Source organism: Salvelinus alpinus, chromosome 28 (genome assembly GCF_045679555.1).
Source record: "Salvelinus alpinus chromosome 28, SLU_Salpinus.1, whole genome shotgun sequence".
Classification (NCBI taxonomy): domain Eukaryota; kingdom Metazoa; phylum Chordata; class Actinopteri; order Salmoniformes; family Salmonidae; genus Salvelinus; species Salvelinus alpinus.
Window position 1 is genome coordinate 33,765,241 of NC_092113.1, and position 72,089 is coordinate 33,837,329.

General features: G+C 43.5%; 2 protein-coding genes across 3 annotated transcripts; one reads left to right on the forward strand and one right to left on the reverse strand.

Moving 5' to 3' along the window:
- Positions 1 to 1,268: 1,268 nt before the first annotated feature.
- c1galt1la (core 1 synthase, glycoprotein-N-acetylgalactosamine 3-beta-galactosyltransferase 1, like a) lies at positions 1,269 to 20,064 on the forward strand. 2 transcript variants are annotated; one of them, XM_071373391.1, is made up of 6 exons: positions 1,269 to 1,571; positions 3,825 to 3,975; positions 9,394 to 9,547; positions 9,817 to 9,978; positions 10,197 to 10,699; positions 16,671 to 20,064. In XM_071373391.1, the coding sequence occupies exons 2-6, from the start codon at positions 3,895 to 3,897 to the stop codon at positions 17,019 to 17,021; spliced, it is 1,251 nt and encodes a 416-aa protein (XP_071229492.1). In that variant the 5' UTR covers positions 1,269 to 1,571; positions 3,825 to 3,894; the 3' UTR covers positions 17,022 to 20,064. The 2 variants fall into 2 exon arrangements, with proteins under 2 accessions (XP_071229492.1, XP_071229493.1); XM_071373392.1 differs by lacking the exon at positions 1,269 to 1,571 and adding an exon at positions 2,029 to 2,285.
- Positions 18,150 to 32,518, reverse strand: LOC139558016 (tachykinin-3-like). Its single transcript, XM_071373393.1, has 7 exons — positions 32,387 to 32,518; positions 31,729 to 31,853; positions 29,886 to 29,985; positions 29,463 to 29,495; positions 29,207 to 29,260; positions 19,119 to 19,197; positions 18,150 to 18,511 (listed from the first exon to the last, which is right to left on the reverse strand). Exons 2-7 carry the CDS (start codon positions 31,837 to 31,839, stop codon positions 18,493 to 18,495), a joined length of 396 nt encoding a protein of 131 aa, XP_071229494.1. The 5' UTR covers positions 31,840 to 31,853; positions 32,387 to 32,518; the 3' UTR covers positions 18,150 to 18,492.
- Between the last annotated feature and the right edge of the window lie 39,571 nt (positions 32,519 to 72,089).

The following is a 72,089-nucleotide window of genomic DNA, read 5'->3' on the forward strand; positions in this document are numbered from 1 at the left end:
TTGAACTGAGAGGGACATGCTGGGAAAAAAACTATTGATAAAGGCATGCACAGTCAACAGGTTTTCCAGTCATTTTAATCAATGAAATACCTACATTTATTTAGAAGAATATGACTTTTAATACTGTCACGAACCGGCTCGAAGCCCGTAACAAAAAGGGAGACAACGTGGAGATAAGGAATAACAAAATATATTTATTAACTAAGGTAACCTAAATGCAATTAACAATGGTGTGTGTAATCAGTAATCAGTAGTGTAAGTGAGTGTTTTGCATGCATAAATGTGATAATGAGGGGTGTTGAAAGGTGCCAAAGCAAACAAACAAAAGGCCACAAAAATACCACAACAAAATCTATGCAGCCTGATAGTATTTGCACAATTCTAACTGACTTTGGTATAATTTACAGAACGAGACAAAAGTTATAAAAAAACTACTCATTCAAGGGTTTTTCTTTATATTTACTATTTTCTTCATTGTAGAAGAATAGTGAAGACATCACAACTATGAAATAACACATATGGAATCATGTAGTAACCAAAAAAGTGCATCTACGGGATCGGTGTCCCTATACCGGGACAGTTGAGCTAACGTGCGCTAATGTGATTAGAATCGTGCAAATACTACCAGGGTGCAGTTATTTACCCAGAAGTTCTGAGTAGGCTATAAAGGCCTAGTTATAACTGCAGACACATAGGCCTATAAAGATACGTAGTGTAGGCTACTAATCTCGTTAAAGTATTTAAAAGTCATATTCTTCTAAATAAATGTTGGTATTTCATTGATTAAAATGACTGGAAAACTTGTGTGAAGCGTTTTATTGTTTTGAATTGTTAGATACTACTGCACTGTTGGAGCTAGGAACACAAGCATTTTGCTACACCCGCAATAACATCTGCTAAATATGTGTATGTGACCAATAACATTTTATTGGATTTTATTTTTCAGTTGCTTCCTGCATCCTGGATACATCCTGCATCCTAGGCAAATGGTTGTATCTCTGTTATTTTATTAGATCTGGAACGCACCCAATATACTCACGAGTATTTGTTTTTGTACTGTTTTTGGCTTGAACAATGTGAAGCGCAGATTCACTGATCTACAAATTATCATGCATTGCGAACAAGGTGATGCGCAGATTCACTGATCTGCAAATGATTGTCCACTGCGAAATAACTAACCTGCAAATCGTTTTTTTAAATGATCTTTACCGAGGCTGCAAAAATCTGTAATTCTGCGCAGCGTCTCGCACATTTTGATCCTCTCAATCTAGGAGCGTGGTTTCGGGAAGGAGGCGGGCTCTTAGGTCAAACGCGATACACTGTAATGCTTAAACATGTGGATTTTACAGTGCCGTTAGTCATGCTGTCGTTTATTTTCTGAGCGGTTGTGTACATAAAGACCTTTACAAACTTCAATACTGGACTGACCCACTGTGTGATGGTGTAACGTTATATGCCGTCCTCTAGTCTCGAAATTCATCAATTCATTGTAGGCTAGGTTGCACTCTCAATGTGGAGGTTGCTTTCCATCTTCTCGTCAACAAACTCTGGTCTCTGGTCAACAAACACAGGTAATTATTATATTTTGGGACACAATAACTGATGATAAAATGTATTGACGGGGAAAGATGATAGCGGTAACACGCGTCACTGTTATGTTGTCGTGGTGGTCTCTGTAACATTGTATCAATGTATCTTCTCCAGTCATTAGGACTAGTCCAAATTCTCCCCCACCAGGAGATTTAGGCTAGTGAAGACACGGGGTAGCTTGCAAACTGTAGTATACAATGTTACCATTGTGTCATTGTGTTTAGACATGTTTTTCAGTGCAGTACAGCAGGCAGCAGAGGGGGTACAGACAGTGTAACCTAGTCTGTCTGTTAAGGGGTTATATAAGCTTGGCCTATTTAGTGTAAATAATTAACTTCCTGGTCCATGATTAGAGGTCTCTAACCTCCATATGTGCTAAAGTGAGCTTGTTTATCTGAAAACTAAGGGTCTCTGTATTTCCATTGCACGTCTGAAATGTCTTTTGAAATTTAACTTCTAGTCAATGGACCGGATTCTAGTAAACTGGCCACTCCTGTTTGCGTTTTCACTCTTGTAGTTTCACTCTCATCTAAAATAAATTAATCCATCAAGAGCATACACCTGGGTGATAAGATTGCATGGACTCAAGTTTCCCGTACTGGGCATATTCCATTGCTATCGGCCAACTGGTTTCTCTAGACGAAGACTACAGAAAAGCAAGGTTCCTGACACACCTCCAGTGTGTACTTTCACAGGTAGTTGGGCTGAGCTGTCACGAGTCATGCAAAACAAACAATTTACTACTTAAAGGGCAGTTCCGCCACTTTTCAACAATTCATTATCTTCAGCACAATACCAGTTTATACATATGTGAACATTTTGCATTTCTATGATCTGTGTTTAAAAAGATGTGAAGAAAGTTCCTCAAAAATTATTCTCTGAGACATCACAGGGCAGGGTTAAAAGTAAGAAAATCACTGTTATTGAAATACTTAACTTTTTGGGGATGGGGGCAGCATTCAGAATTTTGGATGAAAAGCGTGCCCAAAGTAAACTGCCTGCTACTCAGGCCCAGAAGCTACGATATGCATATAATTGGTCGATTTGGATAGAAAACACACAAAAGTTTCCAAAACTGTTAAAATAATGTCTGTGTGTAAAAACCAGAGTAAAAACATGATAAAAATCCATCCAGGAAGTGGGATTTTTTTAGGTTTGTAGTTTTCTATTGAATGCCATTACAGTATCCATTCACTTAGGACTCAAATTGCACTTCCTATGGCTTCCACTAGATGTCAACAGTCTTTAGAAATTGTTTCAGGCTTGTATTCTGAAAAATGAGGGAGTAAGACCACTCTGAATGAGTGAACCCTGCAGTGTCCCAGAGGTTTTTCATGCGCACGACCGAGAGCGCACCTTTCTTGTTTACCTTTTATATGGACGACGTTATTGTCCGGTTGAAATATTATCGATTATTTAGGCTTAAAACAACCAGAGGATTGATTATAAACATCGTTTGACATGTTTCTACAAACTTTACGGATACTATTTGGATTTTTCGTCTGCATGTTGTGACTACCTTTGAGCCTGTGGATTACTGAACAAACGCGCAAACAAAACTGAGGTTTTTGGATATAAAGAGGGACTTTATCGAACAAAACAAACATTTATTGAGTAAATGGGAGTCTTGTGAGTGCATCCATATGAAGATCATCAAAGGTAAGTGATTCATTTTATCGCTATTTCTGACTTGTGTAACTCCTCTACTAAACTGGTAACTGTTTGTAATGATTTGTCCACTGGGCGCTGTTCTCAGATAATCGCATGGTACGCTTTCGCGGTAAAGCCTTTTTGAAATCTGACACCGTGGTTGGATTAACAAGAAGTTAATCTTTAAACCGATATATAACACTTGTATGTATTATGAATGTTTAGAATGAGTATTTCTGTTTTTGAATTTGGCGCTCTGCAATTTCACTGGATGTTGGCCACAGACCCTAGTGAGGTTAAACTTTTGATGATGTCATCGGGTAAAACTTTTTAATTTGAATTTTTTCTACAAAATGTAGAAATGTACCGTTTTCACATACTTTATGTGCACACTGGCATTGTGCTGGAGAGTTGGAAAATGATGTTTAAAAGTGGTGGAGTTGTCCTTTAAACCATTCAGACATTTATGATTAACGATCAGTTGGTTTCTGGCTACGTGAAGGAAACTTTTTTTGAAATTATTGTTGCTTCTAGGTGGTTATCTTGTCTGCCTATTCATCCCTACTGTTCTCTTTCAATCTCAGACAGAGATGCTGTGATCATAGTGACAAGGAGGAACTACTAGAGACGAGGAGAGGGAGGGAGGAGGTCACCATGAAAGGCCTGAGTGGCTCCAGATGCTGCTTCTACATGGGTTTCTTAGTGGGAACCCTCAGCCTGTACTTCCTGCGCCAGGTGGGTTAAAGGGAAATGGAAACACTAGGCTTCAGAACACCAGCTAACTGTAACTGTAAATCGCCATATTGGCATTGTTGCATCATCTGTAGGAGAGTTTTGGAATTCCTGAATTTACTGAGACCATGACCTCTGCGTACATTAATGAGCGTTATTTGCTGGTGTCAAACCATAAATGAAAACATAATACATATTTTGAAAGCTGAGAAACAGCCCTTTCAAACGACATAACATGCAATACAGATGTAGGATCTTAATTTGAGCTAGTTTGCTACAGCAGGAAATTTGAATTATTATGTGGATTATAATTAATGAAACATTTTTGTAGGGGTTGACACATTTTATGTTAGGGCAAATCAAGTCTGAACATTTTAAGTGGAAATTACACACTTTAGAAGCCCTTTTAAACTTTGAATACACTACAAGTTTGCAGGAAAATTCTCATCAACAAAAGTGATCAAACTAAGATCCTACATATGTAACAGCACATCAATCAAATGGTAATCAGTCAAGAAAAAACACCTGTGAAAATGCGTAACGTATATGCTTTTTCCCCAAACAACTGCCATTTACACAACTTCCTAATAAATTTAAAGAAAAAAGCATACTGATAATTTGAAATCATGATAGTGATAGCTTTTACTGTGAATGAGTTACAGACGTTTCACTGACTTGTTACACTATTATTGCACTGTCCATGCAACTTATTATGTGACATGTTAAGCACATTTTAACTCCTGAACTTATTTAGGCTTGCCATAACAAAGGGGTTGAATAAATAATTGACTCAAGAAATTTCAGGTGTTCATTTTTAATTAGTAAAACATTCTAAAAACATAATTCCGCTATATCGAGATATGTAGCTATGTAGTTACCTAGCTAGCTATATAGGGATGATACATTTTACAGGTAAAATAGCAATCCTGCAGCAGCCCTCTCTTCTGTATGACTGGCTAGCTAGCAAGCTAGCTTCATATCTTAACTTAATTACTAGCCAGTTCATGTTATCTAGGTCTAGCTCATACCTAATGAAAAATGCTCTTCAAAATGTCAAGTATGAGTATTTTATTTTGTACAGTTATCAATGAAAACATTTACATCAAAAAGACAAGACAGGAGAAAAGCTAAATCAATTAGGCTAGCTAGCTACCTTGCCTCGTTTTATCTGATTGTCTACTCGGCTTGTTATCAACATTTCATTTCACAGACTTAAATTGGAAATGTAAATATTATAATTACCAACATAACTAATTGTATACAGTTTCTTAAATGTAATTGTCTTGCTCTAAATGACAGAGCATTCGAAGTTATGAGAAACCTTTCAGGTCCACTAGAAGCAAGGCGCCTCCTGGTGGCAGGATTCACTTTCAGTCTCTGTGCCAAAACTCACAATTTTCTCACTACTATCAATGTTTACTAAGGCACTTCAACATAGCACACCCATACCTCTAAGAAACATTGTTCAAGATCAGAAGACAAAAAATAAAGATGTTTAAATGTTACAAGCCCATATTTAGTATTAGTGGATTGAATACATCTCTTTGTTTAGCTTTACTTCCTGAAGTGTTTCCAATATTCTAGTGGCTCTATAGCCCTGTAATTAGTATTCATGTAGCCCTATACAGCTGTAATTACTATTCAAGTAGCCCTACCTACAGTTGAAGTCGGAGGTTTACATACACCTTAGCCAAATATATTTAAACTCAGTTTTTCACAATTCCTGACATTTAATCTTAGTAAAAATTCCCTGTCTTAGGTCAGTTAGGATCACCACTTTATTTTGAGAATGTGAAACATCAGAATAATAGCAGAGAGAATTATTGATTTCAGCTTTTATTTCTTTCATCACATTCCCAGTGGGTCAGAAGTTCACATACACTCAATTAGTATTTGGTAGCATTGCCTTTAAATTGTTTAACTTGGGTCAAATGTTTCAGGTAGCCTTCCACAAGCTTCCCACAATAAGTTGGGTGAATGTTTTCCCATTCCTCCTGACAGAGCTGGTGTAACTGAGTCAGGTTTGTAGGCCTCCTTGCTCACACACACTTTTTCAGTTTTGCCCACACATTTTCTATGGATTTGAGGTCAGGGCATTGTGATGGCCACTCCAATAACTTGACTTTGTTGTCCTTAAGCCATTTTGCCACAACTTTGGACGTATGCTTGGGGTCATTGTCCATTTGGAAGACCCATTTGCGACCAAGCTTTAACTTCCTGACTGATGTCTTGAGATGTTGCTTCAATATATCCATATAATTGTCCTCCTCATGATGCCATCTATTTTGTGAAAGTGCACCAGTCCCTCCTGCAGCAAAGCACCCCCACAACATGATGCTGCTACCCCCGTGCTTCACGGTTGGGATGGTGTTCTTCGGCTTACAAGCCTCCCCCTTTTTCCTACAAAAATAACGATGGTCATTATGGCCAAACAGTTCTATTTTTGTTTCATCAGACCAGAGGACATTTCTCCAAAAAGTATGATCTTTGTCCCCATGTGCAGTTGCAAACTGTAGTCTGGCTTTTTTATGGTGGTTTTGGAGCAGTGGCTTCTTCCTTGCTGAGTGGCCTTTCAGATTATGTCGATATAGGACTTGTTTTACTGTGGATATAGATACTTTTGTACCTATTTCCTCCAGCATCTTCACATGGTCCTTTGCTGTTGTTTTGGGATTGCTTTGAACTTTTGCACCAAAGTACGTTCATCTCCAGGAGACAGAACGCGTCTCCTTCCTGAGCGGTATGACGGCTGTGTGGGCCCATGATGTTTATGCTTGCGTACTATTGTTTGTACAGATGAACGTGGTACCTTCAGGGCTTTTGGAAATTGCTCCCAAGGATGAACCAGACTTGTGGAGGTCTACAATAATTTTTCTGAGCTCTTGGCTGATTTCTTTAGATTTTCCCATGATGTCAAGTAAAGAGGCACTGAGTTTGAAGGTAGGCCTTGAAATACATCCACAGGTACACATCCAATTTACTCAAATTATGTAAATTAGCAGAAGCTTCTAAAGCCATGACATCATTTTCTGGAATTTTCCAAACTATTTAAAGGCACATTCAACTTAGTGTATGTAAACTTCTGACCCACTGGAATTGTGATACAGTGAATTATAAATGAAATCATCTGTCTGTAAACATTGTTGGAAAAATGACTTGTGTCATGCACAAAGTGGATGTCCTAACCGACTTGCCAGAACTATAGTTTGTTGACAAGAAATTTGTGTGAGTGGTTGAAAAACGAGTTTTAATGACTCCAACCATATGTAAACTTCCGACTTCAACTGTATACACTTGTAATTACTCTTCAGGTAACTATAAAGACCTGTAATTACCCTAAAGGTAGCCCTATACACCTGTAATTACTATTCAGGTAGCCCAATACACCTGCAATTAATTTTCAGGGAGCCATATAAACATGTAATTAATATTCAGGGAGCCATACCTATACACCTGTAATTACTAGTCAGGTTGCCCTACCTATACACCTATAATTACTAGTCAGGTAGCCATACCTATACACCTGTAAATGCCAGTCAGGTAGCCATACCTATACACCTGTAATTACTAGTCATGTAATCTTACCTATACACCTGTAATTACTAGTCAGGTAGCCCTACCTATACACCTGTAATTACTAGTCAGGTAGCCATACCTATACACCTATAATTACTAGTCAGGTAATCTTACCTATACACCTGTAATTACTAGTCAGGTAGCCATACCTATACACCTGTAATTACTAGTCGGGTAGCCATACCTATACACCTGCAATTACTAGTCAGGTAGCCATACCTATACACCTGCAATTACTAGTCAGGTAGCCATACCTATACACCTGTAATTACTAGTCAGGTAGCCATACCTGTACACCTGTAATTACTAGTCATGTAGCCATACCTATACACCTGTAATTACTAGTCAGGTAGCCATACCTATACACCTGTAATTACTAGTCAGGTAGCCATACCTATACACATGTAATTACTAGTCAGCTAGCCATACCTATACACCTCTAATTACTAGTCAGGTAGCCATACCTATACACCTGTAATTACTAGTCAGGTAGCCATACCTATACACCTGTAATTACTAGTCAGGTAGCCCTACCTATACACCTCTAATTACTAGTGAGGTAGCCATACCTATACACCTATAATTACTAGTCATGTAATCTTACCTATACACCTGTAATTACTACTGAGGTAGCCATACCTATACACCTATAATTACTAGTGAGGTAGCCATACCTATACACCTGTAATTACTAGTCAGCTAGCCATACCTATACACCTGTAATTACTAGTCAGGTAGCCATACCTATACACCTGTAATTACTAGTCAGGTAGCCATACCTATTCACCTGTAATTACTAGTGAGGTAGCCATACACCTGTAATTACTAGTCAGGTAGCCCTACACCTGTAATTACTAGTCAGGTAGCCCTACCTATACACCTGTAATTGCCATTCAGGTATTCATGCCTATACACCTGTAATTGCCATTCAGGTAGCCATACCTATACACCTGTAATTGCCAGTCAGGTAGCCATACCTATACACCTGAATTACTAGTCAGGTAGCCATACCTATACACCTGTAATTACTAGTCAGGTAGCCCTACCTATACACCTGTAATTACTAGTCAGCTAGCCATACCTATACACCTGTAATTACTAGTCAGCTAGCCATACCTATACACCTGTAATTACTAGTCAGCTAGCCATACCTATACACCTGTAATTACTAGTCAGGTAGCCCTACCTATACACCTGTAATTACTAGTCAGCTAGCCATACCTATACACCTGTAATTACTAGTCAGCTAGCCATACCTATACACCTGTAATTACTAGTCGGGTAGCCATACCTATACACCTGTAATTACTAGTCGGGTAGCCATACCTATACACCTGTAATAACTAGTCAGGTAGCCATACCTATACACCTGTAATTACTAGTCAGGTAGCCATACTTATACACCTGTAATTACTCTTCAGGTAGCCATACCTATACACCTGTAATTACTAGTCAGGTAGCCATACCTATACACCTGTAATTACTCTTCAGGTAGCCATACCTATACACCTGTAATTACTCTTCAGGTAGCCATACCTATACACCTGTAATTACTCGCCAGGTAGCCCTACACCTGTAATTACTCGTCAGGTGGCCCTACACCTGTAATTACTCGTCAGGTGGCCCTACACCTGTAATTACTCGTCAGGTAGCCCTACCTATACACCTGTAATTGCCATTCAGGTAGCCCTACCTATATACCTGTAATTACGGTACTCTCTCCTTGCATTGTTGTTACTGTTGACTGTACCTACTGTATTTTGTATGCCTGCTATGGTATTATGATGTTATCAGTCAGTAAACTTAGTTGAACTTGAATCACGTCATCTTTATTTGTAAAAACAGGTGTGGTTCGATATGAGCATGGAGCCCGCTGTGCTGGGAGAGGGCCAGGACAGCTCAGTAGCAGCGTTGTCGAAGGAGAGACAGGCTAGTGACAGTAATATCTGGAGGATGGAAGGAGCAACCCTCATCAACCTCAACCACCCACACCACACAGGTATACAGGCCCAATAAGACACAGGGCCTCTTCAGGTTAAAGGAAATTAACTTCCTCTGAAGTTTCTCATAACTCTGTGTGGAAGTATGAAAGGTGTGTGTTGTGTATTTTAATATAGAAAATAGATCTCTTTGCTGCCACAAAGACACTTCATTATTGAAATAGGCTCTTTCCAAAACATCCATACATCTCCCCATAGAAATATGAATACTATACAGTGTCTCTCTTCCATCAATTAAAGTTGTTTCTAATTTGGCTATGGTTTTCAGGTGAGGACAGTCACGTGGCAGATGAGCTGTACCGGAAGGTGCGCATCCTGTGCTGGGTGATGACTGGTCCCAGTAACCTGCAGACCAAGGCCCGCCACGTAAAGGCCACCTGGAGCCGCCACTGCAACGTGGTGGTCTTCATGAGCTCTATCGACGACCCAGGTAGGTACCCAGCCAGGTAGCCTAGAGGGCAGAGAGGCGGGCTGGTTCAAGGGTGGCCGGTTCGAATCCCATGACCAACGGTAAAAATCTGGTTAAAAGTATCCTAGATGCTGTCTCCTGCTGTTGTGCCCTTGAGCAAGGCACTTAACCCTAACTGCTCTCGATCCAGTGTTGGTGAAATGTAGGAAAATGGGCAATAAAGCATTCTTCTTCTCCAGACTTCCCCACAGTGGGGCTCGGCACGGGGGAGGGCCGCGACCAGCTTTACTGGAAGACCATCCGGGCCTTCCACTACGCCCTGGAGCATCATGGGAATGATGCCGACTGGTTCCTCAAGGCGGACGATGACACCTTCGTAGTGGTGGACAACCTCCGCTGGGTCCTGTCCAATCACACGCCCGAGGAGCCCCTCTACTTTGGCAAGCGCTTCAAGCCCTACGCAAAGCAGGGGTACATGAGTGGCGGAGCAGGATATGTGTTGAGTAAAGAAGCTCTCAGGAGGTTCGTGGAGGGGTTCAAGACCAAGGTGTGTACCCATACCACCTCTGTGGAGGACTTGGCTCTGGGACAGTGTCTGGAGAAGATGGGTGTTCTGGCTATGGACTCGAGGGATACTCTGCAACGGGAGACGTTTCATCCGTTTGTTCCCGAGCATCATCTGACAGGGAAGTTCTCCAAGAGCTTCTGGTACTGGAGCTACTGCTACTACCCCATCGTAGAGGTCTGTCCTTTTGTTGTTACTTGTTGGCTTTCAGTTTCACAGATTATTCAAGTGGAACTGACAGCGTTTTAACTACTTTGCAGATATGAAACAAATAGACAATCATAATATCAGTCAAAAATATCAAATTCCCAGTTTATGCTACAAAACAAACTTTATAAGAGGTTTTAAGAATAGGGTCTATTTGATTCAACATTCCAAGCTAAAAACACAGAGCTTAACATTGGTTAGATAGCTAGCTAGCTGTTAGGAGGATGTCATGTCATTGGAGGAGTGGGTGAGTGACTGGCTTATTCCCCACATATCATTTTTCGGTTGCTATACACAGCTAGTGATGCAGGTGTCATTTGGTTAGCTAGCAAGAACTTGAACGACTGTTGTCCAGTTAGCATATCTCTTGTGTTCGCAAATTCACTCTGGCTATTTACCCCAATTTCAGAGCAATCTCGTCTGAGTGCGCCAGGGCGCAGAATAACTGATGAATTTAGCAACACCCGCTGAATATGACCGATGTCAGTAAACATAGGCAAAATAATAGCTAGTCACGAACGCTCCAGATAACATTTAAACAAGGTGCAGAAGGATGAGTAGGCTACAATTCCCTATTGTTTATCAGTGCAATTTTTATGGCCAACTACCTGAAAAAGTTTGAGAGGGTTTATCAAATGTTCCTTCGTTAAATTTTAGCCCAACTTGACCTGGCTAGCATTAGTTCTTGAGCTTGTTGTTGTTGATGTGCATAACTGAGGGAGAGCGAGCCTACCTTTTCATGGTTGTTTGATCAATGGGACTGTACAGTTCCCAAATGTTAGAGGACTGTGATATTGACATATTTGCAGAAATCCATTCAGGTGTATTTTGTGGCTTTTGGCAAATGTGTTCTAATGATCTAAAGTTGCGCAGTTGCAATGATGAATGTGAATGATGACAAATGCACCTCCGCTTTCCCACTCTATATTGCTATAGAATTTTCACAAATTCCATAGTATACATAACACATGGAAACTATGTTTGATGTATTTGCTACTATTCCCCCTATTCCGCCCCAGCCATTACCATGAGCCCGTCCTCCGCAATTAAGGTGCCACCAACCTCCTGTGACACCAAGTGTTTTTGGTCTATTAAAGGGTGCGGGTAGTGCATCTTTTGACCAGGGCATCAGTCTTACACAAACCCTGTTGGTGCAATAAATGGTATATTTACATTTATTTTCAATGAACAAACGGCCTGAATATAAACTACATATTATGTAAAGGATATCTCACAGTGAATGACAATATTAATGAATGTTGGTTCTACTTCATACCTTTCAGATCGTCAGTATCGTTGGAAGTGTGGATTATATCCCTCGTGCTCCGTGCAGGTCCAGTAATAATAACAACAAAGTCACGCCGGTGACGTGACAGCGTGGGAGGACGTCCTCCCACGGTTCATATAAAACCGTACCTCAGACCACACACGGTCTCTTATTTCTTCTTGCAAAATTAGCTTAGCCATATCACGCAAGTTGACTGCTCCACTGCTCCCGTTGTTTTGGGATTGCATCTTCCCAGGTAGCGCTACGATAAGCTAAACTCTATGTGAGTTGTGTGTACTGTCGGTCTGTCACCAACAGCCTGTGACCTGTGGGTCAGAGCGCGAAATTCGCCCTCCAAGGCTGTGTGACAGGTCTCTCCTACCTATCCCTTTTATCTGAGGATATCGGGCTTCCTTGTCTTGTGCGGATTTAGCCCACCTGCTAGGGTGTGTGTGTTGGCCACCGCACTCTGATGCTAACCTTGTCAAGATATCCTCCACTGCTGTGCTCATTATCGAGGCCACGACTATTTAAAACTCAAACTGGTCACTTCCCGAGATAACCGCGTCCAGAAAGGTTGTTAGCCTAGTCAGCTATAAGACGTGAGATTCGGATTGCCTCCCCTAGGCATCCCTCTCCCCTGGTGCACTATATTACCAAAAGTATGTGGACACATTGTCATGCTGAAATAGGAAAGGGCCTTCGCTAAACTGTTGCCAAAAAGTCGGAAGCACAGAATCTTCTACAATGTCATTGTATGCTGTAGTGTTAAGATTTCCCTTCACTGGAACTAAGGGGCCTAGCCCAAATCATGAAAAATAGCCCCAGACCATTATTCCTCCTCCAAAATGTACAGTTGGCCCCGTGCATTGGGGCAGGTAGTGTTTTCCTGGCATCAGCCAAACCCGGATTTGTCCTTCGGACTGCCAGATGGTTCAGCTACTCATTGGACCCTATGATCACTCGGCTACGCATGCCTCTCCCTAATGTCAATATGCCTTGTCCATTGCTGTTTTGGTTATTGATTATTGCCTTATTTCACTGTAGAGCCTCCAGCCCTGCTCAATATGCCTCAGCTAACCCTCTTGTCTCACCTCCCACAATGCAGTAACCTCACCTGGTTTAATTGATGTCTCTAGAGACAATACCTCTCTCATCGTCACTCAATGCCTAGTTTTACCTCCACTGTATTCACATCCTACCATACCTTTGTCTGTACATTATGCCTTGAATCTATTCTACCGCGCCCAGAAACCTGCTCCTTTTACTCTCTGTTCTGAAAGTACTAGACGACCAGTTCTTATAGCCTTTAGCCGTACCCTTATCATACTCCTCCTCTGCTCCTCTGGTGATGTAGAGGTTAATCCAGGCCCTGCAGTGCCTAGCTCCACTCCCATTCCCCAGGTGCTCTCATTTGTTGGCTTTTGTAACCGTAAAAGCCTTCGTTTCATGCATGTTAACATTAGAAGCCTCCTCCCTAAGTTTGTTTTATTCGCTGCTTTAGCACACTCTGCCAACCCGGATGTCCTAGTTGTGTCTGAATCCTGGCTTAGGAAGGCCACCAAAAACCCTGAAATTTCCATCCCTAACTATAACATTTTCCGACAAGATAGAACTGCCAAAGGGGGCAGAGTTAGCCTACAGAGTTCTGTCTTACTATTCAGGTCTGTGCCAAAACAATGAGCTTCTACTTTTAAAAATCCACCTTTCCAGGAACAAGTCTCTCACTGTTGCCGCTTGCTATAGACCAGCTTCTGCCCCCAGCTGTGCCCTGGACACCATATGTGAATTGATTGCCCCCCATCTATCTTCAGAGCTCGTGCTGTAAGGTGACCTAAACTGGGACATGCTTAACACTCCGGCCATCCTACAATCTAAGCTTGATGCCCTCAATCTCACACAAATGATCAATGAACCTACCAGATACAACCCCAAATCTGTAAACACAGGCACCCTCATAGATATCATCCTAACCAACCTGCCCTCCAAATACACCTCTGCTGTCTTCAACCAGGATCTCAGCGATCACTGGCTCATTGCTTGCGTCCGTAATGGGTCTGCGGTCAAACGACCACCCCTCATCACTGTCAAACGCTCCCTTAAACACTACAGTGAGCAGGCCTTTCTAATCGACCTGGCACAGGTATCCTGGAAGGATATTGACCTCACTAATTTGATGAATCAGTATATTACATAAGAAATATTTCATATTTCATAGTTTTTTTCCTTCACATTCTGAGCTGAGAGAACACTGCATCACCATGATGCTGGGCATGCATGGCTGTTTCTCTTGTGGAGCTGAACTACAAGTAGAAGATGGTCATGACCTGTGCCCCGCCTTCCTAGGCATTGGCCACCTGCGTGAGGCCCTTACTGACCCCTGCATTAACTGCACCATCCTTCCTGTGAAGGTGAGGGAAGTGTGGCTAGCCAGAGTTGAGGGCCTGGTTTTCACAGATAATTTACCAGTGTCCGGCGTTGTTCGCCAGGACCCACCCAGGGCCACCAAAAGAGGGAAATCCCACAAAACCGATGGTGCCCCCTTGGTGAAAAAGTCAAAAAAATAAGAGCCTCACTCGGAATGTCAATTCCCTATCCTCTGAGATAGAGCAGCTAAACATGATTTTGCCTTCCTTCGAGCCCCCTGAGTCGGGGCCCTATAGCACTCCCTCCAGAGGACTCAGATAGCCTTGATGATGACCTGCTTTCCACTCGGGCATCCCACCGGCACTTTACTCACCAGGATGATGAAAAGCCCAACATGGCGAAGGGGGTGCCAACTAGTGTTGTGGACCCATTAAGCATCTACGCTAAAGATAGGTCAAAGGAGACATTCCGAGGCTCTGATCACACTGAAGAAAGCTCTGATTTACTACGCGCTGTCCTGTCCTGTGTACTGCCTTAGCTAGGCTAGAGCTTGAGGACCCTCAAGCCACAGCCCCTGCAGCTAACCTGTTCTTTAAGAAGGCCGCAGCAGCTACACCATTCAGTGTGCTACTTTCACCGGCTTATCTTATGGAGCTTCAGAGATGCTGGGCCGACCTGCGGGCTCTCGCCCACCATGGCAAGGATAGTACGATGCTATCTGCCATGTGCGATGCAAAACAACATGGGCTGGACCATATGCCTAAAGTGGGTGAATGCATAGCAGACCTGATGCTCTCCCCAGATGAAGCCCTGAAGGTTGACACCTGCTGCCCCAGACGTCAGTGCAGGGCCACAAAGGAGCTACTGTCACGAGCCTACGACACAGCGGCCCGCATGGCCCACATTGAGAACTCTCTCTTTCTCTCTCTCAGTGCTTACACTAGCACAGAACAGGATGCTCCAGCCGGAGCACGCAGGCCTGGACCTCTGCAAACTGAATGACGCATCTCTTCAAGTGTTTGCGTTCATGACCAGAGAGCTAGGCAGACTGATGTCTACCCTAGTGATGACTCGTCGCCAGATCTGGCTCGCCCAAGCCCCAATGTCCAATGACTCCAGACGGATGCTGAGAAATCTCCCAGTGGTCCACGTACTGTTCTTCAGCCCCGTGGCTGAGGGGTCCATTTGAAGGTAGAAAACAGCTGAGTCAGGCTACACCACTGTGGAACTCACAGCCCAGAAACCAGGCATCACAGAGTTATGGCAGAGGGACGCCTGATGCGTGTGAACCTCGCCGCTCTCACACGCCCTTGACCATACCACCAGCCTAACACAGGTGCTCACCAGCCCCAGACGGTCATGCACTGGGTCTTACCGTGAACAACCAAAATAGCAACTTCACACCAAGCCAAAAGGTCACCTTTATTGGCATGGTTCTGAACTCCTGCACTATGAGGGCATGTATAACACCTCAGTGAGTGGACAGCATTCTTCTTCTTCTGCAACAATTCCTGTTGAATGCGTTGGTGAAGGTACGAACGTTCAACAACTGATGGGCATGTTCGTGGCGACCGTACTGACGGTCTCCAAGTATTCGTAGAACCATAGTTACATTCGTAACTTCTGATTGTCTGTCCCACTGAGTCTTTGGCCCTGGTTAGTACAGCTTCAAAATAAATACATCAATTACATTGATGCTGAAGTGGATGATTGCAGTAGAGATAAAACTCTGTCAACAATAGGAACATTTGCCAATTTGTTACAGATAATAGCGCTAGTTTGTGCTTTGCAATGCAAATGAGAAGTCTATTATGAGTCTGTCAGACAGAGACCATCGAGACACACGGCAATACAATTAGGGTTAAACAAGCGTATTTGTGGTGGAAACACAGCCAGTGTCTCTGCTGTTCGATACCAAGGTAGCCTATTTCCAAATGGTTATCAGACTGACAGTCAAAAAGGGGCAATGAGATTTTCATAGTACCCAAGATACTCAAAGCCATATGAAATAGACAGTGAACACCACAATAGTCAGGTATAAATTCAAGCTGTTGAATTGAATATACAAAAATCCCTGATATTTTTAAGGGTGCGATTCGGAGCCTTGGTTCCTGTATCCCGCTCTGCCAACAGATAAAGGGAAAGGCCATGTAGTACGTTTTAGAATACTGTGTGTGTGTGTGTGTGTGTGTGTGTGTGTGTGTGTGTGTGTGTGTGTGTGTGTGTGTGTGTGTGTGTGTGTGTGTGTGTGTGTGTGTGTGTGTGTGTGTGTGTGTGTGTGTGTGTGTGTGTGCTTTCCTTCACCAGGGTCCCCGGTGCTGCTCAGACCTGGCAGTATCCTTTCACTATGTGGATCCAGTGCTGATGTACACACTGGAGTACTGGACCTACCACCTCCGTGCCTACGGCTACAGGTACCGCTACAGACCTCCACTACCCCAGGGCCTGGTGGAGCGGCTGGCCCAGACAGAGAGGCCTACAGTGGGTACAGCTGGGAGAGGGAGAACCCCAGCTGGTATTACTGTTGGTGGTGATGGAGACCAGTCCAAAGCCGAGTCCGGGGTAAAACCTTTGTCAGACAAAGGTGGGAAGGAGACATTGGGTAAAATCCCCATTGACAACAACAGGACTGAAGTCACACAGGAGAGACATGGGTGATTCTCTCTGTATGGGTTTACATGTGTTTTTGGAACGGGAATGTGCAGTGTATGGACCAGGATGGGGCAATTCCACTTAAATTCAGTCAAATTAAGTTTACTTCCTGAATTGACTGAATTGAAGTGGAATTGACACATGAATAATGAAATAATGAAAAAATGATTACCTACATAGTGCACTTATGGCCAGTTCCACCACAGTGCAGGTTTAATTGATTATGGGGATTTTATATATATATTTATCTTTTAAGTGAGTCCATATACTGTAAATCATTTAACTTGAAAGTCTTAACTGTTTTTATTTGATATCTGTTGCTATTTAATATGATATTCTGTTTCAATTGAAATAGTATGCAGTTACTTACCATTCATCTATATCCAGTACTAGACAGCTTATTACATTATCGATTTACAATACTTGACAGCTTATTAGGTGTTACGCACGCCTCTTTCGTTACGCTTGATAACTTGGTACAATAGGCTGTGATGCCCTTTGGAATGTGTATTGCACCTGTTACTTTTCAGCGCATAGTTTAAAACTTGCATTGTATTTGAGGTTTAAAAATGCTTTTGAAGTTTTTAATTTCCACTTTGAAAGTTCAGACTTGATTTTCCCTTACGCAAAAATGTATCAACCCCTACAAAAATGTCCATTAATTATAATCCACATAATAATTCAAATTTCTTGTTGCTACAGGATTATTTTCTTGCTGTAGCAAACCTTGTTCTCTGGTTTCGTTGTCTTTTTGGGAGGTCGAAGAGAAGATTTCATATCTACCTTAATTTTCTACACAAAACATTGACCTGTATGTTTTTCAGCTGGAACGAAATAAGCTATTTAGGGTGGGATTCAATCCGATTGCCAGTTATTGGCATTGCGGCTTTTAAAGGCAATTTTGTTTACCATGAATGGGATCTCTGCGAAAGCGGGAACATTGCCTTTGAAAGCCGCAATGCCTATAACCCGTGATTGTATTGAATCCCAGCCTTAGTATACATCATATTACCTTTTGTACTGTATACTCTACCAGTATAATTGGTGGCAGCTGTGGGATCCTGTATTTCCATAGTCTCTTTTTCCATTTGATAAGATATTACAGTTGTGATATGACAAGAAGTACAAAGCTGGGTTAAATTAATATTTTAATTTACAACAACAACAAAAAAGTGTTTTATCTTGAACTTTTGGAGAAAAAGAACCCACTATGTTAAGGAAATAGATCTTATCAGATGTGACTGATTTTTTTTGTGACAATACATGTTATATACAAACTGTATAGTTATTAGTTACTATGACAATCCATCTGGAAAGTTACAGTAATATGTTGGTTTGGTCCATTGACATTTTCGGAATACTTTGTTTTGTAAAATATATCGTTGCTCTTCTGTATTGTATAATAATATCTCCAATCTTCTGACAAGGAATGTTGCCTTAGCTGTCTGGTAGAGATGGGTCCAGATGAATGTCTTGTCTATACCCCACGACGAAACCTAGATCAAAACAGTAACAGTGGATGTACACTATGATACATTTATAATCAATAAAGGTTCATAAATGTGTTTTTAAAATAGTATTATAGTTTTATTTAATTCAACATGAAATATGAGCTGAACCAAAGCTGTTCATTTGAGTGGAGGCCTACAGAGAATTGTCCTGCACAGCAGGAAATGCAAACTTGTAGTATATTTGAGTTTTAAAAAGGCTTCAAAAGTTTAATTTACACTTTAGAAATTTCAGATTTGATTTGCTAACTAAAAATGTATCAACCTCTACAAAAATGTCCATTAGTTTTAATCCACATAATTCACATTTCCTGTTGCTGCAGGATAATTTTCTTGCTGTAGCAATCTGGCTCAAATTAAGATCCTACATCTGTAGATGCTTTTGATGTCATGATGATTGTAAAATGGTTGGAATGACTTGGCTTCTTAACGATTGTTTTTAAGCCAAGCAAACTGGCTCAAATTAAGATCATGCATTTGTAATTAACACGTGCATGGAAACCAGTATATAATATAATAAAATGCATGCAGTCTACTGAGTGACATGGGAGAGAAGATGCCTTACACACACACACACACACCCACACACACTCACCTCAGTCTGCACTTGTTAAAGAATAGACCTCCTTTTCTTGTTTCCGGGTACACCTCCTTCCTCAAAGGACGCATGTTACCTGTAAGACAGAGCCCACACTGAGTGACTTAGCTGAAAAGATACTGTACATTTTCTCCATGGTACATTGGATTACTATAGAGGTATAGATACCGTAGACTAATTAATATGATCATGTATGCCACTTAGCCAAAGCTTTTATCCAAAGTGACTTAAAATACAGTATGATCCCTGTAGGAATTGAATCCATGGCCTTGGTGTTACTAGCACCTCACTCTTATCAACTGAGCCACACAAGCTGAGTTGCAGAGGATCATTATATAGACTATATTCTCATGTATGTGTAGCGGATTTGATGGACTACGTCTATGTCTGTTTATCGGTCACAGGGTTATATTTTTTAACAAAATTCAATGTAGCAAACAAGCTAGTGAGCTAGGCTAGCTAGCTATCGAGAGGAGCTGCTAGCTAGCTTCAAAGGGTGCCTGCTCGTGCACCGGGCAATGCGTGTCCATATCCAAGTAACTATTTTCTAATGTATATTACAGTGAATGTATTGGATGGTTTATTTGTACAACAGGAGAGTAATGTCATCTCATGGTTCAAGGGAGATGCAGAACGTAGTTGGGCTGTTATTACAGTAATACTCTGTCGTGGTTCTATCATCAGCCTTTTGAACTGTTTGTCTCTTGCTGATGTGGTCATCCGTTTGCTATACAAGACTGGGAGACTGAATGTTAGTGTGTTCATGGAGGAGATTGAAATACTGAATGGTGTTTTGTTTCATTGGGTAATGTCAATTCTATTTTTGTTATTTTGTGAAATTCAATCTGAGATGAATTTCCTATTTAGGTAAACTTGATGACATATGAATATTCATTTAACTTTTGATTGATTATTAAAACGGAGTCACTTGATAAAGTTGAAACATTCTCATGTGCTTCCTTTTTTACACCGCATTTCATATTGCTACCTTACTGCTCTCAGATCTCCATTCTGAGGGTAGTAACATTTTGGGAGCTCGTCTGGGATCTACAACAATGACCAGAGCTGTGGATGGTGAAAGAACCACGGCGACAAACGCTTGGAGACCAGAGCAAGCTGGGTTGGGTTAAATGCGGAAGACACATTTCAGTTGAATGCATTCAGTTGAACAAATGACTAGGTATCCCCCTTTCCAAAAATGTTCGACGTAGACACAGAGAAGTCAATAGATGGTAGGGGGAATGGCACGGGTTAACACATGTAAAAAGCTAGTGTAGGACATTCAAAAACGATTGATCCAGCTCAACAAAATGCAGTTATACAAACTGGCAGCTGTCCTGATTGGGGAAACGCTTGTAGAGGCTCCCACTGTCACAGGGGCTACTGATGCAGAAATGCATGACTACATTGTGTTACATGAACAGTAAACAGCTGAGTGAGCTGGAAGATGAGGGTGTCACTCAGCTGCTATTTCTGCAGGATCTTGACACCGACGACTACACAACAGCCAGAGAGATGAACTGGACTCCATCAAAGGACAACGAACAAGGACAACGAGAGTCAACAGACAACAAACTCTCAGACACACCAACGTACAGCGGCAATGTGGTGGTTCCTGAGGAAGTCGCCGTTCCTGACACCAGAAATCCAGAGACCTAGTGTTGTGGTGAGTGTGTCAGACGTGGCAGCCCTTCTGCCACAACGTGAATTGAAGGTCTTTGGTGGTCAAATAACCGATTCAGGTGCTGATATTAGTTATAGTAGCATTTTTAAGCAAATAGAGGAAACCAGTGCAAACATTTCTGAATCAGAGGTAGTTAGAGCTGTCCTCAAGGTTCAGGCACATCAGAATCAGGCACATTCTTAGAGATGTTAGTTAACTATGAAGGACTTACAGTTGATGAATTAAAGTAATTTCTCAAATCACACATGAAAGATAAAGCTATTAGTGAGCTGTTTCAGAAACTAAGCAGTGCAAAACGACTAGATAAAGAGACCCCACAGCAATTTGCATATAGGCTTATTGGGTTGAACCAGAGCATAGTGCTGGCCACGAGGGTGCAGATGTAACGGATGTGAAATGGCTAGCTAGTTAGCGGTGGTCCGCGCTAATAGCGTTTCAATCGGTTACGTCACTCGCTTTGAGACCCTGAAGTAGTGGTTCCCCTTGCTCTGCAAGAGCCGCGGCCTTTGTGCAGCGATGGGTAACGACGCTTCGTGGTTGACTGTTGTTGATGTGTGCAGAGGGTCCCTGGTTCGCGCCCGGGGCGAGGGGACGGTCTACAGTTATACTGTTACACGGACACACTAACATATGACAAACCATTGGTCCAGCATGTTTTCCTTTGCACCTTTGCACTTTACATCAAGGGTTCAGTGTCAAACATGCAAATATAAGAAGTGATTTAAAAGCATATGTATCTGATTTTAAGATTAAAGATGATTTCCTTGTAGATCTAATCACTGAGCCAGCAAGGGATGACGCAGAAATCCACAATTCCATGGGGTCTTACAGACAGTGCTCAGTAGTTGAAAGTGTGACGGAATAAAACCAAGGTCACATACAAGGTGATTTACAGGCAAACAGAGTAGCCATCCAAGAGTTAACTACTCAAGTCACAGTCCTCGCAAAGAACCCGGAAAAAATGATCAGACCAAAAAGTGAGCGTGAGCGGTGTGCTGACTCTATGGTAGCAAACACAGTAGTGTTTGAAGAAGGAGGATAAGGGAAAATGGAACACCAGTGTGAAACAAGATAAATGTATCTATTGCTTCTACTGTGGACAGGCTGGCCACCGAGGGCCACCGAGCAGTGGGTTGTCTGCCGAAAGGATAGAGACTGGGAAACTGGAGGAGGTCACAGGGCGGGGACGACCAGTGACCTCAAACATGGGAAAGTCCCCTCCTGAGGTATTTACTGACCAAACCGACACTACAGCAAGGTCTAGTGACAGAATTATTCTCACTTTATTCAGAACACGGACAATACAGTAATGGGCAAAATACATAGCACAGTTAATTGGGGGCAAGTGTCTGCTCTCATGTCTCATGAATGGAGTGTCATGTGAGGCACTATTAGACATAGGCGCACAGGTTAGCATAGTGGGAAAGAAATGGCTTGAGAAGACACTGCCCACCATTGACACATTACTTGGAGGTAAAGAACACCGCAATGTGAAAGCAGCAAATGGAACCAGAGTACCCTTTGAGGGGTGGATTGAGGTGCTGGTGGACATCCAAAGTACCAAATATGGCTATAAAGGTTCCCATGCTAGTGAGCCAGAGCTCTGTTGACTTCCCACTTGTAGGCTTTAATGTTATTGAGGAGCTCATAAAGGAAGGAGGTGGTAAGCCACAACAAAATGGGTTTGACTTGAAATCAAATCAAATGTTATTAGTCACATGCGCCGAATACAACAGTCGCAGACCTTACAGTGAAATGCTTATTTATGAGCCCCTAACCGACAGTACAGTTTAAAAAAATACGGATAAGAATAAGAGATAAAAGTAACAAGTAATTAAAGAGCAGCAGTAAAAAATAACAATATATACAGGGTGGGTGCTGGGACAGAGTCAATGTGCGGGGGCAACGGTTGGTTGAGGTAGTATGTACATGTAGGTAGAGATAATTAAAGTGACTATGCATAGATGACAACAGAGAGTGGCAGTGGTGTGGAGAGGGGGGGGGGGGGCAATGTGAATAGACTGGGTAGCCATTTGACAAAATGTTCAGGAGTCTTATGGCTTGGGGGAAGAAGCTGTTTAGAAGCCTCTTCGACCTAGATTTGGTGCTCCGGTACCGCTTGCCGTGTATTAGCAGAGAGAACAGTCTATAACTAGGGTGGCTGGAGTCTTTGACAATTTTAGGACCTTCCTCTGACACTGCCTGATATGGAGGTCCTGGATGGCAGGAAGCTTGGCCCCAGTGATGTACTGGGCCGTTCGCACTACCCTCTGTAGTGCCTTGCGGTCGGAGGCCGAGCAGTTGCCATACCAAGCAGTGATGCATCCAGTCAGGTTGCTCTCGATGGTGCAGCTGTAGAACCTTTTGAGGATCTGAGGACCCATGCCAAATCTTTTCAGTCTCCTGGGGGGGATTAGGTTTTGTCGAGCTCGCTTCACGACTGTCATGGTGTGCTTGGACCATGTTAACGTGAAGCTCTCAACCTGCTCCACTGCAGCCCCGTTGATGAGAATGGGGGGGTGCTCGGTCCTCTTTTTCCTGTAGTTCACAATCATCTCTTTTGTCTTGATCACGTTGAGGGAGAGGTTGTTGTCCTGGTACCACACGGCCAGGTCTCTGACCTCCTCCCTACAGGCTGTCTTGTTGTTGTCAGTGATCAGGCCTACCACAGTTGTGTCATCGGCAAATTTAATGATGGTGTTGGAGTCGTGCCTGGCCTTGCAGTCATGAGTGAACAGGGAATACAGGATGGAGCTGAGCACGCACTCCTGAGGTGCCTCTGTGTTGAGGATCAGCTTGGCGGATGTGTTGTTATCTACCCTTACCACCTGGGGGGCGGCCCGTCATGAAGTCCAGGATCCAGTTGCAGAGGGAGGTGTTTAGTCCCACGGTCCTTAGCTTATTGATGAGCTTTGAGGGCACTATGGTGTTGAACGCTGAGCTGTAGTCAATGAATAGCATTCTCACATAGGTGTTCCTTTTGTCCAGGTGGGAAAGGGCAGTAGGGAGTGCAATAGAGACGGCATCATCTGTGGATCTGTTGGGCGGTATGCAAATTGGAGTGGGTCTATGGTTTCTGGGATGATGGTGTTGATGGTGTTGATGTGAGCCATGACCAGCCTTTCAAAGCACTTCATGGCTACAGACGAGGGTGCTACGGGTCGGTAGTCATTTAGGCAGGTTACCTTAGTGTTCTTGGGCACAGGCATTATGGTGTCTGCTTAAAACATGTTGGTATTACAGACTCGGACAGGGAGAGGTTGAAAATGTCAGTAAAGACACTTGCTAGTTGGTCAGCGCATGCTCGCAGTACATGTCCTGGTAATCCGACCTTGTGAATGTTGACCTGTCTAAAGGTCTTCCTCACATCGGCTACAGAGAGCGTGATCACACAGTCTTCCGGTACAGCTGGTGTTCTCATGCATGTTTCAGTGTTATTTGCCTCGAAGCGAGCATAGAAGTAGTTTTGCTCGACCGGTAGGCTCGTGTTACTGGACAGCTCTCGGCTGTGCTTCCCTTTGTAGTCTGTAATGGTTTGCAGGCCCTGCCACATCCGACGAGCGTCAGAGCCGGTGTAGTACGACTCGATCTTAGTCCTGTATTGACGCTTTAGCTGTTTGATGGTTTGTCGGAGGGCATAGCGGGATTTCTTATAAGCTTACCGGTTAGAGTCCCGCTCCTTGAAAGCGGCAGCTCTAGCATTTAGCTCAGTGCAGATGCTGGCTGTAATCCATGGCTTCTCGTTGGGATATGTACATATGGTCACTGTGGGGACGACGTCATCGATGCACTTATTGATGAAGCCAATTACAGATGTGGTGTACTCCTCAATGCCAATGGAGGAATCCCGGAACATATTCCAGTCTGTGCTATCAAAACAGTCCTGTAGCTTAGCATCTGCTTCATCTGACCACTTTTTTATTGATCTAGTCACTGGTGCGTCCTGCTTTAATAGAGGACGGAATTATGATCAGATTTGCCAGATGGAGGGCGAGGGAGAGCTTTGTATTCATCTCTGTGTGTGGAGTATAGGTGGTCCAGTTCTTTTCCCTCTGGTTGCAAATTTAACATGCTGATAGAAATTTGGTAAAACTGATTTAAGTTTCCCTGCATTAAAGTCCCCGGCTACTAGGAGCACCGCCTCTGGGTGAGCGTTTTCTTGTTTGCTTATGACGGAATACAGCTCATCCAATGCTCTCAGTGCCAGCCTCTGACTGTGGTGGTATGTAAACAGCTACAAAGAATATAGATGAAAACTCTCTCAGTAGGTAATGTGGTCTGCAGCTTATCATGAGATACTCTACCTCAGGCGAGCAATAGCCCGAGACTTCCTTAGATATCGTGCACCAGCTGTTGTTTACAAAAATACATAGACCGCCAGCCCTCGTCTTACCAGACGCCGCTGTTCTATCCTGCCGGTACATCGTATAACCAGCCAGCTGTATGTTGATGTTGTCGTCATTCAGCCACGACTACGTGAAACATAAGATGTTACAGTTTTTAATGTCTCGTTGGTAGTTTCATCTTCCCAATAACTCATCCATTTTATTGTTCGCTAGCAGAATTGAGGGGAGTGGTTGTTTATTCGATCGCCTCCGACTCCTCAGAAGGCAGCCCGCACTCTGGCCTCTCTTTCACCGCCTCCTCTTCACGCAGATCACTGTGGTCGGGGCCTGTTCCCGAGGGAGCCGTATATCCTCCGCCTCGGGCTCGCCAGAGTCGTGAAAGAAGAAAAAGGATTCTCCTAGTCCGTGGTGAGTAATCGTAGTCCTGATGTCTAGAAGTTATTTTCGGTCATAAGAGACGGTAGCGGCAACATTATGTACAAAAATAGTTTTTAAAAAAAGTTACAAACAACGCAGATAAACGAACAAGAAAACACAATCTGTTGGGGGCACATAAAACGTGCCCCCAACAATGCCGTCGGGGGTACGCCAAATAAAAATGAAAATGTGATTCACAATTTTTTTAAATAATATATATATTATTATTGTTTTCTTGTTTTTTTCTTCACATTTTCAAACAGTCCGTTTATATTTTCCAACGGGGCTATACATTTGTGTGAGGGTTTTTTCTTGCCTGAGTAGCCTCGTTTCACTGCCAAAAATCTAATTAAACCATCTAGTGTTCAGCGATATAACAAACATTTGTGTTTAGTGTGTCCGCCAGATCAGAGGCAGTAGGGATGAACAGGGATATAAGTGCGTAAATTGGACCATTTTCCTGTCCTGCTTAGCATTCAAAATGTAACGAGTAATTTTGGGTGTCAGGGAAAATGTATGGAGTAAAAAGTACATTATTTTCTTCAGGAATGTACTGAAGTAAAAGGAGAAGTTGTCAAAAATATAAATAGTAAAGTAAAGTTCAGATAGCCCAAAAAACAACTCAAGAGGTACTTTAAAGTATTTTTACTTAAGTACTTTACACCACTACCAAAAACCAAGGGTCAAGCTAACTTATGACACACTTGGGACAGCCAAGGAGACCTAACATTCATGCCTTATAGCAAACTCTACCATCCACTCCACCAGTATGCATGTCTACTTACCAATGTCAGCAGTGTGACCAATATCAATACCAGTGCCGAAACCTATACAAAACACCAGACATACCGCTCAGTTACAGACTTACTGAGTAATAACAGGAGGGACTATTTAAAGAGGGCGAGAGTGTAGCGGTTTGCAAATAATTGAGTTAGAACTAAAAGTACATGGGATTCAGGGGATACCTTTTCTATTTTGCTGGACTAAGTCTATCCATTCCTATGCAGTCAGGTATTTATTATGCAGCAGTCGATGCAATTACAGTCAGGACACAAGAGGGCGCTCTAACTTTGGTGTTGGACTAGGAATCAAGGGAGTAAGTACTTCAGTGTTGACATGTTCGCTGTTTTCCAGCGAAATTGGGCTACTTTGAAAACGATGTCGCGGGTGAAAATGTATTGGTCGCGGGTGGCGGGTTTTTGGGCTACTTTCAATTGCACCGCAATCGTATTTCTCTTTAAAATATATATATATATTTCATTGAGTCAGGGAGACAGAGCAGCACGCGCGAACATCGTGATAACTTTTTACCGGTTGTAGGTAGGCTATTTAGATGGGTCATTATGGAGACACCTTTTTCCATAAAACATTAACAAGCTAGAACTGATAACGGCGAGAATGCTTTTGAAAACGACTTTAGGCGCACTAGAGCACTTTAGATAAATTCGCTCAGATGTGGTTTAAAGTAAACTGCATTTGAAATGGAAGTTATGGAACTCCCTCGCGTGTTTGTGTTATGGGGAAATGTCCACAATGAAAATCACATTACATGTGGAGACTGATAGGCGACATATGCATCTGATGGCCATCAAGTAGGCTATTAATTTATATGCCATTGTCGGCTACTGTAGCCTGCCATTTGATACAATAAATACAGTATGTTGAAATGATTATATCACTGGAGTCAATGCAAATCAACGTGTGCCTCTTGTGTAGCCTACCTGGAGCTGGCAAACGGATTTAATAGATATCATTCAGTTTGTTGTTGTATCCATTGATGGACAACGATCTGGAGAGTTTAATAAGGGTGTTTTATCTTTTCTCTTGCAACATATTCTTAAACTCGCAAGAATTGTTATTTTGATGAAAAAACGAATTTTCCTTCTAATTCTAAGTCGTTAAAAATGACATTGATATTCCTTCTTCATTCGGTTGATAACTTTATGGAAAAAGGGTTATTGGATAAATGTGTCAACTCTTGCAACAAACATGTTTTAGGGGCTAGTGGTCAGGTCTTGTGGGTTTTCAGGGGTCATTGGCCTATACATTTTAGCTCGACCTGGCAACCTTGGCTGGCTTCATTATTAAAACGGAGTTACTTGATAAAGTTGAAACATTTTCATGTGCTTCCTTTTTTCCACCTCATTTCAGGTAAATATTCCTTTATTTGTCCTTTATTTGTTGTTGATGAGTTACAAGGTGTTTAGGAACATGGTCTGACATTCTTTATAATGTTTATAGGTCATGGGGTTATATTTTTTATGAAAGTTCAATGTAGCTAACAAGCTCGTGAGCTAGGCTAGCTAACGTAAACTCACCCCATTCCGTATAAATGTGCGCAACCGCAACATTCAAACGAGGCTACAAAGAAAACGAATGGGACTGTAGCGACTGTGTTGACTTCAAAATCGGGGGTGTGAACTAGCTCTATAGTATTGGAGAAAAGTTGAAAAAACGGACCCTCCGTTATATCGTGACGTGTCATGTCGTAACGTACTGCACGCATAAAGCAACTATTTCTGTCTTACAATCTCTCTCCACCAGGTGTAGCACTTCTCTCATCGTTTAAAAACAAGAAATGGACAGTGACGGGGTAATACCTAGTCATTTTTTGCTTCATCATTGCATGCGATCATCATTCTCAAAGCCGCCCTTAAAACCCGATTCAAATTCCACACAAACCTTCAAATAGGTATGTAATGGCACATTATATAAACTCTTTATAGTGTTTTATTTACATTTTAGAGGCGATAAGGTGAAAGTTGGACAGATCGAGTGAAAAAAAGCAATTTTGCCACACAACATCTCTCCTTCTCACTATCACGCATTTGTTTCGCTTCCCCACCCGCCATTTTTAAAAAGACCCGACGGGGCTCATTGCCTGCTTGAATTATGCAGAAATGGGCAGCGTTTAGGTCATGTAATTGATCATGTTGGAAAGGGGAGAAATTGTGCTTAACAATGGTATTGACATTACAGTTGATCTGGAAGTATTACGTTTTTGGGGCGCTAAAATAAGGGCAATTGTACGGACCAAGGCGATGTACGAGTTTATGTGAGTTTACATTAGCTATCGAGAGGAGCTGCTAGCTAGCTTCAAAGGGTGCCTGCTCGTGGACCGGGCAATGCGTGTCCATATCCAAGTAACCATTTTCTAATGTATATTACAGTGAATGTATTGGATGGTTTATTTGTACAACAGGAGAGTAATGTCATCTCATGGTTCAAGGGAATACTCTGTCGTGGTTCTATCATCAGCCTTTTGAACTGTTTGTCTCTTGCTGATGTGGTCATCATAAAATGGAGCCGTTTGCTATACAAGACTGGGAGACTGAATGTTAGTGTGTTCATGGAGGAGATTGAAATACTGAATGGTGTTTTGTTTCATTGGGTAATGTCAATCATATTTTTGTTATTTCTTGAAATTCAATCTAAGAATAATTTCCTATTTATGTAAACTTATTTGATATGAATATTCATTTATTTAACTTTTGATTGATTATTAAAACGGAGTCACTTGATAAAGTTGAAACATTCTCATGTGCTTCCTTTTTTACACCGCATTTCATATTGCTACCTTACTGCTCTCAGATCTCCATTCTGAGGGTAGTAACATATACCCATCCACCTACACTCACCAAGTTCCGAGTTTCTTCTGCCCATAAGCCCAACAAAGACGTCGTCCATCTCCCCTGTTACAAAAAAGGCTTAGGTCATTATCAAATGCAGGTGCTCACAGTATATTTACATTTTTTAGTACCTTGGGTATGAAAAAAGCACTTTATGAATTATTATTATATGACACGAAATGCCTCATAATTTTCTATTAAAGATAATAACTATTCTATTCTATTGATATGTAAAAGAAACAGCAAATGAAGGGTTATTACTAACTTTTATGGGGAGATGGTGGTAGACCATTTATTTCTGGGGAAAAACAAGTCAATTGTCAAAAAATCATAAATCCCAATAGATCTCCAATAAAAAGTGAATTAGTCCTATGAAGAATGTCATTTACCAGCAGTGAACACCAGCATCAGCATTGAACATGTTATGAAATAAATAAAGACAAATTGTCAATCTTGTCAAAACAGAGAAGTCTCAGTGACAATACCATTATCAGTACAACCCAATGTATCATTGGTATAAACACTTCTATCCATCATGAAAGACTATTGCTTGAGTCAACACAACACCATCTCTTTAGGCCAGGGCAAGCACTTTGTGACAACTGTTGTCTTGCTGATGTAAAAAGGTATTTCTAAATCACTTTGTTTGATTGATCTAGGATGTGGAGTAGACAGAGCAGACGCTTACCAGCGCTCCTTCTCCCCATCAGCCCGACGAAGCTGTCATAATCCAGACCGTTATATCTCTTCAGAATGGTCCGCTGGAGATTTCCCAAACCGGGACCCTCCTGTAATGATGACACATGATTGTATTCAGTGTTTTTTTTGTGTTCAATCACTTGTGGAAGTTTTTAGATGTAAGTGGTATACTCCCGGGTACAAAACTCTAAACTGATAACACTTGTAATGCCTCCTATTTTACGTTCAAAACCTTTGATGGTGCATACATTGGGGTTTCCCACATCTTTCACACCTGAGTCATCCATGCCAAAACCACGAGAACATTTTGTTTGGTCACCAATACATCAGATAACGATAGGCTACCCATTTAGTCATTTTAACTACCATTTAATCCAATAGAAAAAAAATGAAGTTCGTTTTTATAGTGCTGAATAGATGGTAAGTATAATTTCCCATACAGTATATTTGTATCCAATGGCAGATTGTGAGCATATTGAGAAATATGTAAATCTTATAGTTTTAATTATCCTTATAAATGACATACGTAGGACAAATCATCAAAAATAGGGGTATTGTAAAGCAGTTGGCTACTGTAAAAACGTAGCACAGTGTTGTATGTCATTTGTGCCTCATGCAACATTTTTCAAGATCACGTTTTTTTTTTACCTGACTTGTCAACTGATACAGTATTGCCTGTCTCTCTGCTTACAGTGTATCAATGCAATTCAGAAAACGAGTGGAATATAATATGTATATATATATTATATATATATAGGTATATTTAGGTATTTCAGCAGTACACTACACTATAATTCCAAATGGTAGCACATAGTGACTATTTCTACTTTGTCCTGTTGAAGAACACTGGCTGATGGAGAATGAGGATGTAGTATTTACAGCCACATCCATATATGATTAGGTTTTACCCTCCAACATAAATTTATGTCAAATTGACCCATTTATGAGGTAAATATATAGAATGTACAGTGTTCAGCAGTAATCAAACTATAATGTTAACTAGGCACTACATACATTTGTTTCAGTAGTTATCAGTGTTGAGCAGTTTGATTAAGTGATAGTTAATTGTATTGTTAACAAATGACATAAACAAGTAAAGAGGATATTACATTTTGAAAAGAAGATACTTAGATTGAATATGTATCCAAATTGGAAGAGTGATTTGGTGCAGTGGACAAGAGACTTTGTGAATTAGCTTGTTGTACTCAGTCAATTGAAAATGTACTTGGGAGTTTTGAAACACCAGCCATTGATGATCTGTTTAGATTTGTGTGCTTAGAGTTGTGAAAATGTAACACATACTGTACTTGTGAAAATTGCACCAAAGTGAATTAAAAAAAAACTGTACGCACTCATGGTCATTCCACCCCCCCAAAGATCAATGTGATGACGTTGAATCAGCTTGGGAAACGATTTGGGTTTTCAAAAAGTAATCAATGAATGGCATTGCGTCTCTTTTTCACCCAACTTTTAACCTACATCCAATTACATGGTAAATAGTTTTGTTGATTTCACGTTGAATTCACGTTAGTTGACAACTCAACCAAATGTAAATCAAAACTAGACGTTGAACTAACGTTTGTTCCCAGTGGGCAAGGTCTGGTGAAATATGAAGGAATTCATTCATTCCAACTCATTTAATGTTTTCATGGCAAATGAAACAATGTTATCTCTCCACAGTCCGGCTTTGATTCAACCCATTCATTCGCTATAGTGTATTTTATCAGTCATTTGAATTCACAAATCTTATTTATTGTATGAAGGAAAAACAGAACATTTACGCGCTAACCTGAGATTTAAATTGAAACGTTTGGCTGAGAAAATTCCCATACCTCTGAGTCGGTTGATCTGTGTGCCCCAGCCGCAGGTTCCTCGCAGCTGGACTGGCTTGAGTGGAGTTTCATGGCGACGAACAGAGCCACCAGCAACAAGCCGCTTCTCATCTTTTTACCACCACCTATAAGGTGAGTGACGATGGGTTAGCAACAATATAGCCAAACAACTTGAAAAGTTTGGATTATCATAAGAGCTCCGCGGAAACCAAACTCGCATCACATTTGAGCCTGATTTTACGCGAATTAATATTGTCCCTCAATAAATATAATATAGCTGACAGATATGACTCTACAATACAATCTTTAAAAAATGTTTGAAAATAAAAAGACCCAAAAGGAAATGGCTTCTTGTTTGAAATTACGCATAATGCGCACGGAAATGTTGCCATGCATTTTGAATTTAAAGTCTATATTAATAAACAATGGCAGTTATTTTGCTTTTTTCGGATGTTTTCAAGGACATCAATCATGTTTCAACAACAACAGTCCAACATTTATGTTTTTTTCCCAGCTGCGTCCAAGGTTGGGTTATCAGCGTCTCCAAATGTCCCTGAAATATGCACGCCATTTGCCAAGCATAGCAATCATTTAAAAACATCTAGATATATAATACATCAATACAGAGCATATTTAGCTAAAATAAATACTTATTTACCTGTTTTCCGATCGAAGTGGTAATATTCTGTTACACCGCGCGTGTGCCCAGGTGCGTTCTGGAGTGAGGAAAGGCGTGAATAGCTCCTGCAGTGTAGCGACGAGATCCGCGACGAAAGTGAGACGTCCAGTCCACCTCTGTTTATTAAATGATAGCTGGGTATCTGCACGAGTCCAATCAGCTGCAGAAACGTAGGTGGGTTCTCGACGTCATAGCACATTCTCGTGTACACTCTTATTCATAATACTCGTGATGATGACCATGCTGTTCAAATGGAGCCCGTGGCGCCTAGCTGTCATCGGAAAAACGAACACCATGATCCATTCAGTGGCCTCAAACGTTCCATAGTCCTATTCTTTGATACATGACACAAATCTAATTGGTGCTGAAGATAAGTGGATTATGGTTTCAGTTGGTTTTTGCTCTGCCCTAGTTAACTGCTAAAAAGCTGCTCTCATCGTGGTGGCCTGTGCTCTTGAACGCTTAATTGTGGTGGTCATTGACAAGAGCCCAATCCGTCTAGGAAGTCATTATAGTCTATAGAGATAGGAGCTGCCACAGCACCGTGAGACTACATGGATGGATGTCTTGGAGACAGCTAATTGAGCTGCTGCCCGCTTGCCGGGTTGATTAGCAGAAAGAGATCCTGTAAAGATGGCTAAAGATATCAAAGTGATTGGCAGTCAGTCAGTGTGTGTGTGTGTGTGTTTCCAAAGGTCTTTTTAAATTGCTTCCTCTGCTGCTAAATTCCTACTTAAACGCTTTTGACAGCCGTTGCGAACAAACATCGATTCTGCAACTTACACCAAGCATGACATTAGACCCAAAGAGTACGATTCCTTCACAAGGAATAAGAATATTGATTAAAAGCTTCTTCAGGATTGGTGGGTCCCCTGCGGGACGGTTGAGCTAATGTAGGCTAATGCGATTAGCATGAGGTTGTAAGTAACAAGAACATTTCTCAGGATTTAGACATATCTGATATTGGCAGAAAGCTTAAATTCTTGTTAATCTAACTGCACTGTCCAATTTACAGGAGCTATTACAGTGAAATAATACCATGCTATTGTTTGAGGAGAGTGCACAGTTTTGATTGTGATTCATAAACAAATTAGGCACATTTTGGCAGTCTTGATACATTTTGAACAGAAATGCAATGGTTCTTTGAATCAGTCTAATATTTTGCACTTATGCCATCTAGTGGTCAAAATCTAAATTGCACCTGGGCTGGGATAATACATTATGGCCTTTCTCTTGCGTTTCAAAGATGATGGTACAAAAAGAATACAAAAAAGGTTGTTTTCTTTGTATTATCTTTTACCAGATCTAATGTGTTATATTCTCCTACATACCTTTAACATTTCCACAAACTTCAAAGTGTTTCCTTTCAAATGGTACCAATAATATGCATATCCTTGCTTCAGTGCCTGAGATACAGGCAGTTAGATTTGGGTATGTCATTTTAGGCGAAAATTGAAAAAAAGGGGCCAATCTTTAAGAGGATTTATTAAAACATGTGAAGCATAGTATCAGTCATTCGTTGAAGCAGTGGCTGTCCTAGCTTGTATGGCTCCCTGGGTGAACACCCCCTTCAGCGCCCCCTCAACAAAAAAAGCACAATTTTGCACTAACTGTACTTTTTTATCAGACATTTTGAAAAACACATATAAATAATCATAACATTTAAAACTATACAAATATATACAGAAATAAGACTCATAAATATAAAAAAGAAGTAACAAAGACAAATTGAAACAAATTGTAGTATATAAATACAAATAAATAAGAGAATCAAATTGTTACACTATTATCCTATTGCTAACAAGAAACACAAAAATAAAAATAAATTGCACAAATCATCTATCACACAAATACACAAAAAGAATAACACACTCATATAGAAGAGATGGAGAGCACATGGGCATTAGTTTACACACGTTATTCACAGCATTTATAGTGGTGGAACATCCCACATACATACCCAGTAATAATATAATCATCATTGTTACCTACAACATGGAAACTTAAAACTTTGCAAAAGGGAAATTATTTATTTTGTTTATGTTATGCAGTGATGCACACATAAACACGTGTGTACCCACACACACACACATGTATGTCCACGTGCTACTGTGGAGTCTACGGCTTAAAGTGGTCCTATGGACAGATACTCCAATTTCCGCTGTGGAGCTTTGCAGCTCCTTCATGGTTCTCTTTGGTCACTTTGTTGACTCTCTGAATAAGGCACTCTCTGCCTTATTTGTGGATCTACAAAATACAAGAACTAAGAAATATGGCCTGGAGTTCCTTATTAAAACCTGACACTTTTAACCTTTTGTAATATGCAACATTTAAACATTTGGATCCTTACAGGTCCTTTGTTGTTCCATGCATGTATTCCATCGTTTATCTAATCACAGTCCCTAGGGACTGAAGTCGTTGCATCTCTTATATCCCCCACGGCCATAGTCCCTAGGCTGCTATGATCTGAAAGTTTATATCAATGAAAAATGCATGGCTCATACAGTTGCGTTATGGTATGATTCATGTATAGTGCTGCAGCAGGCTGCATGGTGTTGCATGTTGCTGCATGGCGCTGCATTGTGCCAGAGGGGATGTTTACCTGCTGGTATATGGCCCTGAACCCACTCCCATCTCCCTCTTCCACATCTCACTCCCCTCTTTCCTCTCCCCTCTTCCTCTCCCCATTCCCCTCTTCCTCAGGGACGGGGGGTGAGGTAGGGTAGGGTGGGGAAGTGGGGGTGTGGGGTGAGGTAGGGTGGAGGAGTGGTGATGGTGCAGTGCTCTGTGAAAATTCCTAAAAAAGTTGTCAAAGTGTCACACTGCAGGTATTTTTAACTCATTACCAACCAGGGATGGACTGGGACCAGAAATTGCGCCCTATTGCTATCATACCAGCCCATTTATTCCCTTGAGGACAGGGACCAGAAATCGTCCCTGTTGCTGTCATACCAGCGCATTTATTTCCTAGAGGCCCCTACACCGGACCATTTTTTCCCCTTGAAGCCCCCATTGTTAGTCAAATAGTGATAATTTTTGCAGAAAACAATTTAGACAGGCCCAGTCAAATCAAATCAAATTGTATTTGTCACATGCGCCGAATACAACAGGTAGACCTTACAGTGAAATGTTTACTTACAAGCCCTTAACCAACAATGCAGTTTTAAGAAGAATAAGTGTTAAGTAAAAAATAGGTAAGTTAAAAAATAAAAGTAACAAATAATTAAAGAGCAGCAGTAAAATAACAATAGCAAGGCGATATAAAGGGGGTAGCGGTACAGAGTTAATGTGCGGGGGCACAGGTTAGTTGAGGTAATTGAGGTAATATGTACATGTAGGTAGAGGTAAAGGGACTATGCATAGCTAAGAAACAGAGACTAGCAGCAGTATAAAAGAGGGGGGGGCAATGCAAATAGTCTGGGAAGCCGTTTGATTAGCTGTTATGGCTTTGGGGTAGAAGCTGTTAAGAAGCCTTTTGGACCTAGAATTTGCGCTCCGGTACCGCTTGCCATGCGGTAGTAGAGAGAACAGTCTATGACTGGGGTGGCTGGAGTCTTTGACAATTTTTAGGGCCTTCCTCTGACACCGCCTGGTGTAGAGGTCCTGGATGGCAGGAAGCTTGGCCCCAGTGATATACTGGGCTGTATGCACTACCCTCTGTAGTGCCTTGCGGTCAGAGGCCGAGCAGTTGCCAGACCAGGCAGTGATGCAACCAGTCAGGATGCGCTCAATGGTGCAGCTGTAGAACTTTTTGAGGATCTGAGGACATGACACTGTTAACCATGCCAAATCTTTTCAGTCTCACGAGGGGGAATAGGTTTTGTTTTGCCCTCTTCACAACTGTCTTAGTGTGTTTGGACCATGGTAGTTTGTTGGTGATGTGGACAACAAGGAACTTGAAGCTCTCAACCTGCACCACTACATCTCCGTCAATGAAATTAGGGGCGTGCTTGGTCCTCCTTTTCCTGTAGTCTACAATCATCTCCTTTCCCTGTTACCAATAGATCACTCTTGGATCTTTACAATAATACGTGATCATTTTTCAAGTGATTCAATGATATTGGGTCAACTGTAAAACGAGGTGATTCATGACATATACATTTATGACACTGATGTTTATGACATTGACATAAACTTAAAAGGAATTTGTACAGCACAACTTGTCCCAATTTCAGTGTTGACAAATGTTTATGTTGAACCATGTTGCATGTTGTGACAACCATGATGAACATGTACAGGCGTTGGGCATGTTTGCTCTCTGTGACCTGGCTCTGGGTGTTTCTATAGAAGCATGACAGTTAGCTGCAGGTGTCGCATTTTCTTGCCAGATATTGATTTTATTTGCTGATGTTCTGCTACCCTGCTGTTAGGAACATGGAATTGTAATGAAGCAACATTCTCATTCTATGGTTTTAAACCAGCCTGTTCTCCTTGAAATAATACTGCACTGAAGCTGTATTGCTGGAGCGTGTTTGTATCTGCTGCAGCCAGTTATCACATATTATAGTGCTTGAGCCCGTGTCATTATAGTTCAGTTATACTGAACCGTGAACGATGTTTCAGTTTATTATTTTCAAAGTTGAATTGAAGATGGAAGCAACTCATGCGAGTGCTTCTTGGCAATACATTTAAATTGATTTGGTGAAAACGTGCCAATTCAGAGATTGAAATGGACACATTTTTGTTGTATTGGCATCTGTGTGGGTATTGTATTGGCATCTGTGTGGGTGTTGTATTGGCATCTGTGTGGGTGTTGTATTGGCATCTGTGTGCGCGTTGTTTTGGCATCTGTGTGGGTGTTGTATTGGCATCTGTGTGGGTGTTGTATTGGCATCTGTGTGCGCGTTGTTTTGGCATCTGTGTGGGTGTTGTATTGGCATCTGTGTGGGCGTTGTATTGGCATCTGTGTGGGCGTTGTATTGGCATTTGTCTTTTTGTGAAGTTGAGATCAAAGTAAGTTGGAGTTCCTTGAGTCTGGTCATGAGGTGTCACTGGGGATCAGAGTCTCTGACTCAGTTTGTTCAACCACATCCGGTCTCTTGACAATGAATGTTATTTAGAAACGGGATAGTTTAGGTCCTTAATGCTGATTGGCTGAAACAGGATTCCAGCCGTGTGTATATGTTATACTGTTATACAGTGCCTTTGGAAAGTATTCAGACCCCTTGACTTGTTCCATATTTTGTTACGTTACAGCCTTATTCTAAAATAGATGTCATTTTTTTTCATCCTCAGCAATCTACACAGATTACTCCCTAATGACAAAACCAAAACAGGTTTCTAGAGTTTTTTGCTGAAAAAAACCCAGACCCTCCAGACCCTTTCCTATGAGACTCAAAATTGAGCTCAGGTGCATCCTAGTTCCATTGATCATCCTTGAGATGTTTATACTACTTGATTGGAGTTCACCTGTGGTAAATTAAATTGATTGAATATGATTTGGAAAGGCACACACCTGTCTATATAAGGTCCCACAGTTGACAGTGCATGTCAGAATAAAAACCAAGCCATGAGGTCGAAGGAATTGTCCGTAGACCTCCGAGACAGGATTGTGTCGAGGCACAGATCTGGGGAAGGGTACCAAAACATGTCTGCAGCATTGAAGGTCCCCAAGAACACATTGGCCTCCATCATTCTTAAATGGAAGAAGTTTGGAACCATCAAGACTCTTCCTAGAGCTGGTCCCCCAGCCAAACTGAGCAATCGGGGGAGATGGGCCTTTGTCTCTACACCTGCATTACTAGCTGTTTGGGGTTTTAGGCTGGGTGTCTGTACAGCACTTCGAGATATTAGCTGATGTACGAAGGGCTATATAAAATAAAATTGATTGATTGATTGATTGTCAGGGAGGTGACCAAGAACCCAAAGGTCACTCTGACAGGTCTCTAGAGTTCCTCTGTGGAGATGGGAGAACCTTCCAGATGGACAACTATCTCTGCAGCACTCCACCAATCAGGTTTTTATGGTAGAGTGGCCAGACAGAAGCCACTTCTCAGTAAAAGGCACACGACAGCCCGCTTGGAGTTTGCCAAAATGCACCTAAAGACTCTCTGATGAATCCAAGCTTGAACTCTTTGGCTAAAATGCCAAGTGTCATGTCTGGAGGAAACCTGGCACCATCCCTACGGTGAATCATGGTGGTAGCAGCATCATGCAGTGGGGATGTTTTTCAGCGGCTTGGACTGGGAGACTAGTCAGGATTGAGGGACAGATGAACGGAGCAAAGTACAGAGAGATCCTTGATGAAATCCTGCTCCAGAGCACTCAGGACCTCAGACTGGGATGAAGGTTCACCTCCAACAGAACAATGACACTAAGCACACAGCCAAGACAACGCAGGAGTGGCTTCGGGACAAGTCTCTGAATGACCTTGAGTGGCCCAGCCAGAGCCCGGACTTGAACTCAATTGAACATCTCTGGCGAGACCTGAAAATAGCTGTGCAGCAACATTCCCCATACAACCATTCCCCATTTCGAAAAGCCTGTTTTTATCATTATGGGGTATTGTGGGTAGATTAATGAGGGGGAAAAACTATTTAATACATTTTAGAATAAGGCTGTAACGTAACAAAATGTGGAAAAGTCAAGGGGTCTGAATACTTTCCGAAGGCACTGTATTTATGTTGGTAACCGTTTTAAATATCAGTAAGGCACTAAGGAGTTTGGTACAGTATATGGCCAACATACCACTTCCAAGGGCTGTATCCAGGTGCTCCGCTTTGTGTCGTGCATAGGAACAGCCCTTAGGCATGGTATATTTAAGCAATAAGGCCCAAGGGGGTGTGGTATATGGCCAATATACCACTGCTAAGGGCTGTTCTTATGCACGACGCAACGCAGAGTCTCTGGACACAGCCACAAACCCCCAAGGTGCCTTTTTGCTATTATAAACTGTAATTAGAACAGTAAAAATACATGTTTTGTCATACCCGGTCTGATATACCACGGCTTTCAGCCAGGGCTCGAACCACCCAGTTTATAATTAAGCAATAAGGCCCGAGGGGGTGTGGTATTTGACCAGTATACCATGGCTAAGGGCTGTTCTTATGCACGAGGCAACACAGAGTGCCTGGATACAGCCCTTAGCTTTGGTATATTGGCCATAAACCACAAAACCTGGAGGTATAAAATGGGTGGTTTAAACTCTGTGTTACATCTGCCCCTGCCACACCCTCTACTTCTCATCCTGTGTCTCCCTAACGTGCCGCCACTCCCCCGGTGCTCTCTCCCTCTCTCTGTGTGGGTGTATCTGATTGTATGAGTGTAGACAGGTGTGCTGGAGTCAGAGCAGATCCCCACCAGCTGCAACCTGTTCCATAATCAAGACCTCTACAAGTACTCAGCCCTGCCACTTCCACGCTGCCAGATCGTAGCCTCTGCTCAGTCAGTCTGCATTTCAAGCCGTTTGCCCTGGACCCCCGCTCTACTGCTTCCCTGGATTCTGCTCCGGACCTGCTTACCCTGCCCCTACTCCCCTTGCCCCAGCCTCAGTTCCTGGTTCCCTGCTACCCGCCCGAGCTCCCCCTGGCCTGCACCCCATCTCCCCCCCGCTTTTCAATAAATACCTTGGTTACCTTATCCCTGTCTCCTCATCTGAGTCTGCACTTTTGTTCACCTGCTCCACCCTGCGTAACAGATGTATTTTTGTTTGTTTATTGGGATGACCGCATACTCTACTGGCCGATGATGCAATACCCATTTGTCAAAATAAATCTATTTCACCGTGGAGTTGGCAGTTTACACTCTTGTTATACAGTAGAAGAAGAATCTGTCTCAAGTAGGCTAGTTCATGAAGAGTGTGCACTGTGACTCAGGAAATAAAATCTATTACGTCCATCTCCCGGTGGGTGAAATAAGTTGAGTAGATGTACTGTAGAACACCAATGAAAGACAGCAGAGGAGCCGCAACATATTGATAGGACCCTTGAATGGTGAAGAAACCACAGACATAGACAGGATATAATACCCTGGTAGTCCTCCTTTCTCATCTTCCATTTGGACATGCTTTTAAGTTTCATCTCGTCAAAAGAGTTGAGAGGAGTTGAAGAGAGGGTTGACGTCATTAGAGAGCTGTAATAGGATTTCGCAGGTATGGAAGGACAAGAGAAGGGAGAGAGAAATAGAGATAGAGCAAGAGAGAGAGATGAAGTTGCTGAGTAGAGCTTGTGGGTGTAAAAATAAATATATCTGTAAACAGGCTAGGACAGGAGACAGCTGATAATTCATTATCAATGAGTCCCATGGGCAGATGTTGTGAGTATATCTGCGTATGCAAGACAAAGGAGCTGATCTTGGACTACAGGAAATGAAGGGGTGAGCGTACCCCCATCCACGTCGATGGGGCTGTAGTGGAGTTGGTCAAGATCTTCACTTTTTTATAAATGTTTTATTTTGCCTTTATTTAACTAGTCAGTTAAGAACAAATTCTTATTTACAATGACTGGCTTCATCACTGCTTGGTACGGCAACTGCATGGCAGCAGACCGTAAGTACAACACTGGGGCCGAGCTCCCTGCCATCCAGGATCTCTTTACCAGGCGGTGTCAGAGAAAGGCCCCAAAAATTGCCAAACACCCAAGTCATAGACTGTTCTCTCTACTACCGCATGGCAAGTAGTACCAGTACACCAAGTCTTTCACCCACAAGCCATAAGACTGCTAAACAAGACTGCTAAATAGCATTGGCCATTAACTCTATGCACACACACTGGGCTTCCACATACTCACACACTTACACTGACACCCCAACGCACACATAACGTGTTCACCCACACACACACACACACACACACACACACACACACACACACACACACACACACACACACACACACACACACACACACACACACACACACACACACACACACACCACATATGCTGCTGATACTGTTTGTTATCTATCCTGTTGCCTAGTCACTTTTCATAGTTATATTGACATACAGTATCTAACTCAACTGCCTCGTACCACTGCACATCAACTCAGTTTTGGTACTCTGTGTGTATAGACAAGTTATCGTTACTCATTGTGTTTATAGCCAAGTTATCGTTACTCATTGTGTATTTATTCCTTGTGTTATTATTTTTATATTATTTCTCTTTGTTTCTCTCTACATTGTTGGGAAGGGCTCGTAACTAAGCATTCCACTGTTAGTCTACACCTGTTGTTTATGAAGCATGTGACAAAGAACAATTGATTCGATTTTTTGTATGCCTGTGTGTGTGTGTGTGTGTGTGTGTGTGTGTGTGTGTGTGTGTGTGTGTGTGTGTGTGTGTGTGTGTGTGTGTGTGTGTGTGTGTGTGTGTGTGTGTGTGTGTGTGTGTGTGTGTGTGTGTGTGTGTGTGTGTGTGTCTGAAGGAGGTGTCAGACTACGTGAGAGCTCACACCACCCAAACTTAGGGAAACACAGTCCCACTCTCTCTGTACCCCCGCTGTTCTATTCAGCCAACAGCGACACATGGAAGCCAGAAATAAATACAACCAGTGGATGTCTGAAGTGGATCTCAAAATTCCTTGCTCCCTCTCTTCTGGCTTCCTTCTCAAAACCTGAGGAAATCCAGGAGCGTATTGGTGGAGATCTTCCACTCCAATGCGCTTCCACAGACATCCCAACTCCTCCCCACAAGATAAGAGCTGAGAGGCACCTGTCAGTAATTTAATTATTGGTCTGTAATGAAACTGAGGATATTTCCTGTGTGTCTAGGCTCCTGTGGACCCTGGACTCTGTAGGGTACAGGATTGTTTCTGCCTGAACTCTGACACCTCAAGTTCTCAAGATGTCACTTTCATCAAATGATCATTTGATTGCTAGGCTGGTGGTATATTCCTCTAAGGCTATAAGACTGTCGGGCAGGGATGTTAATGGGATTTGATGTGAAATATCATTTGCACTGAAATACACTTCCATTGTCGCTGCTGAAGGGAGGACAGCTCATAATAATAACTGGAATGGAAAGATGGAATGGCATTAAATACCTGGAGACCATCTGTTTGATATATTTGTTATCATTCCACCTATTCCGCTTCAGACATGACCACAAGCACGACCTCCCCAATTAAGGTTCCACCAACCTCCTGTGGTGCGTGTGTGTGTCTGGTTTCAGTAATCTCCAGTTTGGTCCTGAAAGTGTTTTCTGGAACAGCTCTGGAACAGCTGGTCCTCTCATGCATGCTTCACTGTTGCTTGGCATAAAATACATTTAGCTCTTCTGGTAGTTCTCACATCACTGGGCAGCTCGCAACTGGGTTTCCCTTTGTAGTCCGTAATAGTTTGCAAGCCCTGCCACATCCAACTAGCATCAGAGCCGGTGTAGTAGGATTACATCTTAGTCCTGTATTGACGCTTTGCCTGTTTGATGGTTCGTTTGAGAATATAGCAGGATTTCTTATAAGCGTCCGGATCAGTGTCCCTCTCCTTGAAAGCGGCAGCTCTAGCCTTTAGCTCAGTGCGGATGTTGCCTGTAATCCATGGGTTCTGGTTGGGATATGTACGTACTGTACGTAATGGGATTTAATTTTAAATATTATTTGCATTGAAACACACTTCCATTGTGGTGTGTGTGTGTGTGTGTGTGTGTCTGGTTTCAAAGTTCTTTAGTTAGGTCCTGAAAGTGTTTTTGTATTCCGCTCAAAAATCTGTTTCTACACTTGATCTTTTATGACAATAGGTAAATACGAGAGAAACTGGAGAAAAATAAGACACTTCAATGCTGTTTAGCCTCAAACATCTTATCAGGGGACAGCTCTGGTGCTTCTGTTAGCGTTGATGCCCGTTTACTGCTCGCCATCCAGTTGGAGAAGGAAGAAAAGTAGTTTAGTGATAGCGAAGATGAAGACATTAGTATTTGTCACTGGGGTAATCAGTGTTTCTTCCCATTGGCTCTATTTGTTTGTATTCTTGTCTCTACATCTGTAGTAATCTGCCCTCTTGACAGTCTTGAGATGGGTTTTCAACCATAGAAATTGGTACCAAAAAATCTCAATTACATTCTAACCAAAAGAGAACAACAGGAGTATGATGCGTCAAACTTTTCAAAGTACTACATTTTCACAAATGAATCATGAATCATGAATCGGATGAAACTGTTTTTTGATTAATTGCAGATGTGCATGGACTTCAAAGCATACTTTAGTCATGCTATTCTATGAATTGCTATTTAAGTAGTGGTCTTGATATATTTAGGTAATGATCTTGATACATTTAGGTAATGATCTTGATATATTTAGGTAATGATCTTGATACATTTAGGTAATGGTCTTGATACATTTAGGTATTGGTCTTGATACATTTAGGTAATGATCTTGATATATTTAGGTATTGGTCTTGATACATTTAGGTAATGGTCTTGATATATTTAGGTAATGATCTTGATATATTTAGGTAATGATCTTGATATATTTAGGTAATGATCTTGATACATTTAGGTAATGATCTTGATATATTTAGGTATTGGTCTACTGGTGTGCATGTGTGTGTGTGTGTGTGTGTGTATGTGTGTGTGTGTGCGTGCGTGCAGGCGTGTGTGTGTGCGTGTGTGCAAGCTGGTGGACATCTGTCCGGACTTTTCCGTCTCGTGACAACCTGTGTGTTCTAAATCAGGTCACTTCTGCAGACCAATACAGGATGTAATTACTTGAGAATGTGGAAGCAGAACCATGTGAAGCCCATTGCTATCTTTGGCCAATACTGTTACCCTTGGTTGGTGTCTTTGGCCAATACTGTTACCCTTGGTTGGTGTGTTTGGCCAATACTGTTACCCTTGGTTGGTGTGTTTGGCCAATACTGTTACCCTTGGTTGGTGTGTTTGGTGGTCACTCTCTTCCCTGTCATGCTTTTCTGTTTCAGGTGTCTTCCCACTGAATGAGTCTATTTTACAGTCTGAGTACCACGGGGGATGGCTTTGTTGTGTGACTGCCTACCATGTGCCGCTGTCTGACTGACACACCACCTAGACGGCATCCGTTTGGTGGGTGAGAATGAGCTCTCTCCCTGGAAGAAGGACAAGGAGGGATGTTGACAGCTAGAGTGCAGCATTTATAAACACAATAAAAAAAAAAGAAGATAATGTCAGTCAGGGAGGGATAGTGGAATGTTGTAAACAGTCTTAATTTTGATTTATGTTATTTATTCAGGGGAACCCATTGAGACCAGGATCTAATTTACAATCCAGGCTGTATCACAACCGGCCATGATTGGGAGTCCCATAGGGCAGCGTCCAATTGTCACAGCGTCGCTCCGGTTTGGCCGGTGACTTTCCTAGTTAAATAAAGGTAAAAAATATATATATACAAAAAGAAATGAATGGTGGCCTGAGGACAACAATACAACAAATTCAAAATGTGTCACCATAGTCAAGAACTGGCAGGAAAGTTGACTGTACAATCTGCTTCCTGCTGTTTAGGGAGAGGCACAATCTATTTCTAAAAAATAAGCCTTATTTAAATCTCAGCTTCTTGACTAGCTCATCTGCATATATTTAAACGTCAAATTATTGTCAATCCAAAAGCCAGATATTTATAAGCGAGAACCTGCTTGATGAAAGAACCATCCAATGCATAAATGTGAAAGCCATCTGAAATATTTCTATGAGAATTAGAAAATAGCATAGATTTAGTCCCCCCCCCCATTCAGTACCAATTTTAAATCAACAAGGATTTAAAGAGATGCTTGTTCTAGGTCCCAAGAAACAAAGAGCTCTTCTGTTGAATCTGACAATTAATCTTGATGGTTGTACAGTCGTCTCAAATAAAACTGTGAAGGACCTCAGTGTTACTCTGGACCCTGATCTCTCTTTTGACGAACATATCAAGACTGTTTCAAGGACAGCTTTTTTTCCATTTACGTAACATTGCAAAAATCTGAAATGTTCTGTCCAAAAATGATGCAGAAAAATTAATCCATGCTTTTGTTACTTCTAGGTTAGACTACTGCAATGCTCTACTTTCCGGCTACCCGGATAAAGCACGAAATAAACTTCAGCTAGTGCTAAATACGGCTGCTAGAATCATGACTAGAACCAAAATATTTGATCATATTACTCATATTACTACATATTACAGTGCTAGCCTCCCTACACTTGCTTCCTGTTAAGGCAAGGGCTGATTTCAAGGTTTTACTGCTAACCTTGTCACGGCCGTCGTAAGAAGTGGACCAAAGCACAGCGTGGTGAGCGTACATATTCCTTTTATTAGAAATGACGCCGACAAAAACAATAAACAATACAAAACAACCGTGAAGCTTAAGGGCTATGTGCCACAAACAAAGTTAACTTCCCACACAGAAAGGAGGGAAAAGGGCTACCTAAGTATGGTTCCCAATCAGAGACAACGATAGACAGCTGTCCCTGATTGAGAACCCTACCCGGCCAAAACAAGAAATACAAAAACATAGAAAATAGAACATAGAATGCCCACCCAAATCACACCCTGACCAAACCCAAAATAGAGACATAAAAAGCTCTCTAAGGTCAGCGCGTGACAGTGCCCCCCCCCCCCAAAGGTGCGGACTCCGGCCGCAAAACCTGAACCTATGGGGGAGGGTCTGGGTGGGCATCTATCCGCGGTGGCGGCTCTGGTGCGGGACGTAGATCGCGCTCCACCTCTGGCTCACCCCACTTTGGTGGCGCCTATGGTGCGGGGACCCCCTTCGCCGACCCCAGACTGGGGACCCTCGTAGCGGGCCCCGGATTGGGGACCCTCGTAGCCGGCCCCGGACTGGGGACCCTCGTTGCGAGCCCCGGACTGGGCACCCTCGTTGCGAGCCCCGGACTGGGCACCCTCGTTGCGGGCCCCGGACTGGGCACCCTCGTTGCGGGCCCCGGACTGGGCACCCTCGTTGCGGGCCCCGGACTGGGCACCCTCGGTGCGGGCCCCGGACTGGGCACCCTCGTTGCGGGCCCCGGACTGGGGACCGTCGCTGGGGACTCCGGACTGGAGACCGTCGCTGGAGGCTCCGGACTGGGGACCGTCGCTGGGGACTCCGGACTGGAGACCGTCGCTGGAGGCTCCGGACTGGGGACCGTCGCTGGAGGCTCCGGACTGGGGACCGTCGCTGGAGGCTCCGGACTGGGGACCGTCGCTGGAGGCTCAGGACTGGGGACCGTCGCTGGAGGCTCCGGACTGGAGACCGTCGCTGGAGGCTCCGGACTGGAGACCGTCGCTGGAGGCTCCGGACTGGAGACCGTCGCTGGAAGCTCCGGACTGGGGACCTTCGCTGGAGGCTCCGGACTGGAGACCGTCGCTGGAGGCTCCGGACTGGAGACCGTCGCTGGAGGCTCCGGACTGGAGACCGTCGCTGGAAGCTCCGGACTGGGGACCTTTGCTGGAGGCTCCGGACTGGAGACCGTCGCTGGAGACTCCGGACTGGGGACCCTCACTGATGGGAGGAGACGTATAGACAGCCTGGTGCGTGGGGCTGCCACAGGGCCCACCAGGCTGGGGAGACATACAGGAGGCCTGGTCCTTAGAGGAGGCACAGGATGAACCGGGCTGTGGGGGAGCACTGGAGATCTGGTGCATAGCCATGGCACCACTCTTCTAGGCTGAATGCCCACTTTAGCCCGGCACCTCCCGAGTGCAGGCACAGGTCGAACCAGGCTGTGGGGGAGCACTGGAGATCTGGTGCTTACCATGTGCACCTCTCCATTTGGCTGCATGCCCACTTTAGCCCGGCACATGCGGGAAGCTGGAACCGGCCGCACTGGGTTCTCCTGGCGAACTGGGGATACCGTGCGTAGAGCTGGTGCAGGATAACCCGGGCCGAAGAGACACACCAACGACCAGGAGCGCTGAGCCTGCACAATCCCTCCTGGCTGAATGCCAACTCTAGCACGGCAACTGCGGGGAGCTTGCAGAGAGCGCACCGGGCTATGAGAGCGCACTGGAGACACACGGCATAGAGCCGCATAACCTGGTGCCTGACTAGTCACTCTCTCCCCACGGTAAGCACGGGGAGTTGGCTCAGGTCTATAACCTGACTCCGCCAATCTCCCCGTGTGCCGCCCCCAATTTTTTGGGGGGGGCTGCCTCTCGTACCTGCTTTGCTGACTTACCTCCTCATATCGCCGCCGCTCTGCTTTCGCTGCCTCCAGTTCCTCCCTTGGACGGCGATACTCCCCAGCCAGCCTCCAGGGTCCCTTAGCGTCCAGGATCTCCTCCCATGTCCAGGAGTCCCTTTCACCACGCTGCTTGGTCCTTTGGTGGTGGGAAGTTCTGTCACGGCCGTCGTAAGAAGTGGACCAAAGCGCAGCGTTGTGAGCATACATATTCCTTTTATTAGAAATGACGCCGACAAAAATCAAATCAAATCAATTTTATTTATATAGCCCTTCTTACATCAGCTGATATCTCAAAGTGCTGTACAGAAACCCAGCCTAAAACCCCAAACAGCAAGCAATGCAGGTGTAGAAGCACGGTGGCTAGGAAAAACTCCCTAGAAAGGCCAAAACCTAGGAAGAAACCTAGAGAGGAACCAGGCTATGAGGGGTGGCCAGTCCTCTTCTGGCTGTGCCGGGTGGAGATTATAACAGAACATGGCCAAGATGTTCAAATGTTCATAAATGACCAGCATGGTCAAATAATAACAATCACAGTAGTTGTCGAGGGTGCAGCAAGTCAGTACCTCAGGAGTAAATGTCAGTTGGCTTTTCATAGCCGATCATTAAGGGTATCTCTACCGCTCCTGCGGAGTTGAAAACAGCAGGTCTGGGACAGGTAGCACGTCCGGTGAACCGGTCAGGGTTCCATAGCCGCAGGCAGAACAGTTGAAACTGGAGCAGCAACACGGCCAGGTGGACTGGGGACAGCAAGGAGTCATCATGCCAGGTAGTCCTGAGGCATGGTCCTAGGGCTCAGGTCCTCCGAGAGAGAGAAAGAAAGAGAGAAAGAGAGAATTAGAGAGAGCATACTTAAATTCACACAGGCCACCGGATAAGACAGGAGAAGTACTCCAGATATAACAAACTGACCCTAGCCCCCCGACACATAAACTACTGCAGCATAAATACTGGAGGCTGAGACAGGAGGGGTCAGGAGACATTGTGGCCCCATCCGATGATATCCCTGGACAGATAGTTCCCAAACCACTTGCAAGACACCGGGTCAAGGCACATTTCAGGCAACCTTTCAGTGAGTAGGGGATGGTCGACATGGCGTACATGAGTGCACGAGTGTGATCAGAAACTTCTCCATGTGTTGCTCATCTCTCCCCAGTGAAGTTTTTTTAGGCCTACACTGCATGAGATACACGCTGTTAGAGGAGCCACCTGTTAGAGGAGCCAGCTGGTAGAGGAGCCAGCTGGTAGAGGAGCCAGCTGGTAGAGGAGCCAGCTGTTAGAGGAGCCACCTGTTAGAGGAGCCAGCTGGTAGAGGAGCCAGCTGGTAGAGGAGCCAGCTGGTAGAGGAGCCAGCTGTTAGAGGAGCCACCTGTTAGAGGAGCCAGCTGGTAGAGGAGCCAGCTAGTAGAGGAGCCAGCTGTTAGAGGAGCCACCTGTTAGAGGAGCCAGCTGGTAGAGGAGCCAGCTAGTAGAGGAGCCAGCTGGTAGAGGAGCCAGCTGGTAGAGGAGCCAGCTGGAGAGGAGCCAGCTGGTAGAGGAGCCAGCTGGTAGAGGAGCCAGCTGGAGAGGAGCCAGCTGGAAGAGGAGCCAGCTGGTAGAGGAGCCAGCTGTTAGAGGAGCCTGCTGTTAGAGGAGCCAGCTGGTAGAGGGGCCAGCTGGTAGAGGAGCCAGCTGGTAGAGGAGCCATCTGGAGAGGAGCCAGCTGTTAGAGGAGCCAGCTGGTAGAGGAGCCAGCTGGAGAGGAGCCAGCTGGTAGAGGAGCCAGCTGGTAGAGGAGCCAGCTGGAGAGGAGCCAGCTGGAAGAGGAGCCAGCTGGTAGAGGAGCCAGCTGTTAGAGGAGCCTGCTGTTAGAGGAGCACACTGAGCTCTGTCTGTGTTGCTCTGCCAGGTACCCTGCCTACAGCTGGTAGAGGAGCCCACTGAGCTCTGTGTTGCTCTGCCTACAGTCTACAGCAGGGGTCTCTAACAAGTTGATCGGAGCTACCAGCTGGAAGAGGAGCCAGCTGGTAGAGGAGCCAGCTGTTAGAGGAGCCTGCTGTTAGAGGAGCACACTGAGCTCTGTCTGTGTTGCTCTGCCAGGTACCCTGCCTACAGCTGGTAGAGGAGCCCACTGAGCTCTGTGTTGCTCTGCCTACAGTCTACAGCAGGGGTCTCTAACAAGTTGATCGGAGCTACCAGTAGCTTGCAGACCACTTATGACGAGCTCGCCAAACAATTCCGAAAGTACATGCAATTTTTCATGTGTTCCATCGCAAACTGTCATAAACAAATCTCACAAGTGTCAGACACCACAAGCTCCCAGCTACTATCTAACCAACGCCACATTGACATTATCCCACCCCAATATTGCCCCTTTCTGTCTGTGTGGTGAGCGTGTTTGTCTATCACTCCGTGAGTAGCCAGTTGATGTGATAACCGTCTTGTGGGTTGACAGAACTACTTTCCCCAAAACCTTCTCAGTTAAATTTTAACTGCAAAGTAGGCTTAACTGGCAGAAGTATATCATGAGTAAGTATATAATTTGTATCTATTATTTGTTATTTGCAAACTTTGCCATGAAATGAGCAGCAGCAGTAGAGAATCATCGCTAGACCGGCACATGAGAAGGCACTTTCCTCACTCGCTGGACTCGCAATTAAAGGGCCAGATGCACAATTAAAGGGGAATTACACAGACCGCTCCCATGCAATCAGTAGGTGCATAATGCAATCTGGAAGGGTTTAGTGTTTTACAATCTCTGTCTCTGTTATTGCCTGAACCACCATGATCCCTGTCATGCCCATCAATTTCCACTGAAAACCCATCTTCCTGATGAACATGTGGAAGAGGGGTCTGGTTGGGGTGGGGCACCAGTCCACAAGACACACACAGAGGGTTGCTTGATGCATGGAAGCTGAGCTGAGTAATATTATATCACCAGCTCTTAACTCTTACCGCGGTAACGAGCAGTAAAGAATACAGCTAGCACAGTCACAGACCCAGAGCCCGAAACAACAGCCAACATCTCAAAACCTGTCACAGTCCCATTAGCTGCGGAGCATCAATTAACGAGAGCAGCCACCATTTCCTTCATTTCAAGTGGACACAGACTTCAGGTACGTGCCTTCCTGAGTCGTTACGGCATTATGCCCGGGGCGCAGGGGTCTTGGACACGTTGGTTGGGTAATTTAACGTTTCACAACACCTGATGGACCAGCTAGCACTAAGATAAACAAAATGAAGAGATAGGATAGCCTGCAGGTAGATGGGTAGAAGACTAGAGGGAGAAGGGACACCTGCAGAGGAGAGGAAATGATGAGAGGAGGGGAGCTGGGCTTGCAGTTAGATGAGTAGAAGACTAGAGAGAGACTAACTTTGACAAACTTTTCTAGCTAATGGCAACATTACCATCTGTTAAAAGTACATTTGACAACATCATACCCACTGGGCCCATCATGTCATCTTAATGTGGAAATGTGGGTAATTTTAGGTTGAGACGTTGATCAAATCAGATTCCAACCTTTATTCACCCACTCAAAAAGACAGAAGTTTGTTGAATTCCCAGTGTGTTATGCTTCAACCATCTAAACACACAACCAAACAATGGAAAAACAATGTCTGATTTCTGGTATAGTTGTCATCTAAATGTGTTATCACTGCACTTTCAACCATTTAAAAGCAGAACAAAGTTAAAATGGGAATACAATGTCAGATATTTTGTATTTAGACAACTTAATGTGTTATCACAGTACTTCATATTAATAGCACAACCAAATTAACTGGATTGTAGTTCAGATCACATTTAAATTGCAGAGTGCAAGTGATCATATTTTACATTACTCATCTCATATATATATACTGTACATTATACCATCTATTGCATCTTGCCTATGCTGCTCGGCCATCGCTCATCCATATATTTATATGTACATATTCTTATTCACCCCTTTAGATTTGTGTGGATTAGGTAGTTGTTGGGAAATTGTTAGATTTCTTGTTAGATATTATTTTTGATTTAGTTGGAGATGGGAATCAACATATGTGTTAATTAACTTGTCGACAAGTTAATAGGCTATTTACTCTATTGCAAAAGTGATGTTGAATTGTGTTTGGTTGTCAACGCAACCAAATATCCACTTTAGAAGGAGATATTTTGTGCCACTGACTTAGTCTAACTTTTGATTGGCTCTGTTAATAAACCTACCCTTTTGATTGGCTCTGTTAATAAACCTACCCGTTTGATTGGCTCTGTTAATAAACCTACCCTTTTGAATGACTTTGATAGCAACCATGAATCTTTTTAGTTATTAAGAGATCTCTCAATAACTATCTCATAATTGCACATTGATAGTCAGTAACAAATATCAAAGCTAAGCAGGTCTATCAAAATGCTATCATATGCAATTATACTGTTTATAAAATGGTCATACATATATATTTTTTTATACAGACTAGCTACAAAAAAAGTGAAAATTGACAAATAATCCAATGGATTATGTAAATAGTGGAGGTGCAAAAAACATACGTTTGCTATTTTAACTTGCTCCGTGGCATAGACGGCCAAGTGGACACAAGGCTGTTTATGTCACGGCATTCAAGAGAAGAAGATGAGGACCAAGGTGCAGCGTTGTGCGTGTTCATATTTAATTTAATAGCAACCGAACACTAAATACGAAAATGACAAAAAGAATAACCGAAACAGTTCTGTCTGGTACAGATACGAAACAAAAAACAACTACCCACAAACACTGGTTGGAACAGGCTACCTAGGTATGGCTCCCAATCAGAGACAACGATAGACAGCTGCCTCTGATTGGGAACCACACCAGGCCAAACACATAGAAACACAACAACATAGAAAAAAGAACATAGACTGCCCACCCTAGTCACACCCTGGCCTAACCAAAATAGAGAATAAAAAGCCTCTCTATAGCAGGGTGTGACAGTTTAGCTCATCTCAGTTGCGAAGCGGACTAACTTTGCAGCTGTTTCTGATTAATAAACAATGTCATGATGGTGGGTGGTAAAATTAAAATTAAACCCAGCCCTGAAATGAAATGTAGGCTGAAAATAATTTGTATATCATATCATAGGAAAGGGCACCGCATTCACATGGATTTGCACAAAGTGGGCAGTTCGGATTTTTCACTTCATGCCCAAATATATCATACTGTACTTTGACTAAAACGAGGGCTTATTGACTTAAATCATTGTGCAAAATCATGGGTTAGATAACCAGCTACATTTACTATCTATTTCAGTACACCCAGTAAATCAACTGTGTGTGTGTGTGTGTGTGTGCAGGGTTGGGGAGTAACTGAAAAAAAACTGTAACCGTAATCAGTGAAGTTACCAGCAAAAATATTGTAATCAGATACTTTTGAAAAACTAGATGATTACTTCTTGGATTACAAAACTATTTTCTTAATGACATTCAACCCTGTGTGTGTATATGTGTGTGTGTGCTTGCATGCATACGTTTGTGCGTGCGTGTCTGCCTACGAATGTGTGTTACTTTATTTATGTATTCCCAGTACAGTTTGTTTCTCTGCTGGTGTTCAGGAAGGGATGACATCTTGCTGATTGTGATTGGTTGCTGTCCCTGTCAGCCGTCATGCACTACATTACCAAAAGTATGTGGACACCTGCTTGTCGAACGTATCATTCCAAAATCATGGGCATTAATATGGAGTTGGTCCCCCCTTTGCTGCTATAACAGCCTCCACTCTTCTGGGAAGGCTTTCCACTAGATGTTGGAACATTGCTGCGGGGACTTGCTTCCATTCAGCCATAATAGCATTAGTGAGGTCAGGCAGTGATGTTGGGCGATTAGGCCTGGTTTGCAGTCGGCATTCCAATTCATCCCAAAGGAGTTCAGTGGAGTTGAGGTCAGGGCTCTATGCAAGCCAGTCAAGTTCTTCCACACTGATCTCAACAAACCATTTCTGTATGGACCTCGCTTTGTCCACAGGGGCATTGTCATGCTGAAACAGGAAAGGGCCTGCCCCAAACTGTTGCAACAAAGTTGAAAGCACAGAATTGTCTAGAATGTCATTGTATGCTGTATCGTTAAGATTTCCCTTCACTGGAACTAAGGGGCCTAGCCTGAACCACCAAACTTTACAGTTGACACTATGCATTCTGGCAGGTAGCGTGCTCCTGGCTTCCGCCTAACCCAGATTCATCCATCGAACTGCCAAATGGCGAAGCGTTATTCATCACTTCAGAGAACGCGTTTCCACTGCTCCAGCCAACACTTGGCATTGCACATGGTGATCTTAGGCTTGTGTGCGGCTGCTCGGCCATGTAAAGCTCCCGATGCTGATGTTGTTTCCAGAGACAGTTTGGAAGTCGGTTGTGAGTGTTATAACCGAGGACAGATCATTTTTACGCGCTACACGCTTCAGCACTTGGCGATCACGTTCTGTGAGCTTGTGTGGCCTACCACTTAGCGTCTGAGCTGTTGTTGCACCTAGACATTTCCACTTTACAATAACAGCACTTACAGTTGACCGGGGCATCTCTAGCAGGGCAGAAATTTGACGAACTGACTTTTTGGAAAGGTGGCATCCTATGACGGTGCCACGTTGAAAGTCACTGAGCTCTTCAGTTAGGCCATTCTACTGCCAATGTTTGTCTATAGAGATTACATGGCAGTGTGCTGGACTTTATACGCCTATCAGCAACGGGTGTGGCTGAAATATCCAAATCCACTAATTTGAAGCGGTGTCCACATACTTTTGTATATATAGTGTATATGTGTAGAGAAGACAGAGAGAGGGAACAGGACACATAACAACGCCCACACACAATACAGCACACTGAATGATGACCCAAGGTTCTCCTAAGAGCCCCTCCCGGCACACACAAACACAAACACATAAAGATGCCCACACACACACACTACAACGCATCAGATTGATCACTTTTTCTCAAAGCCTTTCCTCTTTCCTCTGATGACAGCTGACATCTATAGCAGACAGCTTCTTCCTTCTTCTGTTGATTGGATTACTGTTCATAACACACAGATGTCATACTGCCATGATAAGAACATATGGCAAACAGTCTTTCATAAGATATAGCACCGCAATTTACTCATTCGTTGTGCAACAAATGTGGTTACATGTTTTAGGTGTGGGAGGTTTTCAAATATGTAGGATGAATGTAAACCACCTACTCGTTCTCCATATGGTTTCATCTTTAAAGCGGCAATCAGAAGTTGAAACAATAAGAACACGTTCTCCCCACTCATGTTTCAGTAAAAGCTGAGGATTGCCACTGGTGAAATGCAACCACTCGAATTCATAGACAGAACTATGGATGCAAAGATGTCTCCCCTACATCATGAAAATACAGTTGCTGTGCAGATCAGGGTTCACATGGTCGTTGTTGTTGGACCATCTGGCACGCCAGGGAGGCTCAGTCAAAACCCTAGCTAATGTATTTGAATGAAATCCAGGTCTGTTGCTATGTCTGGGCCAGCAGCTGCACAGACCTGTAGTAGGTGCTTAAGGTGCCATAGGTCTAGGTAGAGTCAGAGTGGGTAGATAGATATGAGCTGATAAGATCCTGATGGTTTCTTAATCACCACAAATGAGTGTTCACCTTTTATCTCTGAATGTCAGTGCCCATGTTGCTACGGTTACCTCTAACAGAATAAAACCTTAAGCACCTGAATCCTTTGGCTCTACAGTTCTGTATGGAGAAATGATGATCTTAAAAATACATGAGCCTTATAGGTCATTGCATTTTACATCAAAGTCAACAAGGGCTGGCTGAGGCGGGTCGAGGGGGAAACAAGAGGTTGGAAGAGATACATGCTATTTGACAGGGAGACAGTCTGTATGAGAGAGAGAGAGATAATGAGAGAGGTTGTCACGACACCAGCGCTGTTGAATGACAGCATAATTTGTCTCTGTGTGCGTCCTGAAAATGTCAGATCATCAACATCACAACATAATTAAAAGTGGCGTCCTATCTAACTAACGTCTGACTGACCAGACCAGCAGCCTTTCTGTCACTTCACTTGCTTCCTGTAATCCCCAGGGCTTTGTGGCACCTATTGATGTATTGATAGATTTAAATAGAAACCAATGCATGGGTTTCCTTCAACACCAAACGTCAACAAGGAAGGGAGGGAGGACACCTACTGTGAGTCACTGTCGTTAGGGATAATCATGTCCACAGGGCAGATGAGGGTCCACCGATTAACTGCATATCTGAACATCTAATGATACTGTAGACTGAGCTAAAGGAGGGAGGAGATCATCATAGAAGAAGGCATATGAGAGTCAATAAGATATATTCTTCTCTGGTCCTTCTCCACTCAACCCACTGGTCTCTTGGTCTGAGGGTGAATAGGTTGCACCGCTTATCTAGACGTAATGATGTCTGTAGTGGGCTAACTGAGTTTAGAAACACAGAGGGAGGGTCAAATTGATAAAGAGATGGTTGTAGAATGAGGGATATGGTATTCATTAAGATGTAGTTTACTCAACACACTGGTCTCATGGCCATAGCTCCACTTCTGCATGATACTGTGTACGGCTTACTGAGTTTAGAAACCCAAAAGGGAGGGTCACTATGATAAACAGATGATCTGTAACGGGTGTCGTCCTCCTCTTCCTCGGACGAGGAGAGGAGAGAAGGATCGGTAGACCAATGCGCAGCGAGGTGTGATGACATAATACATTTATTGAACAAAACGAACACTGACACGAACTATACTTTAGAAATGATACAAAATAACAAACGGACAACATAGACGAAACCTGAACATGGAACTTACATAACGACAGGAAGAACACACGAGCAGGAAACAGACTACATCAAAACGAAATACAACCGAAACAATCCCGTGTGGTGCGCAGACACAAACACAGGAGACAATCACCCACAAACAAACAGTGTGAACAGCCAGCCTATATATGGTTCCCAATTAGAGGAAAACGTAAACCACCTGTCTCTGATTGAGAACCATATAAGGCTGATTAACAGTGATCTAAACACAAAACATACAATGCCCACCCCAACTCACGCCCTGACCAACTAAACATATACAAAAATAACATAAAATAGGTCAGGAACGTGACATAACCCCCCCCTCAAGGTGCGTACTCCGAACGCACCACCAAAAAGTCTAGGGGAGGGTCTGGGTGGGCATCTGACCACGGTGGTGGCTTAGGCTCCGGGCGTGGTTCCCACCCCACCATAATTAATCCCCGCTTCTGTAGCCTCCCCACTATGACCACCCTCCAAATAACCCCACCTAAATTAAGGGGCATCACCAGGATAAGGAGCAGCACCGGAATGAGGGGCAACACCGGAATGAGGGGCAACACCAGAATGAGGGGCAACACCAGAATGAGGGGCAACACCAGAATGACTGGCGGATCCTGGCTGGCTGGCTCTGGACGCTCTTGGCTGGTTGACGGCTCTGGACGGTCATTGCTGGCTGACGGCTCTGGACGGTCATGGCTGGCTGACGGCTCTGGACGGTCATGGCTGGCTGACGGCTCTGGACGGTCATGGCTGGCTGACGGCTCTGGACGGTCATGGCTCGCTGACGGCTCTGGACGGTCATGGCTCGCTGACGGCTCTGGACGGTCATGGCTCGCTGACGGCTCTGGACGGTCATGGCTCGCTGACGGCTCTGGACGGTCATGGCTCGCTGAAGGCTCTGGCTGATCCGGTCTGGCGGAAGGCTCTGGCTGATCCGGTCTGGCGGAAGGCTCTGGCTGATCCGGTCTGGCGGAAGGCTCTGGCTGATCCGGTCTGGCGGAAGGCTCTGGCTGATCCGGTCTGGCGGAAGGCTCTGGCTGATCCGGTCTGGCGGAAGGCTCTGGCTGATCCGGTCTGGCGGAAGGCTCTAGCGGCTCCTGTCTGGCGGACGGCTCTAGCGGCTCCTGTCTGGCGGACGGCTCTGTAGGCTCATGGCAGACGGGCGGCTTTGCAGGCTCATGGCAGACGGGCGGCTTTGCAGGCTCATGGCAGACGGACAGTTCAGACGGCGTATGGCAGACGGGCAGTTCAGGCGCCGCTGGGCAGACGGGCAGTTCAGGCGCCGCTGGGCAGACGGGCAGTTCAGGCGCCGCTGGGCAGACGGGCAGTTCAGGCGCCGCTGGGCAGACGGGCAGTTCAGGCGCCGCTGGGCAGACGGGCAGTTCAGGCGCCGCTGGGCAGACGGCAGACTCTGGCCGGCTGAGACGCACTATAGGCCTGGTGCGTGGTACCGGAACTGGAGGTACCGGGCTAAGGACACGCACCTTCAGGCTAGTACGGGGAACAACAACAGGGCACACTGGACTCTCGTGGCGCACTCTAGGCCTGGTGCGTGGTACCGGCACTGGTGGCACCGGGCTGAGGGCACGCACATCAGGATTAGTACGGGGAGAAGAAACAGTGTGTACAGGGCTCTGGAGACGCACAGGTGGCTTAGTGCGTGGTGCCGGAACTGGAGGCACTGGGCTGGAGACACGCACCATAGGCAGAGTGCGTGGAGGAGGAACAGGGCTCTGAAAACGCACTGGAAGCCTGGTGCGTGGTGTAGGCACTGTTGGTACTAGGCTGGGGCGGGGAGGTGGCACCGGAAATACCGGACCGTGCAGGCGTACTGGCTCTCTTGAGCATTGAGCCTGCCCAACCTTACCTGGTTGAATGCTCCCGGTCGCCCGACCAGTGCGGGGAGGTGGAATAACCCGCACCGGGCTATGTAGGCGAACCGGGGAAACCATGCGTAAGGCAGGTGCCATGTATGCCGGCCCGAGGAGACGCACTGGAGACCAGACGCGTTGAGCCGGCCTCATGACACCTGACTCAATGCCCAATCTAGCCCTACCAGTGCGGGGAGGTGGAATAACCCGCACCGGGCTATGCACACGTACAGGAGACACCGTGCGCTCTACTGCGTAACACGGTGTCTGCCCGTACTTCCGCTCTCCACGGTTAGCCTGAGAAGTGGGCGCAGGTCTCCTACCTGCCCTTGGCCCACTACCTCTTAGCTCCCCCCCAATAAATTTTTGGGTAGTACTCACGGGCTTTTCAGGCTTCCAGCCACGTCTCCTTGCTGCCTCCTCATACCACCGCTGTTGGGCTCTCGCTGCCTCCATCTCCTCACGAGCGCGGCGATATTCCCCAATGTGCGCCCAGTGTCCTTTTCCTTCCAAGATCTGTTCCCAAGTCCACGAGTCCTGATTGCTCTGTTGAGCTCTCCCCCGCCGCTTGGTCCTAGGTTGGTGGGTGATTCTGTAACGGGTGTCGTCCTCCTCTTCCTCGGACGAGGAGAGGAGAGAAGGATCGGTAGACCAATGCGCAGCGAGGTGTGATGACATAATACATTTATTGAACAAAACGAACACTGACACGAACTATACTTTAGAAATGATACAAAATAACAAACGGACAACATAGACGAAACCTGAACATGGAACTTACATAACGACAGGAAGAACACACGAGCAGGAAACAGACTACATCAAAACGAAATACAACCGAAACAATCCCGTGTGGTGCGCAGACACAAACACAGGAGACAATCACCCACAAACAAACAGTGTGAACAGCCAGCCTATATATGGTTCCCAATCAGAGGAAAACGTAAACCACCTGTCTCTGATTGAAACCATATAAGGCTGATTAACAGTGATCTAAACACAAAACATACAATGCCCACCCCAACTCACGCCCTGACCAACTAAACATATACAAAAATAACATAAAATAGGTCAGGAACGTGACATGATCAGACGTTGACGGATATGAGATTCATTAAGATTCAAATCTTAATGAGAAGGTCATGTAGATGAAGAGATGATATTCGGATGTAATATACTGGGGTCCATCACCACTCAACACATTGGTCTCAACATTATACTAAAGTCAGACAGCAGCAGCAGTAGTTCATATGGGAGAATTGTCTCTCAAGGACATGGTGTGTAATGGGCTGGTATTTATTTACCATATGTACAGTACCAGTCAAAAGTTTGGGCACACCTACTCATTCAAGGGTTTTTCTTTATTTTTACTATTGTAGAATAATAGTGAAGACATCAAAACTATGAAATAACACATGGAATCATGTAGTAACCAAAAAAGTGTTAAACAAATCAAAATATATTTCAAAGTTTAGATTCTTCAAAGTAGCCACCCTTTGCCTTGATGACAGCTTTGCACACTCTTAGCATTTTCTTAACCAGCTTCATGAGGAATGCTTTGCACTCAAATGACAGGTCAAGGACAGGCAGAGGTCAATAATCCAGAGCAGAGTCCGAAAAGAACGGTAGGCTCAGGGTCAGGACAGGCAGAATGGTCAAAACTAGAAAACAGGAACTAGAGAAAGACAAGAGCATGTGAAAAAACGCTTGTCCCAACAGTGGCCGCACGTACATATCCCAACCAGAAGCCATAGATTACAGGCAACATCCGCATCGAGCTAAAGGCTAGAGCTGTCGCTTTCAAGACGCGGGACACTGATCCAGATGCTTTTAACAAATCCCGCTATGCCCTCAAACGAACCATCAAACATGCAAAGCATCAATACAGGACTAAGATTGAAAACTATTATGGACTACAAAGGGAAACCCAAATGCGACCTGCCCAGTGACGCTAGCCTACCAGATGAGCTAAATGCCTTTTATGCTCAATTCGAGGCAAGAAACACTGAAGCATGCACGAGAACACCAGCTGTTCTGGACAACTGTGTGATAATATTCTCGGTAGCCGATGTGAGCAAGACCTTTAAAGAGGTCAACATTCACAAAGCTGCTGGGCCAGAAGGATTACCAGGACATGTACTCAAAGCATGCGCGACCAACTGGCAAGTGTCTTCACTGACATTTTCAACCACTCCCTGACCGAGTCTAATACCTACATGTTTTAATTAAACCACCATAGTCCCCGTGCCCGAGGAAGTGAAGGTAACCTGCCTAAATGATTACCTCCCCGTAGCACTCACGTCAGTAGCCATGAAGTGCTTTGAAAGGCTGGTCATGGCTCACATCAATATCATCCTCCCGAATACCCTAGATCCACTCCAATTCGCATACCACCCCAACAGATCCACAGATGACGCAACCTCAATAGCACTCCACACTGCACTTTCCCACCTGGACAAAAGGAACACCTATGTGAGAATGCTGTTAATTGACTACAGCTCAGCGTTCAACACCATAGTGCCCACGAAGCTCATCACTAAGATAAGGACCGTGGGACTAAACACCACCCTCTGCAACTGGATCTTGGATTTCCTGACGGGCCACCCACAGGTGTTAAGGGTAGGCAACAACACTTCTGCCACGCTGATCCTCAACACTGGGGCCCCTCAGGGGTGTGTACTTAGTCCCCTCATGAACTCCCTGTTCACCACCCACGACTGCGTGGCCAAACACGACTCCAACACCATCATTAAGTTTGCTGATGACACAACAGTGGTAGGCCTGATCATCGACAACGATGAGACAGCCTATAGGGAGGAGGTCAGGGACCTGACCGTGTGGTGCCAGGACAACAAACTCTCCCTCAACGTGATCAAGACAAAGGAGCTGATCGTGGACCACAGGAAAGGTGGGCCGAACAGGCCCCCATTAACATCGACGGGCTGTCATGGAGTGAACTATCATGATCCAAACACACCAAGACAGTCGTATAGAGGGTATGACAAAACCTTTTCCCTCTCAGGAGACTGAAAATATTTGGCATGGGTCCCCAGATCCTCAAAAAGTTATACAGCTGCACCGTCGAGAGCATCCTGACTGGTTGCATCACCTCCTGGTATGGCAAATGCTCGGCATCTGACCATAAGACGCTACAAAGGGTAGTGCGTATGGCCCAATATATCACTGTGGCCAAGCTTCCTGCCATCCAAGACCTATATAATAGGCGGTGTCAGAGGAAAGCCCCAAAAATTGTCAGAGACTCCAGTCACCCAAGTCATAGACTGTTTTCTCTGCTACCTCACGGCAAGCGGTACCGGATCGCCAAGTCTAGTACCAAAAGGCTCCTTAACAGCTTCTACCCCCAAGACATTAGACTGCTGAACAAATAATCAAATGGCCACCGGACTATTTTCTTTGACCCCCCCCCCCCTCCGCCCATTTGTTTTGTACACTGCTGCTACTCACTGTTTATTATCTATGCATAGTCACTTCACCCCTACCTACAGTGGCAAGAAAAAGTATTTGAAACCTTTGGAATTATCTGGATTTCTGCAAAAATGTGTCATAGATGAAGATCAAATCATATTTTAAGTCACAACAATAGACAGTGTTCTTAAACAAATCACTTTTTTTTTGTCTATATTGAATACATAATTTAAACATTCACTGTGTAGGTTGGAAAAGGTATGTGAACCCCTAGGCTAATGACTTCTCCAAAAGCTAATTGGAGTCAGGAGTCAGCTAACCTGGAGTCCAATCAATGAGACGAGATTGGTTAGAGCTGCCCAGCCCTATAGAAAACACTCACAAAATGTGAGTTTGCTATTCACAAGAAGCATTGCCTGATGTGAGCCATGCCTTGAACAAAAGAGATCTCAGAAGACCTAAGATTAGGAATTGTTGACTTGCATAAAGCTGGAATGGGTTACAAAAGTATCTCTAAAAGTCTTGGTGTTCATTAGTCCACGGTAAGATAAATTGTCTATAAATGGAGAAAGTTCAGTACTGTTGCTCCTCTCCCTAGGAGTGGGCATAAGGGAAAGATGACTGCAAGAGCACAGCGCAGAATGCTCAATGAGGTTAAGAAGAATCCCAGAGTGTCAGCTAAAGACTTACAGAAATCTCTGTTACGTACGCCTCTAGGAAGAGGGAACGCAACACCCTGCTACAACTCAACTCCCTGTGAAGTGAAAGAGGTATGGGATTGTAGGTGCGAGTAAGAATGACAAAAGGCAGAGAATTTAACGTTTACTGGGAATTTATTGCTTCCTTCACACGGTAAATCTGGGGAAAAGGGGCTGAACGGAACCAAAGCAAAGAAAGTAAATGTCAAAGCCCCCTCCGCCTACTCACTACGTACCTAACTTAGCACCCCCTGGTGCGCTAACCAAAATACAGGGGATGTTCCGCCCAGGTCTTACCTAGTGTGTATAGACAGTAAATACTACGGGTTATGTATGCCCGCAGGCCTCTTGCCTAAGCACTCCCTAGGTGCCTTCCTGTCCCCCCCTGGGAACAAATGAAACAGAATAATACAAACAATTTCTATAATCAAAACAGTCCTTTGGACATAAACATACCTCTGCAGGACCGACTACAAAGTTCTTCACAAAAAGAAACTAACACAGGACATCAAAGATCATCTCTCTCTCTCTCTCTCTCTCTCTCTCTCTCTCTCTCTCTCTCTCTCTCTCTCTCTCTCTCTCTCTCTCTCTCTCTCTCTCTCTCCAAGGGTTCACATACTTTTCCCACCCTGCGTTGTGAATGTTTACACAGTGTGTTCAATAAAGGCATGAACATGTATAATTGTTTGTGTGTTATTAGTTTAAGCAGACTTTGTTTGTCTATTGTTGTGACTTAGATGAAGATCAAATTTTGTTGGCAATTTATTCAGAAATCCAGGTAATTCCAAAGAATTCATGTACTTTTTCTTGCCACTGTACATGTACAAATGACCTCGACTAACCTGTACCCCTGCACATTGACCCGGTATCCCCTGTAAATAGCGTCATTATTGTTATTTTGTGATACTTTTTATAATTAATTTACTTTCGTTTATTTGGAAAATATTTTCCTAACCAACAGTGCAGTTCAAGAAGAGTTAAGGGCTTGTAAGTAAGCATTTCACGGTAAGGTCTACACTTGTTGTATTCCACGCATTTGACAAATAAAATTTGATTTGATTTGCTCGTGTTTCTTGGCCCAAGCAAGTCTCTTCTTCTTATTGGTGTCCTTTCGTAGTGGTTTCTTTGCAGCAATTTGACCATGAAGGCCTGATTCATGCAGTCACCTCTGAACATTTGATGTTGAGATGTGTCTGTTATTTTAACTCTGTGGAGCATTTATTTGGGCTGCAATCTGAGGTGCAGTTAACTCAACAAACGTATCCTCTGCAGCTGAGGTAACTCTGGGTCTTCCTTTCCTGCGGCGGTCCTCATGAGAGCCAGTTTCATCATAGCGCTTGATGGTTTTTGCGACTGCACTTGAGAAAAGTTATTGACATTTTCCGGATTGACTGACCTTCATGTCTTAAAGTAATGATGAACTGTCGTTTCTCTTTGCTTATTTGAGCTGTTCTTGACATAATATGGACTTGGTCTTTTACCAAATAGGGCAGTCTTCTGTATACCACCTCTACCTTGTCACAACACAACTGATTGGCTCAAACGCATTAAGTAGGAAATAAATTCTACAAATCAACTTTTAACAAGGCACACCTGTTAATTGAAATGCAGTCCAGGTGACTACCTCATGAAGCTGGTTGACAGAATGCCAAGCATGTGCAAAGCTGTCAAGGCAAAGGGTGGCTTCTTTGAAGAATCTAAAATATAAATATATTTTGATTTGTTTAACACTTTTTTGCTTACTACATGATTCCATTTGAGTTATTTCATAGTTTTGATGTCTTCACTATTATTCTACAATGTAGAAAATATAAAAAATAAAGAAAAACCGTTGAATGAACAGGTGTGTCCAAACTTTTGACTGCTACTGTATATGACCCTACATCTACACTGATTAATGATACACATCTGTGGATCTAAATACACCATACAATCTTCACATTTCCACTAGATGAAAAACACCATACAATCTTCACATTTCCACTAGATGAAAAACACCATACAATCTTTACATTTCCACTAGATGAAAAACACCATACAATCTTCACATTTCCACTAGATGAAAAACACCATACAATCTTCACATTTCCACTAGATGAAAAACACCATACAATCTTCACATTTCCACTCGATGAAATACACCATACAATCTTCACATTTCCACTAGATGAAATACACCATACCATCTTTACATTTCCACCAGATGAAAAACATTGTAAAATCTTTACATGCTGCATGCCACCATACAGTACTGGTCTTCCCATCCCATAACAGCTATTCAATCTCAAGGTTATGCTGTCATAACTAGATGATTCAATGAATGTTACATGTCCACATTGACCTTTTATATTGAAGTCTTTCAAACTGTCTAAGTCAGTGGGCTGCTGATCAGTAGGTATTTAATTGGATCTAGTGATGCTCTGACCTGCATTGAGACATGTGTTAATTGGTCTGTATGCTGTGTTTCTCCCACTCCTTCCTCCAGCAGTAGGTCTGGGCTGACCACTCTTCTGCATCATATCCTAAAGCTAGGACCTTTTTCCTCTGTCTCTGCTGCTATGCCACACACACACGCACGCACACAAGTGGAGTCTTGTGTAGTGCAGGCTGGTGAGTGGCGCTATAGGAGGATGGGCTCATTGTAATGACTGGAATGGAATGTGGTTTCCATATGTTTGATACAGTTCCAGTGAATCCATCCCAGCCATTGCAATGAGCCCATCCTCCTATAGCTCCTCCCACCAGCCTCAACTGCTGCACACCAGGCGTACACACACATAGAACACATATTGTATCTCTTTGCCTTTACAGCTGTAGGCAGTTTGTCCTCAACATCAGCCGTGTATTACACATATTGGCGACTGACTGCATGTCGTTTAGCGTCTCAACGGATGAGCGTAGTAGTACCTGCCGACAGACATAGTAACATGAAGAACCTGTATAAATATTGTATGAATCAGCCCTGGATTCATTCTTTCATGACTACCTTGAAGAAATACAACTTTGTGTGTTGTGAATGTCTTACTCTGACTCTGACCATTAGAGTAGGAGACAGATGGTTGCTGCACAGACCCCTCAGTTTTCCTTGAAGCAAATAAGGTATCAGTAGGATGATTGATTCTACCCTTCTAGACATGTCCTGTTGAGTAGACTGGTATTGCAATTTTATTAGGATCCCCATTAGCTGTTGCGAATCAGCAGCAGCTACTTTTCCTGGGGTCCAACCAAAACATGAAACATGACATAATACAGAAATAAATGTCCATATACTGTTGAGGTACAACCACAAGCTACAGGAAATTGCAAACATCAATGTTAGATTCACAGCTGGGTACATATGGGAATAATATCAAAGTTGTATGGAAAAGAGAGCGAAAGAGAGAGAATAAGAGAGAGAGGGACAGAGAGAGGAAAGAGAAAGTAATATTTGTATTTATTTACAACTGTTCTCATTAACAAGTTCTCATTTACAACCGCGACCTGTCCAAGATAAAGCAGGCGAAGAAATGGAGGGGGGAAGAAATTAGACATTTGTGCTTTAACCCTTGTGAGAGAACTGAACAGGCAGTAACAAACCAACTCACTGTATTCTTTTTTGGAAATGAGTTAGAATAAGATGAGGTGCCATTTTATTAAACAGCTTGTAGGAAATCCTACGAGACACACAATCTGTGCTGCCCGGGCCACAAACAGGTAAAATCCCACCCATTACAAGCACAGACAAACAGAAACTGTTCCTGTGGTCACACAAACTGAAATCCGTTGTGTAAAGAGACAAACACAAATTGAGAATCGACCTACAAAGGTGTTTTCTGTGTGTTCTTCCTGTGTTTGGTCTATGTTCGTAATAGATGACAAGTATCCTGAAGTTTCATTTCATTATAGAGGACTGTGAAACAAAAATTACTTGAGTGTCTTCATGGCTACTCGTGTCTGTTCTGTGAGTGGCTACAGAGATTGGTCTAATCATCCTCTCAGTGTGAACTCACCTGAACCTGCCATAGACCCATTATCTGGAAAGAGACAGGTGTGTTTGTCAGTGTGTGTTGTGTGTGTGCCTGTGTGTCTGCATCCTTGCACGCGAGTATATATATTAGTCATAAGCAACCTTCCAGACAGCACCAAGAGTGTTTTCACCTCGTGTCATTTCATTGTGATCACAAACAACACATCATCATCTGGGGTCTCAGGATGTGGCATCGTGATCACAAGCCTCTGTTATACAAGAGGTTGTCTGTCTCATCGCAGCTTAATTTTCTTCTTTATGTTTCCATCAGATACACAATAGCCACTTGAGCTATCAAATCACAAGTTTGAGTCGGTGACGTCTATTCATTTGAATAGATCCTCATATAATAGGCATATAAAATGTGTGATATTGTCCTATTATTTATATTACTGGAGAAATTACACCCTCTCCAATGATCTGAATGGTGTTTGTCTTCCTTTGATGTCAGTGCATAAGCCGTCTGCATCATTCAAATGAGCTGTCACTCACACGCCTCTCATGTTTCCTACACTCTTAGAAAAAAAGGATTCCGAAAGGGTTCTTCAGCTGTCCCCATAAGAGAACCCTTTTTGGTTTCAGGTAGAACCCTTTTGGGTTCCATGTAGAACCCTCTGTGGAAAGGGTTCTACATGGAACCTAAAAGGGTTCTACCTGGAACCAAAATCATGTTTACCTTGAACCAAAACTAGTTCTCCTATGGGAACAGCCGAAGAACCCTTTTAGGTTCTAGATAGCACAATTTTTTCTAAGAGTGCATGTCTGGGATAGTGTTTTTCTAAGAGTATCTTTCTGGGATAGTGTTTTTCTAAGTATCTGTCTGGGATAGTGTTTTTCTAAGAGTGCATGTCTGGGATAGTGTTTTTCTAAGAGTATATGTCTGGGATAGTGTTTTTCTAAGAGTATATGTCTGGGATAGTGTTTTTCTAAGAGTGTCTGGGATAGTGTTTTTCTAAGAGTATATGTCTGGGATAGTGTTTTTCTAAGAGTATATGTCTGGGATAGTGTTTTTCTAAGAGTATCTGTCTGGGATAGTGTTTTTCTAAAAGTATCTGTCTGGGATAGTGTTTTTCTAAGTATCTGTCTGGGATAGTGTTTTTCTAAGAGTGTCTGGGATAGTGTTTTTCTAAGTATATGTCTGGGATAGTGTTTTTCTAAGAGTGTATGTCTGGGATAGTGTTTTTCTAAGAGTATAGGTCTTGGATAGTGTTTTTCTAAGTATCTGTCTGGGATAGTGTTTTTCTAAGAGTGTCTGGGATAGTGTTTTTCTAAGTATCTGTCTGGGATAGTGTTTTTCTAAGAGTGTCTGGGATAGTGTTTTTCTAAGTATATGTCTGGGATAGTGTTTTTCTAAGAGTGCATGTCTGGGATAGTGTTTTTCTAAGAGTATCTGTCTGGGATAGTGTTTTTCTAACAGTGTATGTCTGGGATAGTGTTTTTCTAAGAGTATATGTCTGGGATAGTGTTTTTCTAAGAGTATCTGTCTGGGATAGTGTTTTTCTAAGAGTATCTGTCTGGGATAGTGTTTTTCTAATAGTATATGTCTGGGATAGTGTTTTTCTAAGAGTATATGTCTGGGATAGTGTTTTTCTAAGAGTATATGTCTGGGATAGTGTTTTTCTAAGAGTATCTGTCTGGGATAGTGTTTTTCTAAGAGTATATGTCTGGGATAGTGTTTTTCTAAGAGTGTCTGGGATAGTGTTTTTCTAAGAGTGTATGTCTGGGATAGTGTTTTTCTAAGAGTATATGTCTGGGATAGTGTTTTTCTAACAGTGTATGTCTGGGATAGTGTTTTTCTAAGAGTATCTGTCTGGGATAGTGTTTTTCTAAGAGTATCTGTCTGGGATAGTGTTTTTCTAAGAGTATATGTCTGGGATAGTGTTTTTCTAAGAGTATATGTCTGGGATAGTGTTTTTCTAAGAGTATCTGTCTGGGATAGTGTTTTTCTAAGAGTATATGTCTGGGATAGTGTTTTTCTAAGAGTATATGTCTGGGATAGTGTTTTTCTAACAGTGTATGTCTGGGATAGTGTTGACCGAACAGGGTTCAAACCCACGGCTCATGCAGCTGTTCGCCTTCAAGACTATTGTAGCCCGCTGAGCTAAAGTCTAGACATTAGTTTGAGTAGCCATCTGTATCTTTCAAATGAGCTCACACCTGTCAATGAGCTGTCACACACACAGCCTATGTTCCTGCTAGGTCCTGGGTTGGCGTGGTTACACGTGGTCTGTGGTTGTGAGGCCGGTTGGACGTACTGCCAAATTCACTAAAAGGATGTTGGAGGCGGCTTATGGAGGATAAATTAACATTAAATGATCTGGCAACAGCTCTGGTGGACATTCATGCAGTCAGCATGCCAATTGTTGCACATTTCAGCATGCAAAACTGCACATTTTAGAGTAGCCCTTTATTTCCCCCAGCACAAGGTGCACCTGTGTAATGACCATGTTGTTTATTCAGCTTTTTGATATGCCACACCTGCCAGGTAGATGGACTATCTTGACAAGGAGAAATGCTCCCTATCAGGATGTAAGCAAATTTGTGCAAAACATTTGAGAGAAGTAAGCTTTGGAAAGCGTATGGAACATTTCTGGGATCTTTTATTTCAACTCATGAAACATGGGACCAACACTTTACATGTTGCGTTCATATTTTTGTTCAGTGTAACTTATTTTTTCTCTGTGCATTTGACCCAAAATCACCTGTCTTTCACTTCCTACATCACTGTGTGCTGTAACTCACATACCTCTATTAGGGCAGGATTATCACATTGAGCTGAGGAGCTAACATACACACGCCAAGAGAGGTGTCTAATGGGTCCGATGGCAATGGTTACATGTCTTTTAATGATTGTTTCTGGGCTAGTCGTCTTGTACAAATTGTAGGTAGTCAATCAATGGGGGTGATACAGGACAATGCCAGGTAGTGGGCACAGCAGACAGAAAGTCTAATGAATGGGGAGCTGGTATACAGTATGGCCGTTGATGACAACAATGGGCATAGTAAGAGAACTGACTGATGAGAAAAATTGAAAAAAAGAAGAGGAGGAGGAGGTGGAGGGGCAGAAAGAGGAGGAGGAGGAGAAAGGAGGAAGAGGAGAACGAGGAGGAGAAAGAGGGAGAGGAGGAGAATGAGGTGGAGGAGGAGGAGGAATAGGTGGGAGAGAATGAGGAGGGAGAGGAGAATGAGGAGGAGGAGGGAGAGGAGGAGATAGAGAAATGAGGAAGAGGAGGGGGAGGGAGAGGAGAATGAGGAGGAGGGAGATGAGAAAGAGGAGGATAAATAGGAGGAGGGAGAGGTGAAAGAGGAGGAGGAGGGGGAGGAGAATGAGGAGGAGGTCAAGGAGCCTTGGGGAGGGAGAGAGAGAGGGGGCGGATACATAGGAGAAGGCAGATAAATTGAAGCTGAGGAATTGGCCCTAGATAAGATTAAGAACGGATAAAAAAATGTTGGTCTGATTAAATATATTTAGATACTTATCTAGCTACATAGAAACTGGCCAAAAGTGTTCTCAAAAAGCTATGATTGTGCTGGATTTTCATTGGAAGCTTGGTTTTCAATAGCAACATTTACCTGATCAGTTAGTTATACCCTAACCCGATAACAGATTGTAGCCAAAATTCTGTAGTTGACCATCGGAGCCTGGGTCGGATCACGCTCGGTGACCACGGACCTCGGATCTGTCTGCAAATATGTGAAATACCAACCAGATCCGAAATGACATTTGAACAAGAAAATATCCTGAAGAAAGTAATATTATCTATAAATCACATTTGCTACACATGGCAGTTTGTCCAGTCAAAATCATTACTATCTCTCCTTCCTCTGTCTGCCTCTCTCTCTGTCTGCCTCTCTCTCTGTCTGCCTCGCTCTCTGTCTGCCTCTCTCTCTGTCTGCCTCTCTCTCTGTCTGCCTCGCTCTCTGTCTGCCTCTCTCTCTGTCTGCCTCTCTCTCTGTCTGCCTCGCTCTCTGTCTGCCTCGCTCTCTGTCAGCCTCTCTCTCTGTCTGCCTCTCTCTCTGTCTGCCTCTCTCTCTGTCTGCCTCGCTCTCTGTCTGCCTCTCTCTCTGTCTGCCTCTCTCTCTGTCTGCCTCGCTCTCTGTCTGCCTCTCTCTCTGTCTGCCTCTCTCTCTGTCTGCCTCGCTCTCTGTCTGCCTCTCTCTCTGTCTGCCTCTCTCTCTGTCTGCCTCTCTCTCTGTCTGCCTCACTCTCTGTCTGGTTTGATCTCTTGCTACAGCAAACAAACCAAAACACAGGAAACGTCTTATAATGCTTTGTTGATTTCAGAAAGGCTTTTGACTCAATTTAGCATGAGGATCTGCTATACAAATTGATGGAAAGCGGTGTTGGGGGAAAACATACAACATTATAAAATCCCATGTACACAAACAGCAAGTGTGCGGTTAAAATTGGCAACAACAAAACAAAATATTTCCACATGGTCGTCGGGTGAGACAGCAATGCATTCCCACCCTCTTCAATATACAGTATATATCAACACATTGGCAAGGGCACTGAAACAGCCTGCAGCACCCGGACTCACCCTACTAGAATCTGAAGTCAAACGTCTACTGATGATCTGGTTCTTCTGTCCCCAACCAAGGAGGGCCTAAAGCTTCTACACAGCTTCTGTCAGACCTGGGCCCTGACAGTAAATCTCAGTAAGACAAAAGTAATGGTGTCTAAGTCCAGTTTCCAGGACCACAAATACAAATTCCCGCTAAGACACTGTTGCCCAAGAGCACACAGAAAACGATGGGAATTTCACAGATCCAATTTGTTTCGGATCTCAATTTCGGTATCCGAGAAGATCAGTTTCCCCTACCCCCCCCCCCCACAAATTACTTGATTTAGAATAATAGAATACAGTGGATTTAGATATTATTCACACACTTTGACTTTTTCCTAATTTTGTTGTGTTACATCCTGAATTTAAAATTGATTATATTGAGATGAATTTGAATTATGTTTTGAAGTTGAATTATGTTTTTGAAATGTTTACAAATTAATTAAAAAGGAGAAGTCTGGAGTCAATAAGTATTCAACCTCTGTTATGTTTAAAAAATATATGTTTAAAAAAATATATTTAACTAGGCACATCAGTGAAAAACAAATTCTTATTTACAATGACAGCCTACCCCAGCTAATGCTGAGCCAATTGTGCGCTGCCCTATGGGACTCCCAATCACAGCCGGATTTGAACCAGGTTCTACAGTGACACCTCTTGCAGTGAGATACAGTGTCTTAGATCGCTGCGTCACTCGGGAGCAAGCCTAAATAGATTCAGGAGCATGGACTCACTCTGTGTTCAATAATTGTGTTTAACATGATTTTTGAATGGCTAGCTCATCCCTGTACCCCACACATACAATTATTTGTAAGGTCCCTCTGTCGAGCAGCAAATTTCATACACAGATTCAACCACAAAGACCAGGGAGATTTTCCAATTCAACCACACGGATAAGGGAGATTTTCCAGAGCACCTATTGGTAGATGTGTAAAACTAAAAAAAGCAGACATTGAGTATCCCTTTGAGCATGGTGAAGTTATTTATTGAGGAGTCACACATGAGCCATTGAATATCCCTTTGAGCATGGTGAAGTTATTTATTGAGGAGTCACATATGAGCCATTGAATATCCCTTTGAGCATGGTGAAGTTATTTATTGAGGAGTCACATATGAGCCATTGAATATCCCTTTGAGCATGGTGAAGTTATTTATTGAGGAGTCACATATGAGCCATTGAATATCCCTTTGAGCATGGTGAAGTTATTTATTGAGGAGTTGCATATGAGCCATTGAATTTCCCTTTGAGCATGGTGAAGTTATTTATTGAGGAGTCACATATGAGCCATTGAATATCCCTTTG

Bases quoted from the DNA above. Each gene is read 5' to 3' on its own strand.
- LOC139558016 (XM_071373393.1), bottom strand. From the start codon at position 31,839: ATGAGAAGCGGCTTGTTGCTGGTGGCTCTGTTCGTCGCCATGAAACTC. The intron at 29,986-31,728 runs GTATGGGAATTT...TCATCATTACAG, and splicing joins ACAGATCAACCGACTCAGAG to GAGGGTCCCGGTTTGGGAAA. The intron at 29,261-29,462 runs GTTAGTAATAAC...TTTTTGTAACAG, and splicing joins ACCACCATCTCCCCATAAAA to GGGAGATGGACGACGTCTTT.
- c1galt1la (XM_071373391.1), top strand. From the start codon at position 3,895: ATGAAAGGCCTGAGTGGCTCCAGATGCTGCTTCTACATGGGTTTCTTA. The intron at 3,976-9,393 runs GTGGGTTAAAGG...TTGTAAAAACAG, and splicing joins GCCTGTACTTCCTGCGCCAG to GTGTGGTTCGATATGAGCAT. The intron at 10,700-16,670 runs GTCTGTCCTTTT...TTCCTTCACCAG, and splicing joins GCTACTACCCCATCGTAGAG to GGTCCCCGGTGCTGCTCAGA.